The following is a 71,875-nucleotide window of genomic DNA, read 5'->3' on the forward strand; positions in this document are numbered from 1 at the left end:
AACGCACCGGTGAGCTCAGCAACAACAAAAAAACCGGAAGACCACGGAAAACAACTGTGGTGGATGACCGAAGAATTCTTTCCCTGGTTAAGAAAACACCCTTCACAACAGTTGGCCAGATCAAGAACACTCTCCAGGAGGTAGGAGTATGTGTGTCAAAGTCAACAATCAAGAGAAGACTTCACCAGAGTGAATACAGAGGGTTCAACACAAGATGTAAGCCATTGGAGAGCCTCAAAAACAGGAAGGCCAGATTAGAGTTTGCCAAACGACATCTAAAAAAGCCTTCACAGTTCTGGAACAACATCCTATGGACAGATGAGACCAAGATCAACTTGTACCAGAGTGATGGGTAGAGAAGAGTATGGAAAAGAAAAGAAACTGCTCATGATCCTACGCATACCAGCTCATCAGTGAAGCATGGTGGTGGTAGTGTTATGGCGTGGGCATGTATGGCTGCCAATGGAACTTGTTCTCTTGTATTTATTGATGATATGACAGCTGACAAAAGCAGCAGGATGAATTCTGAAGTGTTTCGGGCGATATTATCTGCTCATATTCAGCCAAATGCTTCAGAACTCATTGAACGACGCTTCACAGTGCAGATGGACAATGACCCAAAGCATACTTTGGAATGTTATGCAATGGCCAAGTCAATCCCCTGACCTGAATCGGATTGAGCATGCATTTCTCTTGCTGAAGACAAAACTGAAGGGAAAATGCCCCAAGAACAAGCAGGAACTGAAGACAGTTGCAGCAGAGGCCTGGCAGAGCATCACCAGGGATGAAACCCAGCATCTGGTGATGTCTATGCGTTCCAGACTTCAGGCTGTAATTGACTGCAAAGGATTTGCAACCAAGTATTAAAAAGTGAAAGTTTGATTTAGGAGTATTATTCTGTCCCATTACTTTTGGACCCTTAACAAGTGGGAGGTACATATGCAAACTGTTGTAATTCCTACACCGTTCACCTGATTTGGATGTAAACACCCTCAAATTAAAGCTGACAGTCTGCAGTTAAAGCACATCTTGTTCATTTCAAATCCATTGTGGTGCAGTATAGAGTCAAACATTTTTTAGAATTGTGTCAATGTCCCAATATTTATGGACCAGACTGTAATAGCTATGCAGACATGTCCAAACTGCGGCCCTCCAGCTGCTGCTAAACTACAACTCCCAGCATGCCTGGATAGCTTACAGCTATTAGGGCATGCTGGGAGTTGTAGTTTAGCAACAGCTGGAGGGTCGCAGTTTGGACATGCCTGAGCTATGGTAATATAGCAAATTGGATACAAGGGCTGCTGCTCATTAGCCACATCCCCCACCCAGCCTCCTCTCTGCACTTTCACTTTCCTCACTTCCTACACACACAGCTGAGGATCTTATCTATATGTAGGATCATAATTCATGACAGGCAGAGCAGTGAGGAGGGCTGAGGCAGCTCAATAGCTCACTGCTTTGAAGTAACCCATTCTGTTGTGTCATTAGGACAGGTTTTGTGCGTGCTACTAGGGCAGCGGCCATTTTACTCTTCTTGATGATTACCTCCTAGAAATAAATTAGCAATTATAAATAAAAGCTATTTGGGAATGTGTTTATAATGAAGTAACATTTAGGTATTTTCAGTCATTTTATTTTAGTCATTCCTGGAGAACCTCTATTCACTAAAGAGATCCAATTAAACAAATCTATATATGTCTTTAACCACCTCAGCTCCCTAGCTTAAACACCCTTAATGACCAGACCACTTTTTACAATTCTGCACTACACTACTTTCTTCGTTTATTGCTCGGTCATGCAACTTACCACCCAAATGAATTTTACCACCTTTTCTTCTCACTAATAGAGCTTTCATTTGGTGGCATTTCATTACTGCTTACTTTATTTTGTTATTAATCGAAATTTAACGAAATTTTAGCAAAAAAAAAAATGAAATGTTTCACTTTCAGTTGTAAAAATTTTCAAATAAAACAACATCTATATATACATTTTTCTCTAAATTTATTGTTCTACATGTCCTTGATAAAAAAATAAAAAAAAATGTTTGGGTAAAAGTTATAGCGATTACAAACTATGGTAGAAAAATGTGAATTTCCGCTTTTTGAAGCAGCTCTGACTTTCTGAGCACCTGTCATGTTTCCTGGGGTTCTACAATGCCCAGACAGTAGAAAAAACCCACAAATGACCCCATTTCGGAAAGTAGACACCCTAAGGTATTCGCTGATGGGCATAGTGAGTTCATAGAACTTTTTATTTTTTGTCACAAGTTAGCGGAAATTTAAGATTACACTTACCGGTAATCACTTTTCCATAAGCCCATGACAGCACCCTTGAGAGACCGCCTCCATTCAGGACAGGAAACAGGAACTTTCGTGGAGAGCTGATAAGGAGGAGCATGGCCCCGAGACCACCAGTTAATCGCAAGAACTTGTCCTAGACCACACTCTTTTTTTTTTTGTATATTTTCTCTATATATTTATTTTATTTTTTTATATATATATATATATATATATATATATTTTTTTTTGCATTAATTCTATACAGGGTGGGAATAAACCCAGGTGCTGTCATGGGCTTATGGAAAAGTGATTACCGGTAAGTGTAATCTTAAATTTCCCTTGCGCCCATGACAGCACCCTTGAGAGACGACTAGAATAGAAATCCCTTTATTTCTTAGGGTGGGACTACCGCCTGGAGGACTTTCCTACCGAAGGCTAGCTGTTCTCTATTGCCTAGGTCTAATCTGTAGTGACGAAAGAAGGTGCCAGGCGACTGCCATGTGGCTGCTCTACAAATCTGTTCTAAGGTAGCGTCAGCCCTTTCTGCCCAAGTGGTGGAGACTGATCTTGTGGAATGAGCACCAAAACCCCCCGGGGGAGCCTTTCCAGCTGAAGAATAGGCCAAATTAATGTCTAAGCCTGCTGATGACTTTGAAGAATCTTCGGACCCACGGGTGGCTAGCGATGGGAGAATCAAAGAATGCACTCAAAGCGGATACCTGTACTTTAAGAGTACTTGGCCTCAAATTTTTTTCATGTCCAGCTTGCAGAAAATCTAAAACCTTACACATAGGTGGGGGATTTAAAGGATTCACCGGATCTTTGGCAAACTTCTGGAAGGTGTTCCAAATTCTGAGATAAATAGAGGAGGTGACATCCTTTCTGCAGGATAGTAAAGTGGAAACTACATTCTTGGAGAGTCCTCTACTTTCTAGGATTTCCCCCTCAAGAGCCATGCTGTTAGGTGTAACTGCTTCACACTCGGATGATTGACTGGTCCTTGGGATAGAAGGTCTTGCCTCTCCGGGAGAATCCAAGGGTCCGTCAAGGATAGCTTCCTCAACCAGGTGAACCAGGTTCTTCTGGGCCAGAAAGGAGCAATTAAGATCACTGTCGTTCTTTCTTGTCTCAACTTCTGTAAGAATCTTGGAAGAAGTCTTAATGGAGGAAAGGCGTAGAGGAGCTGGTTCGGCCAGTGAAGGGAGAAGGCATCTATCCCTGTTGGTGAATCTCTCGTGCTGAGGGAAAAGAAAAGATGACACTTTCTGTTTTCTCTGGTGACAAATAAGTCCAGATGAGGACGACCCCAAAGTTGAATTATTTGATCGAACACCATTTGGTTCAGACACCATTCCCCCTGGTCTAGTGTATTTCTGCTTAAGAAATCTGCCACCTTGTTTTATGTACCTTTTAGATGTACTGCCATAAGGGACGGAACAGAAGGAATTATAAGGGAAAAGATATCCGTTGTTAACTGCATAAGATTTTCTGATCTGGTTCCTCCTTGTTTGTTCAGATAGGAGACAACTGTGGCGTTGTCCGAAAAAACCTTTATAGATTTTCCCTGCAGTAAAGGAAGAAACTCTTTTAAGGCGAAAAAGACCGCTCTCAGTTCCCTCATGTTTTGGGAGTCTAGACTCTGCTCTTTCCCAAACATCTTGTTTTAAGTACCCTTGGCAACAGGCCCCCCAACCGGAAGGACTTGCGTCGGTGGTAAGGGTAACAAAATTTTGTTGGATCCAAGGGAGCCCCTGGGACAGGTTTGCAGGATTCAGCCACCAGTGAAGGGACTGGATCACTTGGGGGGTGAGTGTGAGAGGTGTATCTAACGGGCGGAGGGAACCCTGCCACTCCTTCAGAATTTGCCACTGTAGGGGTCTGGAGTGAAGATGGCTCCAACTGAACCCTGATATAGTGGAAGTCATTCTGCCCAAGACCGCCATTGCTTGTCTGATAGTAGGGTTGTTTGTCGATATCAGGGACTGAACCTGTTGTATTAATCTCTGAATCTTGTCTTGGGGTAGAATACAGAGTAGTTTCTTTGAGTCCAGCATCATTCCCAGAAAGACACAAACTTGGGAAGGTATTAGATGTGATTTTTCCCCATTTATTTGCCAGCCGAGGTCTTCTAGGATCTGCACTACTTTTTTAGGTGTACTTCGAGAAGGGATTCTGACTCCGCTACCACCAGGAGATCGTCTAGGTAAGGAATCACTAAAATGTCTCTTTCCCTTACATGAGCCATGACTTCTGCCATGACTTTCGTGAAAAGTCTGGGAGCTTGAGAAATCCCAAAGGGAAGGGCTGTATATTGTAGGTGCTGAATGTGACCTCCTATTGAAACAGCGACTCTGAGGAATTTTTGACAGTCTAGCCGAATAGGGATGTGGTAGTACGCATCTCTTACATCTATCGTAGCCATGAAGCAGCCCCTGAAAAGATGTTTTACAACTGATTGGATCGACTCCATTCTGAATTTTTTGTAAGAGAGGAATTGATTTAAATCCTTTAGATTTATGATAGTTCTGAATGTTCCATCCGTTTTGGGGACCAGAAAAAGGGAAGAGTAAAAACCCCCGCCCTTCTCCGCCTCCGGGATTAGAACATTTTTTCGAAGTAGGGATGCAATCTCCTGTTGTAAAGCTAGATTTTTTCCCGGGTTTCCTAGAAAATTCGTAATTTTGAATCTGTCCGGTGGGTGGGAGACAAAACCCTTCCTTTATAACGCTTAAAATCCAGGGACTTGAGGAGATTTTTTCCCAAGCGTAAAGGAAGAGAGAAAGTCTGCCACCCACGGGAGAGAAACCGTCATTGCTGTGATGGTTTAGAGGTTGAGGAGGATTGGGAACTGAAGAGGAACCCCTTGCTTTTCCTATTCTTGTTGTCTGCTCTGAAGTCTTTCCTCTGCCCCCTAAAAAAATCCTTCTGGTTTTTGCGAAAAAAAACGTTGTTTTTTCGGGGGTCTGGAGACAGGGAATCCTTTTTTATTGTCCGAGGCTTTATCCAAAAGGTCGTCTAAGACGGACCCAAAAAGATAATCGCCCTGACAAGGAATTGCGCAAAGCTTATTTTTAGATCCAGTGTCTCCCGACCATCCTTTTAGCCAAATAGCTCGTCTGGCTGAATTTGAAAGAGCAGCTGACCTAGCATTTAATTTTAAAGCATCTGCCGATGCGTCAGAAATAAAGTCTACTGCTTTAAGTAGAGTGGGAAAAACGGCTAACAATTGATCTCTCAGGGTCTTATTCTGAATGTGAGATTCTAATTCTTCTAGCCATAATTTCAGAGACCTAGCAGTGGATGTGGTGGCAATATTTGGTTTTGAACGCTTGAGCTGAGGTCTCCCAAACTTTTTTTAGGTAAACCTCTGCTCGCTTATCCATAGGGTCTTTAAGAGAACCCAAGTCCTCAAACGGTAGGGCCGATTTTTTTGAGATTTTTGCAACAGGTGCATCCAATTTAGGAGGTCTGTCCCAGTTTACTGAGTCTGCCTCGTCAAAGGGATACTTCCTTTTCACATTTTTTGGGACAAATTTTTTTTTTATCGGGTCTTTTCCATTCCTTCTGTATTAAAAACTTTATATTCTCGTTTACGGGAAATACTCTAGATTTTTTCTGCCCGAGGTCACCAAACATGATATCCTGAACTGATCTTGGGTCTTTGGGTTCGTCTACTTTCATGGTCGCACGAACTGCTTTTAGTAAAGCTTCCGTATCATCCGGGGAAAAAAGTGGCCTGCCCGTGGATTCTTCATCCTGGGACGAGTCTGGGCTATCTAGGATTTCTCCTGTATCACTATCCTCTAAAGGATCCGAGTCAGATTTATTAGCCGTGCCTGATCTGGTTCCAAGGGAGGTAGAGGCTACAGAGGGAAAGCTCTTTTTGAAATCTTTCAGGGAATCCGAGACCTCTGTCTTCACCATCTCCCTAATACTCTGCAGAAGGGATAGGGACTCCTCCTCCACTAGTTTCTCAATGCAACATTGACATAGTTTTTTCAACCAAGAGGGGGCCAGTTTCCTTTTACAGACGGCACACTCCTTCCCTCTGGTCTTTGAAATTGCCTTTCTAGGGCCCTCTTTTATAGTCTAAAATGCAGGAAGAAAAAGAGGGAAAAGGAGATTTAGCCTAACTAAAAAGAAATAAGTGATGGGGAATGATCCCCCTTACCCCACCAGGAGTACCGGTCTACTCTCATGACCCTCCTGTTGATCGGCGCGTTGGGCACTCTCCTCCTCCATGCTGCTGTGGGATAGAGTGACTCCCAGGATCCAAAAGAAATCTGGCTTCCTATAAGGCTGACTGGCTGGGCTGCTGCTGACCGTGCGCCTGTGGGTCCAATCCCCTCGGTCGGGTCCTGCTGAAAACCCTCTGCGGCCTAAGTAGGAGAAGGCGCTACATGCGTTCCAAATACCGGAAGTCTCGAACGAGACCCGGATCTCGCTTGGATCACGAGATTTTGTTCCCCCCCCCCCCCAAGCGCGAGGTGAGGAGGAGGCCCCGGCCCGCCTGAACACTGTCAGGAAGGACCGGCGTGCCGAACGCACCTCTCGGTGAGCCCGGGACTGCAGACTAGCGGCCAGCGCAGTGTAAGCCAGACCCCAGCAGCAGGCACCAGACTCCGGCCGGCGGCTCCTAGAGGAGACTTATGCCGGAACAGGTAACCCCCACTTTGATAAAATCCTCAGGGGCCCTGCAGCCTAGCTTTCTCCTCTTCTCCACGAACCGTCTTCTGTCTAGGACAGGAAACAGGAACTGGTGGTCTCGGGGCCATGCTCCTCCTTATGAGCTCTCCACGAAAGTTCCTGTTTCCTGTCCTGGATGGAGGCGGTCTCTCAAGGGTGCTGTCATGGGCGCAAGGGAAAATTATAAATTTTTATTTTTTTTCCTTACAGTCTCATGTTCCACTAACTTGTGACAATAAATAAAAACTTCCATGAACTCACTATGCCCATCATAAAAAACCTTGGGGTGTCTTTTTTCCAAAATGGGGTCACTTGTGGGGTAGCTATACTGCCCTGGCATTTTAGGGGCCCAAATGCATGCAAAGTAGTTTGAAATCAAAATCTGTAAAAAAAATGGCATGTGAAATCCAAAAAGGTGCTCTTTGGAATGCGGGCCCCTTTGCCCACCTAGGCTGCAAAAAAGTGTCACACATGTGGTATTGCCGTACTCAGGAGAAGTTGGGGAATGTGTTTTGGGGTGTCTTTTTACATATACCCATGCTGGGTGAGATAAATATCTCGGCAAAAGACAACTTTTCCCCCCAAATTTTTTTATACAAAGTTGGCATTTGACCGAGATATTTATCTCACCCAGCATGGGTATATGTAAAATGACACCCCAAAACACATTCACCAAACTTCTCCTGAGTACGGCGATACCACATGTGTGACACTTTTTTGCAGCCTAGGTGGGCAAAGGGGCCCACATTCCAAAGAGCACCTTTCGGATTTCACAGGCCATTTTTTACAGATTTTGATTTCAAACTACTTTGCACGCATTTGGGCCCCTAAAATGCCAGGGCAGTAAAACTACCCCACAAGTGACCCCATTTTGGAAAGAAGACACCCCAAGGTATTTCATGATGGGCATAGTGAGTTCATGGAAGTTTTTATTTTTTGTCACAAGTTAGTGGAATATGAGACTTTGTAAGAAAAAAAAAAATAAAAAAAATAAAATAAAAATTTTCCGCTAACTTGTGACAAAAAATTCTAGGAACTCTCCATGCCCCTCACGGAATACCTTGGGGTGTTTTCTTTCCAAAATGGGGTCCCTTGTGGGGTAGTTATACTGCCCTTGCATTTTAGGGGCCCTAATGCGCGAGAAGTAGTTTGAAATCAAAATCTGTAAAAAATGCCCTGTGAAATCCGAAAGGTGCTCTTTGGAATGTGGGCCCATTTGCCCACCTAGGCTGCAAAAAAGTCACACACATCTGGTATCACCATACTCAGAAGAAGTAGGGCAATGTGTTTTGCGGTGTCTTTTTACATATACCCATGCTGGGTGAGAGAAATATCTCGGCAAAAGACAACTTTTCCCATTTTTTTTTTTATACAAAGTTGGCATTTGACCAAGATATTTATCTCACCCAGCATGGGTATATGTAAAATACACCACAAAACACATTCCCCAACTTCTCCTGTGCGATACCACATGTGTGACACTTTTTTTAGACATTTGGATCCCAGACTTCTTCTCATGCTTTAGGGCCCCTAAAATGCCAGGGCAGTATAAATACCCCACATGTAACCCCATTTTAGAAAGAAGACACCCCAAGGTATTCAATGAGGGGCATGGCGAGTTCATAGAAATATTTTTTTTTGGGCATAAGTTAACGGAAATTGTGAGAAAAAAAAAAAAAAAAAAAGGCTCAGTTTCCGCCAACTTGGGACAAAAATTTCAATCTTTCATGGACTCAATATGCCCCTCAGCAAATACCTTGGGGTGTCTTCTTTCCAAAATGGTGTCATTTGTGGGGTGATTGTACTGCCCTGGCATTTGAGGGTCTCCGCAATCATTACATGTATGGCCAGCATTAGGAGTTTCTGCTATTCTCCTTATATTGAGCATACAGGTAATGAGATTTTTTTTTTCCGTTCAGCCTCTGGGCTGAAAGAAAAAATGAACGGCACAGATTTCTTCATTTGCATCGATCAATGTGGATGAAAAAATCTCTGCCAAAAAAAAGAGGGGACAGGCGTCTGCCAGGACATAGGAGCTCCACCCAACATCCATACCCACTTAGCTCGTATGCCCTGGCAAACCCGATTTCTCTATTCACATCAATCGATGTGGATGAATAAATCATTGTCGGGATTTTTTTTATTTTTATATACAAAGTGTTTGCCAAAGCATATGAACACCGCCACCCCCTCAGCTCATAAGCCTTGGCAAACTTTTTTTTACTGCAGAGGAGAAATCTCGTCTTGCAGCGCCGCATACACCGACTTGCGTGTAATCTGACAGCAGCGCAATGCTTCTGTCAGAATGCACATCAGTGCTGCAGCTAGTCGATCGGTTGGTCCACCTGGAAGGTAAAAAAAACAAAACAAAAAAGAAAAAACCAGGCCGCAATGCAATAAATTTATTAACTTTATAATAACATTTGAACGGAACATATAAACTGTATTTAACTTTTTGAACAGAAAGTTAACTTTTTTGCTTACTGTTAATTTTTTTTTTTTTTTTACCTTTATAGGACAAACCTCTCCTTCCCCATGGGACAATGTGCAAAGCGCAAATTGCCCAAAGATGCGGCGAAATACATTATGCACTTTGTCCCAGGTGAAAGGAGAGGTTTGCAGCAGCTTTGTGTGAATGGGCCCTAATAGCCCTGTGTGCCTGTCCTGTGAGATGCAATCCCTATGCTAAGTGTACCTGTGTGTGGTACTTCCGGAAACACTCCTCTAAGCATAGGGCAGGGTGGTCAGGGCAGTCAGGACAGAAATAGCTGGTGTCACGCCTTATTCCACTCCTGCTACAGACACAACATCTTTTTCGGGGTGACGGTTGAGTTAATAGCAACGACATTGGGGAAATGTCGCTCGTGTAACCATCTCACTACACTGGTGGATGGGGCCACGGAACCTCCTGAATAGAGGAGGTTCTCGATGATCTCTTCCTGAAATTTGAGGAAGGATCCTGTTCTCCCAGCCTTACTCTAGAGAACAAAACTATTATATGCAGCCAATTGAATCAAATATACAGACACCTTCTTATACCAGCGTCGGGAAACTAAATAAGGAGCCAACATCTGGTCATTGAAGTCCACCCCTCACATGAGCGAATTATAGTCGTGGACACAGAGGGGCTTTTCAATGACACTGGTTGCTCATTCTATTTGTATTGTCGTGTCTGTGTGAATGGAGGAGAGCATGTAAACGTCACGCTTGTCTCTCCATTTCACCGCGAGCAGTTCTTCATTACACAAGGCAGCCCTCTGCCCCCTTGCAAGACGGGTGGTAACGAGCCGTTGGGGGTAGCCCCGGCGACTAGGTTGCGCGGTGCCACAGCAGCCAATCTGTTCTAGGAACAAATGCCTGAAGAGGGGCAACACTTGTGTAGAAATTGTCCACATAAAAGATGGTACCCCTTGCCAAATAAGGGTGACACCAAGTCCCAGACTGTCTTCCCACTGCTCCCCAGGTAGTCAGGGCAACCGACCGGCTCCAGGGTCTGATCTTTACGCTCATAGATCCGAAATTTGTGGGTATAGCCTGTGGCCCTTTCACAATTTGACCCCATACCGGGCACGCATGCTTGGGATGTATTGTTTGAAGCCAAGGCGCCCAATAAAATGTATAAGGGACTCGTCTACGCAGATGTTTTGCTCAGGGATATACAAATCTGCAAATTTGTTGTTGAAGTGGTCTATAAGGGGCCGAATTTTGTGGAGCCGGTCAAAAGCTGGGTGGCCTCTGGGACGGGAGGTGGTGTTATCGCTAAAGTGCAGGAAACGCAGGATGGCCTCAAATCGTGCCCTGGACATGGCAGCAGAGAACATGGGCATGTGACGAATTGGGTTTGTAGACCAATATGACTGCAATTCATGCTTTTTGGTTAGACCCATGTTGAGAAGGCCCCCAAAAAATTTTAATTCTGAAACTTGGACGGGTTTCCACCGAAAGGCTGGGCATAATAGCTTCCCGGGTTGGCGGCTATAAATTGAGTGGCATACCGATTTGTTTCTGCCACGACTATGTCCAAGAGCTCCACAGTCAAGAACAGCTCAAAAAATCCCAGGGCCGAACCGATCTGAGCTGTCTCAACCCGAACTCCAGACTGGGCGGTGAAAGCGGGAACTAATGGTGCGACTGAAGTTGGGGACTGCCAATCAGGGTTTGCCAGCACCTCAGGGACTCTAGGGGGTCTACGGGCCTGTCTGTGCGGTGGCTGCGACGGGGTAACTATTGCACGTGCCACTGTACCAGCTTCAACTGCCCTTCTGGTGCTCGCCACTTCACCATGTTGTACGGTAGTGCTGGTACTAGGTCCAGGATGGGCTGCGCTGCTGGTGTATGCCTCACCACGTAATCCGACAGCGCCAGCCCCACTCTGCTGCCCTTGAAGCAGATCCTGCGCAACCTGTGGTGTAGCAACACAGGGCCGGGTACGCCTGGTGCTATCAGGGACCTCAACCTCCTGGTCCGAACTTTGGGTCAGACTGCCACTGCTTTCTACAGGTTCATATTCTGACCCGCTGGATTTGTCAGATGAGGGTTCCCATTCCTCATCCGACTGGGTCAGAAGCCTGTAGGCCTCTTCAGAAGAATACCCCTTGTTTGCCATTTGGACTACTAAATTTAGGGGGTATTCACTGAGACTACCCAAGAAAAAAAAGCAAGCCTGTCTTACAAATGGGAGGTTAGCGAAGTACCGGAGGCCGCTGCGATTGATAAAAAAATATCAAAACAGATTTTTTTTTTCGCCGCAGCGCTTGGAAAGTGATTGTGCAGTGATAAAAAAAAAAAAAAAATTTTTGTCACTGCGGCAGGGCGGGCGGGCGTGGGTGAACGCACGTGTGGGCGACCGATCAGGCCTGATCGGGCAAACACTGCGTTTTGGGTGGATTGCGAGCTAAGGTGACACTAATACTATTATAGATCTGACTGTGATCAGTTCTGATCACTTACAGATACTATAAAAGTACTAATGCTGATTAGCGATAATCAGCGAATCAGTGACTGCGGTGCGGTGGGCTGGGCGCTAAACACCTAACCAAGGGGCCTAAACTATCCGTCAATACCAGTGAAAAAAAAAGTGACAGTTTACACTGATCACTTTTTTCCCTTTCACTAGGTAAATGACACGGGCGATCAAGGGGTTAATTGGGGTGCTGGGGGTGATCTGGGGCTAAGTGAAGTGTTTGGTGGCTACTCACTGTGATGCCTGCTCCTCTGCTGAGACCATCCGACGAAAATTCATGCTGAGGAGCAGAGAAGCCATTTAACACCTTATATTTATAAATATAAAGTGTTAACTGGCTTCTGATTAGTTTTTTTTTTTAAATCATCAGCCTGCCAGCAATGATCATTGGCTGGCAGGCTGATGATGTAATCCCCCGTCTCGCGAGATGACGCATAGATGCGTGACTCTACCCGAGACAGCTGCCTCCGGAACGCGATCCCGCATTAGGTGGTCCGGAGGCTGTTAAAGGGTGTTCTCTCACAAAGACAACCCCTATTTAAAAAGATGCTGTGCGGTCCAGCTTCTCTAACCATTTATCAACATGGAAACATATCACTACATGCCAGCCATCAACATAAATAGGCAACTATGTAATGTACAATGCCTTTAAGGACAGCTTGACACATTATGCAACCTTCTCAACACAGGCAGTAATGAGCAAGGCGGCTCAGTGGTTAGCACTACAGCCTTGCAGCGCTGGGGTCCTTGGTTCAAATCCAACCGAGGAAAACATCTGCATGGAGCTTGTATGTTCTTCCCGTGGGTTTCCTTCGGGTACTACAGTTTTCTTTCACACTCCAAAGACATACTGAGAGGAAACTTAGATTGTGAGCGCCAGTAGGGACAACGTGATACTAATGTTGTAAAGCGCTGCGGAATATGTCAGCGCTATACAAGTGTGTAAAATAAAATAAATAACACAAAATGGCATTGAAGCAACAAGAGCCATATGAAATGGTATAGAAAGTCCCTACATAAATATACAGTGCATCATTTTGTTTTGAAACCACTGCACCCTTTACAGTATAACAAGTCCAAAATGCATGCGTGCAGGAATTTAGTCGGACAGCAAAGAGAATGCTTTCACGGCCTTGTGATTCTGTGCAGGAGGGCAGTAGGACAGGCAGACAGCACCTATGTGCTACCTGCGGCTCTGGACGGCAGTCAGCTGATGTTTTAGATTGATAGCTTGCTTTAGGAGGCCATCAATGCTCTTGAAGTGCACGCTGCTGAACGTCATACTTCTAACGGCACTAGGGGAACAAGTAAAACATGAAAATATTTTTAACACATTGACAATCTTCACAATCTTCCAACACAAAACATATAGATTAAAGGGAACCTGTCAGCTCAAAAACGCATATATAAAACCGCCAGCATTACCTCATAGTAGCCCCCAGTCTGTTATTAGTCATGTGTTTGATCCAGTAATCTGATGCTCCATACATGACAAAAATAATGTGTTAAGCGCCATCAGGCCGGTCAGCCCCCTTGACTTCAGGCTCCTTGTTTCAAGTCAAGATAAGCACGCCCCCTAACCGTCAACTCTCGTGTGCGATTCACATCCTGCAGTACGGACTGGGATCGCGTTAGTCTCACGCATGCGCGGTGCGCTTCTTGTTACTGCACGATCCCGTCTCCGGCTCCCGCAGTTAGCCGGGTTTCATAAGCACACCACTTAGACTTACGCGATCCTAGGCCACACTGCATGATGTCAATCACACACAAGAGGGGACGGTTAGGGGGCGTGCTTATCTTGACTTGAAGCAAGGAGGTCGCGGCCCCCTTGACTACAGGCTGACCGGCAAGATAGCGCTGATGGCGCTTAAAACATTGTTTTTGTCATGTATGGAGCATTAGACTACTGGATCAAACAAACGATTATTAACAGACTGGGGGCTACTATAAAGTAATGATGGCGGGCTTATATGGGTTTTTGAGGTGATAGGTTCCCTTTAAAGTGCATCTGTCATCAATTGAATTACATACTGTACAGACGGTGTGCAGTATAGGAAGCTATATTGCTACCTAACTAGGTGGTGCAAAGATAATTCCTACCCATGCATAGGCTCTAAGGAATCAGCATCTTCAAGAGAGCCGATATGCTCCGGTATATGGAGAGAGCAGCACATGCATGGTCACCTCTCCATTCCAGAGGTGGGACCTGCACCTATCAGACATTTATGGGATTTCCTGTGGATATAAAGTGAGACAACCCCCTTTAACAAACACCTGTGAAGTAAAGGTGTTGTCTGGGCTTTACGAAATGATGGCCCATCCTCAGGAGAGACCATCACTAGCTGAATGGTGGAGGTCCTACACCCTACACCCCTGACGATCAGGTGTTTGGTTATAGTTCTGTCACCAGAAGTCGGCACTGAAAACTATACCACACCGTCAATCTTGTAGTGGAGGGAGCTGGTTACTAATTCTCCAAATGACTTGGGGACTGAGTTACACCCTGAGGTTAGGCAACCCCTTTAACATTCTGGCTAAATGTGTCATTTGTAAAAGTTTTTCCCCTTTTGTGACAGACAGAAAAATAAGCAGATATGCTTGAATACCAGTGATGGTGGGATACTCGCCACCATGTACATATTCTTTTATCCTTAATGGGTTAGATATAGTTCTCTTTATCTGATGTAAACTGTAATGCCAGTTATAATTTTCAAAGACAACAAATCCTCAAACACTGTATCCTCAAAATCCTGTATCCACCCAAACATACAAATCTCTAATAATACACCTAAAACCTGGAACACATACCTGCAGGCATACTCCACAGTATATACAGAGCCTTGACTTTGTTCTTCCCAATTCTGCATATCTGCCTGCAACATCAAGAAGACAGCCGTTTAGTTACAAAAGGGAAATGGAGAAGATATATGACTGCTATAATGAAGAGGCTGTGTACCCATGTAGCAGATTAGCTGCCGGCGAGTTCAGTATGGAATCAGCACTGAGATTCTGCAAATAAAGGACAATAAATGCAGGCACATGCTAGGCTTTGGAAGGGAGGAAGCATTTGGCTTTTGGAGAGCCGAAATGCTTTTTGGGTGCCATGTCGAGGCAATGAGGTACCAGCATAGTACCCCAGAAAAGTGACCCCATTTGGAAACGACACCCCTTAAAGCATTCATCTAGGGGTGGAGTGCGCATTTCCAGGGTGAAAATTACATTTTTTTTTTTTACAGATATTCCATTTAAGTGCCAAATATATTGTGCCTAGTTTTCATTCCTGGAAACAACCCCTACGCCCCAAAAATGTGTAAGTTGGTTTTCCTGAGCACAGTAGTACCTCACATGTGGCTTTTGTCTGCTGTATCGACAGCAGGGCTCAGAATGGAAATAGCACCATGCAAAATCTGAAGCCTATTTACTGCATTGTGCTATGATTACAGAGACTCCAAATATTTGAAACCCCTGAGAAGCGACCCCATTTTGGAAACTACACACCTTCAGACATTCATCTAGGGGTGTAAAGAGCATTCTAACCCCAAATTAAATGTGCAGGAGATTGGATTTTATTTTTTCTTAGATGCCCCATTTCAGTGCCAAAAATGTGCCCAGCTAATGTCATGGAGCCTCAATGTGGGGTCTCCTGGATACAGCAATGCCCAGCAGTCTGCTGTCCGGGCACACGGAAGGGCCCAGAAGGGAAGGAGTAGCATGCGTCACAGATAAGATGTTTGGAAGAACATCAGGGTAAATAAAAAAATCAAGGGATGTATGATAAAGTTTAAAACACTTCAAACACTTACAAAGTCCAAGTGTCATGTACCACACTGGTAGATGTTGTCCTTTCCTATCCTCCTTTTGAAGCACACCCTGCATCCTATTTATTTGAGTCCTTCGTTTCTTGCCAGCTTGGGGAACTTGGCCAGGGAAAAGCTGCTCTGGTACGGGTCGTATGGCCTTGCCTTAAGAAATACTGGGGATCCCCCCTTCCTAGTTCCCAAAGATTAGGCTTTTGATAACTACCTTTTGACATTCCAGGAATGTTTCCCTCTGGCTGCACATTACTGATATCAAAGTGTAAAAAAACAAAGACATCTTAGGTATTGTGGTGTAGTATAAGATGTCCCTGTTGGGTGGCTTCTTCAGAAGCCCCATGTTCAAAAAAAGGCCCCAGAATTTGCACATCTCCCTCTGCATCTACAGGGGTCCACCTGTGGGGCCGGGCCTATAATGATGTGGCGTGACTGGCAAACTGCTGGGCATACAGTATTGTCTGGGACAACATGATGTCAATCAATTCATCACTGAAAAAGTGCTTGAAATGGTCAATCTCACTGAATCCTGTTGTGTCAAACTTGATCCCCAAACTGTCCATGTACTGGGGGATCACTTGTCTCTATGGTGCTCTGGGGCATCTTGGAGGTCCCTCCTCCTCATCACTTAATGAGAAGGTTGTCAAGTAAAACAGAGTCTTTGTCAGAAGCATGAAATGAAAATGCCTCTTTAGTGCTAAATGTTTTGGGACATTTTTACTTATATACAAATCTAATTATGCCTTCCTGACCCTAATTTTTTTTTTCAGTTTTAGCAAAAATTTTTTTTTTACAATTTTGCCCTAAAGGGCAATTAGCAACCAGGGACTCACTGATCAAACATCACAGGCAAGGAGGAGGAGAGGATACAAGCAGTGTGTAAGAACCAGTATATGGTGGAGGGGGGTGCTATATAAAATGCAATCAGGCCCAAAAAAATGCAAACACAGAAAGAGACAGACGGAAACACTGGTGTTTGACGTCATGATTACTGCCTTTGGGCAGTAATCTCTGTGTGAAAGGTGAACACAAAGTGGAAGCCTTTAATCCATCATTTGTGATCCAGTAAATGCAAGGCTTCACTCATACATTAGCCTTTTTTAAGCAGTTAGACCTCCACTAATTCTACATGACCACTGGCACAAACAGATACCGTTTCATAGTACAGTACAAGCTCGCGTTATGCTTGCCCACCTTGTGCTGTGCCAGTTCCGGAAGAGACCTGCGGACATGTTCTTGAAGCCTATATAAAGCCACAGACGGCTCGTTGGCAAGGACATACATGCTCTCAGTGAACTTGTCCGTAACTAGAAAAGAAAAAATAGAAAAAGAAGATTGTTATTCTCCAGAAGACCACCCCTTACCCAGACCAGATTTCCTGTCGCAGCCATTTGCGTCTACGAGAAAATTCCTATAGAAATCAATGCAATTTTGGGTGGTGGTCTCAAAAAGATTTCACTGTACTTTGTTCACACTGGCATTATGGCTTCTGCTTTAAAACGTATCACTGATTGACAGATCGATACTAAAACAGATCTCACTGACATAATGTAATCCAGAACATAAGGATTATTCACATGTCCGTATCCATTTTTCAATCCATGAAAAAAGGTCCATTTCCATCTATGAAGAAAGGTTATTTTTTCATAAAAACTGCAACAATATGCTTCCACGTATTGCTTCACTTCTTTATCAAATACTTATTTTAATATCCCACATAGCATGAAATCTACATAGGTAAAAAGTCCACATATGAACAAAGTCCAAAAGGTCCAAATTCAAATTTTCAAAAAAGGTAATCCACAAGAAGACACGATGGAGGTAACTCAAGTGCAATCCTACGCAGATGCGACATGGACCCTGAAACATTGTGTCTGTGTGTGATCCCTTAATTCTCCGCCATAGTGTCTTCCTGGATTACTGGTTTGAAATTTTGGACTTGTCTTCCACCTTTAGACTGTTTCCTATGTGGAGTTTTAAGCCTTTGCTATACATTAGTAAAGAAGTGAAGCAATATTTGAAAGCTGCAGTATTTTCTATGGATCATATGGACATGGGAGCCTCATGAACTACGTCATGTTAAAGGGAACCTGTCACTGGGATTTTGTGTATAGAGCTGAGGACATGGGTTGCTAGATGGCCGCTAGCACATCCGCAATATCCAGTCCCCATAGCTCTGTGTGCTTTTATTGCTTTAAAAAACCGATTTGATACATATGCAAATTAACCTGAGATGAGTCCTGTATGTGAGATGAGTCAGGGACAAGACTCATCTCAGGTTAATTTGCATATGTATCAAATCGTTTTTTTTACACAATAAAAGCACACAGAGCTATGGGGACTGGATATTGCAGATGTGCTAGCGGCGGTCTAGCAGCCCATGTCCTCAGCTCTATACACAAAATCCCGGTGACAGGTTCCCTTTAAGGTAATCCACTGGCTGCTGGGGGTTTGATTTATTTAATGTGTTATTTTTTCATACATGCATAAAACAGATGACATGTAGAGGGCAAAAAAGGGACATGGACATTGATTAAAAAAATGAACATGATCTTGTACAGCATGATTGTTTATTCTTTTTTTTTTTTTTTTCTTCACATATAAAGAACAGCTCATACCCAAAAGAATGTCATCAACCTAAAACAATTTGCTTAAAGGGAACCTGTCACCTGGATTTTGTGTACCGAGCTGAGGACATGGGTTGCTAGATGGCTGCTAGCACATCTGCAATACCCAGTCCCCATAGCTCTGTGTGCTTTTATTGTGTAAAAAAAAACGATTTGAAACATATGCAAATTACCCTGAGATGAGTCCTGTATGTGTGATGAGTCAGGGACAGGACTCATCTCAGGTTAATTTGCATATGTATCAAATAGTTTTTTTTACACAGTAAAAGCACACAGAGCTATGGGGACTGGGTATTGCGGATGTGCTAGCGGCCATCTAGCAGCCCATGTCCTCAGCTCTATACACAAAATCCAGGTGACAGGTTCCCTTTAAAAACTCATTCACCAATCCCGTTATACTATATACACACACACATTTAGACTACTCGTCTCTCATTTTCAATCCCCACTTAACGAATGTTGCCTCTGCGCAGAGCAAACATTTTAACGCTGTACGGAGACAGCATTAAAACGAAGTTGCGGAAAGAAGCTTGGATCTGAATTTCGATTTGCTCACCCCTAACTATCAGATCTGCTGTTTAAAGATGGCACTCTTCTACATCTTTATTCCTACTGAAGAGTACACTGTAAGTTGGACCCCCATCTATCTAATGCTGATGACCTATTCCGATAAGGCAGGCATGCTCAACCTGTGGCCCTCCAGCTTTTGTAAAACTACAACTCCCACAATGCCCCGCTGTAGGCTGATAGCTGTATGCTGTTCAGGCATGCTGGGAGTTGTAGTTTTGAAACAGCTGGAGGGCCGCAGGTTGAGCATGCCTGCGATAAGGCATCAATATCTGTAGCTCAGACATCCCTTTTAAATTGCTGGGGTCAGCGTTATCGATGCAGCAGAGAGTGTCAGATATTGATGACCTGAAGATAGGTCGTAAGATCTGTAGCACAGACAACCCCTCTACCACATCTCAGGGTAGTGACTGCGGCATCTAAGTGGTTAGATGGAGACTGCAGAGTTCTGATGCGTTTACATGGCAGCTAAAGAGAGTTCTCCGGTCTGCCATTTGTGTAATACTAATAGGATGCCTGTCAGTATATGGAAGCAGTGCATGACATCAGCGATAAAACATCGGATGGGAACTTTAAAAAAGTGAATAAGATAAAACTGCACAAAACCTTATCATGAAAAAAAGAACACGGCTGGTATTACCGCAATGTAATGAACAAATGCCTAAGCCCGAGTTCACACTTCAGTGATTGTGAGCCAATAGCAGTAGTGCAGCCCAAGCAGAGATCAGGTGCAAAGCACCTGCCCAATCACTGAAGTGTGAACTCAGCCTAACCACTGCCAGCGGTCCTCCTCCACCTAGAAGTCACATTACCTTTCTTCACCTTGATCTGCATCTCCTGCTCCTCCATGACCATGTCACTGCTTACACAGCTGGGGCTACTCCTCGCGTCCAGCCCGCCACCAATAGCAGTCCGGGTGCAACAAAGCTCAAAGGTTCCGCCTGCAAACCAGAGAGTAATAACACATGAAACCCGCGCGCCTGTATATCATGCCCGCCCATACAACCCCACACTGAGCTGCGCTGCTTACCGCGGGACTACAAATCCCAGCAGTTCTCGGATAGCATCAGGTTGGTAGACCGTTCAATGACACCTGACCAGCCTACGGCGAATCACAGCACGGCCTGGATTATGGACCAATCAGGAGCTGCGTGGTGCGGGCCAATCAGAAGGCGCCTCACATCCAAACACCCGGAAGTGCGCGCCGCTTGTTTGCAAGGTAGCTAGCCTGCTTAACTCCTGCTATGCCGCGCAGCAGGAGGGAGCTGCGCCTTTAAGAACCTGGATAGAACGGAGGCTGACCCTTCCATTACACGGGTGGGTGAGAGTTGTGCCGTGCCTGCCTGCTTGCTTACTTATTAGAATGGAACACTAACAGGGATGAATGCATGCTATTGCCCTCTGTTATCAGCCATGCAGTGGTATTAACCTAAAATGCAATGCCCCAATGAGGACTAGTTCATGTAACATATCTCCAGATCTGTTAGAGAACACTTGGGTCCCTTGATCGCTGAGCCCGCACTCCTATCTATACCTTTCCATTCATGTTCCTGAATCCTACAATGTCCATAATAAAAAGTTTTAAGAAACCACTTTTTTCAGGCTATGAAATCATCTGATGGACTGCGGATAATATGTCCCAGAATTTCTGATAGATTTGTGTATAACGAGAAGGAAATAATGCATAGAGACAGTAACCACAGATATGAAAAATGTGAAATCCCCTTTTTTTCCCCCCCTCTAGCGATGGCAGACCATATGGCAGATACCACATCCTGCCACACTATCAATGACGGGACCATAGTCATCCTCAGTATGTATCCGGAAACCCAGAATGGATCGGACACAGAAGAAGAGGTCGCCCAGTTAAATGGTAACTTGAATGTGAAATTGTATGACTGATAAACGTAAACACAAACACGAGCCTCAGGTAAATATAACAGGTAATAAACGCCTATAAATGTACAACACAGCCGTGTTCATATGTAAAACATACCAAATCTTTATTGTTACATACAAAACATATATATGGCAATGAAGACACAGGAATAACACTGGACTGCTGGTAATGTAGCAATACAATAAATGCAGTAAATCCCATCTACCCCTGACAAGTGCCAAGTAGGTATCAAGTCAATAGGTAATAATAAAGTGCATGAAAATGGGGATAAACGTGGGAAAAATAGCTGCTCAATAAATACAGACCAGTAAATTCTAACCTCCAACTCGCGTTTCGCTGTCGCTTCTTCTTATCTCCATTTTCATGCACTTTGCACTTTATTATTACCTATTGACTTGATACCTACTTGGCACTTGTCAGGGGTAGATGGGATTTACTGCATTTATTGTATTGCTACATTACCAGCAGTCCAGTGTTATTCCTGTGTCTTCATTGCCATATATATGTTTTTGTATGTAACAATAAAGATTTGGTATGTTTTACATATGAACACGGCTGTGTTGTACATTTATAGGTGTTTATTAATTTCTATCTAACTCACAGCCATTACTGCCTTTGGGCGTTAATTTTGATTGGTGTTATGTTGTAAATATAACAGGTAGTATAGAGCCATATACAAGTCATGGGCAAAAGTGTTGGCACCCCTGAAATGTTTCCAGAAAATGAAGTATTTCTCCCAGAAAATTATTGCAATTTCCTTTGTGTGTTTTAGAACAACACACCAGAAAACAAAGGGAAAAAAAAAGGCAAATTGTACATCATTTCACAGAAAACTCCAAAAATGGGTCGGACAAAATTGTTGGCACCGTTTCAAAATTGTGGGTAAACAACTTTGTTTCAAGCATGTGATGCTCGTTCAAACTGTTCTGTGGCAAGTATCGGGTGTGGGCAATATAAAAATCACACCTAAAACCAGATGAAAGGGGAGAAGTTGACTCAATCTTTGCATTGTGTGTGCCACACTAAGGCTGGGTTCATACGGTTGAGATTTCCGCACTGAATCCGGAGACATTCATTTCTATGGGGCTGTGCACATGAGCAGTGATTTTCACGCATCACTTTCACGCAGCAGCAAGCTCTATACTGTGCGTTTTTCACGCAAAGCAGGCCCCATAGAAGTGAATGGGGCTGCGTGAAAATCACAAGCATCCGCAGGCAAGTGCGGATGCGGTGCAATTTTCACGCATGGTTGCTAGGATGAAAGTCTATTCACTGTATTATTTTCCCTTATAACATGGTTATAAGGGAAAATAATAGCATTCATTAATACAGAATGCTTAGTAGAAGGTGAATTGAGGGTTAAAAAATAAAATTAACTCGCCTTCTCCAATTGCTCGCGTAGCTGCAGGTCTCCTGTTCTTTCTTCAGGACCTGTCAAAGGACCTGTGGTGACATCACTGTGCTCATCACGATACATCACATGATCTATCACCATGGTGATGGACCATGTGATGAGCTTAGTGACGTCACCACACTTTGCGAGGTCCTGAAGAAATGCATTTAAACGCTTTGCATTCGCATCCGCAACTCCCATGTGAACCCAGCCTAAGGGTACTTTCACACTAGCGGTTTTCTTTGCCGGCACTGAGTTCTGTCCTAGGGGCTGATTAGTTTTATCCCCATGCATTCTAAATGGAGAGCAATCTGTTCAGGATGCATCAGGATGTCTTCAGTTCAGTCACTGAACAGCGTTTGTGTATGCTGCAATATTATCTCCGTCCAAAATTCCGGATCAGTTGCCGGAATGCCGGATCCAACATTAATTTACATTGAAATGTATTAGTGCTGAATCCGGTATTAAAAATACCGCAATGCCGGATCCGTTTTTCTGGTCTGCGCATGCGCAGACCAGTAAAAATGTGAAAAAATATATATAACTGATCCGTTTCTCCGGATGACATCCAGAGAGACGGATCCGTTCTTGCAATGCATTTGTAAGACGGATCTGTCTACAAATGCTGTCCGTTTGCATGCAGATAGCCGGATCTGTCTGCCGCAAGTGTGAAAGTAGCCTAAGCATGGAGAACAGAACTGTCTGAGGACTTGAAAACCAAAATTGTGGAAAAATATCAACAAGCTCAAGGTTAAAGGGGTTGTCCGGGTTCAGAGCTGAACCCAGACATACCTTAATTCTCACCCACTCAGCCCCTCCTGAGGCTAGCATCGGAGCATCTCATGCTCCGATGCGCTCCCTTGCCCTGTGCTAGATCGCCAGGGCAAGGTCTCTTTTGTTTTCAATAACACACTGCCGGGCAGAAGTGTTCGGTGATGTCACTGGCTCTGATGGGCGGGCCTTAGTGCTGCCCTAGCCGTTTTACTGGCTAGGGCAGCTCTAAATCCCTCCCATCAGTGCCGGTGACGTCACCGGGCTTCCTGTCAGCCCCATAGAGAGCCCGGTACGTCACCGGAACTCCTTAAAATGCCTTTGCCCTGCGCGATTTAGCGCAGGGCTAAGGAGAGCATCGGAGCATGAATCCTCCGATGCTCAAGTCAGGGGGGCTGCCGGGGGGAAAATGGAGGTCCAGGTTTAGCTCTCAACCCGGACAACCCCTTTAAGTCCATCTCCAGAGATCTTGATGTTCCTTTGTCCATGGTGTGCAATATAATCAAGAAGTTTACAACTAGGGATGAGCAAATTGACTTTGGATGAAACATTAATTCTCATAATACTTTGTTTGAATACTGTACAGAGCGAGCGCAAGGTGCCACTTGGAACCGAACCCGAATTTGGGAAAAGGTTTTTAACAGTAGAAATTAATTTTTGAAGTTATTACTCGAAGTCTCACAACACATCGCAAAGTAATAACTTCGGCTTATCAGAGCCAATAGATTCTAATACTGTACAGTATTCAAACGAAATATTATGCGAATCGACTTCTGATGTTTCATTGTTGTCCGGAGCCCCTGCGATTACACTGCTGGTGCTCCGATCGGAACTGCCATTGCACCACCAATGAGGAGGAGGGGACCCTGTGGCAACTGCCACCAATGATTTAATATTAACGGTTGGGGGGAGCATTGCGCCACCAATGATTTAATACTGCATCACCAATGTTTTTAAACCATTAATACAAATACAGGAGGTGGGTGCCGATGGCAGAATCACATATCCGGGACCCGACCTCTAAGATGGAGCTGCGATCAGTGGCAGTTAACCCCTCGGGGGCGGCACTGGACCACAGATCCTGCAGCAGAAGTAGACTTAGAAGCTGCAGAGGTGATGAAGCTTACAGTCATTTGGGATATAGGAAACGTGAGGGGACCTCTGTCCAGAGATGTGCTTGCTACACAGGGGCGGAAGGAGAGGCAGAACCCCCTGATACAGCCCATCCTTTAAAATCTGAAAAAGTCAGTAGAATCCACCAAACAAAAACTTCTTCCCTTAGGCTGGGTTCACACCTGAGCATTTTACAGCACGTTCAAACGCGCTGTAAAACGCTCAACACATGAAAACCAATGCTTCCCTATGGCCCTGGTTCACACTTGAGCGTTTTACAGCGCGTTTGAATGCGCTGAAAAACGCCCTACGCTCAAAAAAGTTCTTGAGCTTCTTTGGGGCGTTTTGTCGCGCGTTCCCGTACATAGACTTTCGGGAACGCGCGACAATGGGCGTTCGCTTGTTTCTGTATGCGCGATTGTAAACGCCGGTACAATCGCGCATACAGAGCGCTCCTTTCAGAACGCTCAGGTGTGAACCCAGCCTAAGCGGGGGTTCTGTCTGCGTCTGTCCTCTGCAGGGACAGAAGAACACTAGAGGGTGGTGGAAGCGGCCTTTTAACCTATCTGTGTTCCTGCCCCGACAGAGCCCTAGAAGGACAACCTCTTGTGGTACTGTCATGGAGGATGTCCTGGAAAAATATGCTTATTTGGGGATTTCTGTGCAGGCTTTTCTGTGGATTGTATAGCAAAGGGAGAAATCTCCAGGGGATCTAGAAAAAAATCTGCGGCCAATGGCACACTGAGGAGACACCGTTCATTAGTTGTCTGATCTATGTAGCTATTGTGATTGATCTGAATACTGATTTTTCTCTTCACAGTTGGCCCTTTAAAATATTCAACAACCCTAACCAACAGACAACGAGGAAACATGGTATCTGTATTACCAGCAACTCTGGACTGTGAGTTCCAAATCCAGTGCTTAGTTGTGCTACACATAATACTTTATATATACTTCAGTTGTTTTTGTGAGATGAGAAAAACCTGGCTGCTTTCTTCCAGAAACAGTGCCACACGTGTCAACAGGTTGTGTTTGAAGTAAATGGGGATCAGCTGCAATACCACACGCAACCTGTGGACAAGTGTGGTGCTGTTCCTGAAGAAGAATACAGGCAGACATAACAGCATGCATTATCATCCAGGAAATGTAGTCAGATAGGAGACTGCTGGTTATAAACTTCAAGAATAGTGGCTGACATAATAGAAGGTATAAAACACTCTTTAATCTTTGAAAAGTATAAAAAAATATAAATATTCAAATCACCCCACCCCTCTTTCCCCATAATAAACAAAAATCATTTGCACGGCTGCAGCCCAAAACACCTGTAGTATTCAAATATAAACATATTTATTCTGTACTGTGGACGCTGTAACAGGAAAATCATTTCTAACTAGCCCATTCACCACTTTTTTTTCCCGCTTCACCTCCCCCCAAAAATAGAATCAAAAGTGATCAAAAAGATGTACACACTCCAAAAATGTGTCACTGAAAATGACCTGCAGCTCCGTAGACGTAAATATATAAAAGTTGTGTGGTCAGAAAATGGCAGTGCAAAGCAAAAATCTGTTTTTTTCTCAACGTTTTTATTTTAAAGAGAACCTGTCCTGACATGTCTGGTTTAATAGCTTAATGCACTCCCCATGTAATAACATTCTGGAGCATCTATTCTTATGGCTCCATGTTGTGCTATTATTTTATAAGTCCTACTAGAAGTTATGAATGCATTGCTAGCAGTCTGCAGTAAGGGGACAGAGGGGTGGTAACCAGTTGGGGGGGTGTACCTGCACAGGACTCACTCTATCCAATCAGTGCTGCCATTGTCAGTCTGTGCAGGTACACCCCCCCAACTTGTTACCACCCCTCTGTCCCCTTACTGCAGACTGCTGGCTATTCATTCATAACTTCTAGTAGAAAAAATAAAGGAATAGCATGTCAGAAGTGGCGAAAGGTCCTCTTTAAGTATTAACGCAAGAAAAATGACACAAATGTGATATCGCTGTATTGATACTGACACAGAGAATAGGGAACTCCCTAAATATGAAATCCATAAAACTATGGCGTAATTGCATTTTTTCCCATAGTCACCCCATTTAGAATTTTTTTGCCATTATATGCCATATTAAATGGTGCCATTAGACAGCTCAGCTTGTCCCGCAAAAAACATTTGAATAAAAAAGTTATGGCTCTAGGAGGGCAGGGAGTATAAAACAAAAATGGAAAATCCTAGGGTCTTGAAACGGTTAAGACGAATGGTTTGAAAATAATAAAATCCTTTAAAGGAAACCTGTCACCGGGATTTTGGGTATAGAGCTGAGGACATGGGTTGCTAGATGGCCACTAGCACATCCGCAATACCCAGTCCCCATAGCTCTGTGTGCTTTTATCGTGTTAAAAAACAATTTGATACATATGCAAATTAACCTAAAATGAGTCCTGTCCCTGACTCATCTCACATACAGGACTCATCTCAGGTTAATTTGCATATGTATCAAATCGGTTTTTTTACACAAAAAAAGCACAGAGAGCTATGGGGACTGGATATTGCAGATGTGCTAGCAGCCATCTAGCAGCCCGTGTCCTCAGCTCTATACACAAAATCCCGGTGACAGGTTCTCTTTAAATTCTGCCGCCTTAAGTTGTTTCTCTTAGAATTTCATATGACAGGATAGGTATAGGGCAGTGATGGCTAACCTTGGCACTCCAGCTGTGGTAAAACTACGACTCCCAAGATGCCCCCCTTGCTTGGCTGCTCTCAGAACTCTATAGAAATAAATGGAGCATGCTGGGAGTCGTAGTTTCACCACAGCTGGAGTGCCAAGGTTAGCCATCACTGGTATAGGGTATTCTTCTAATGAACAGATAGATCACTGATTCATTGTGTCTCTTGCCTCACCCCAGCCCTTTCTGTGCAGCAGCTTGCAGCCCAGGGAGAGCTCACTCAGTTAAAGGAATATCTGCAGAAAGGTATGTTGTGTAAACCTAATGGCAACTGTTTGTGAAGGAAATATGGACAACCTGCTTTCTTAATGAGCCTTTTGGTTTCCACCTAGATGATAGTTTTTTAAACCGACCAGACGAGCGAGGCTTTACTCCTTTAATGTGGGCAGCTGCTTTTGGTGAGATAGAGACTGTCCGTTACCTCCTAGATATGGTAAATGAGAGACATTTCTATTGCTTTCAAAGAAAATGCTATGCAGACACAACCTATTCAGTATATAGTCCATTGATAAAATTAAATCGTACCTAACTTTTCAACAAGCTCTGCATTAGGGTACTTTCACACCAGTGTTATTTTTTTCCTGCATAGAGTTCCGTCCTAGGGGCTCTATACCGGAAAAGAATTGATCAGTTTTATCCCCATGCGTTCTGAATGGAGAGTAATCCGTTCAGGATGCATCAGGATGTCTTAAGTTCAGTCTTTTTGACTGTTCAGGACGGAGATAATACCGCAGCATGCTACGTTTTTATCTCCGGCCAAAAATCCGGAACACATTTTTTTACATAGGAATGTATTAGTGCCGGATCAGGCATTCAAAATACCGCAATGCCGGATCCGTCCTTCAGGTCTGTGCATGTGACACCGGAAAGACGGATCCGGCATTTCAATGCATTTGTAAGACTGATCAGGATCCTTATCAGTCTTACAAATGGCATCAGTTGGCATACGTCTTGAGGGATCCGGCAGGCAGTTCCGGCGACGGAACTGCCTGCCGGATTCCTCTGCCGCAAGTGTGAAAGTACCCTTAATCAATAATACAGTGTATGTACATGGAGATAACATATTTCTGGCCATTATATGGCCTGTATTTACAATTTTTAGCAGTTTTCCTTTGTGCACAGGGAATATCTAGTTTGTTGTTCTCTCAGACATGGTCGATGGATACTAGCTTCCATCCACTGTACACAGAAAGTGGAGGAGAATCTGCTTCCTAACCTTCTCTTATTTGGGGAAATACAATATCTCCTTACGGAGAGTGCCTTAAACAACGTGAGGAGTAGGGATGAGCGATTCGACTTCGGATAAAACATCCGAAGTCGATTCGCATAAAACTTTGTTTTAATACTGTACAGAGCGAGAGCTCCGTACAGTATTAGAATGTATTGGATCTGATGAGCCGAAGTTATTACTTCGAAGTCTCACGAGACTTCGCATAATAACTTCAGAAATTGATTTATACTGTAAAAAAACATTTACCGAACTTGGGTTTGGTTCCAAGGTACCACTTGGAACCGAACTCGAGTTCGGGAAATGTTTTTTTACAGTATAAATCAATTTCTGAAGTAGTTATGTATAGACTTGTGAGACTTCGCAAAGTAATAACTTCGGCTCATGAGAGCCAATACATTCTAATACTGTAAGGAGCTCTTCCTCCGTACAGTATTGAAACAAAGGTTTATGCGAATTGACTTCGGATGTTTCATCCGAAGTCGATTCGCTCATCCCTAGGCCAGGCAGTGCTCCTCTGGAATTCTTGGAAGAAGGTATGAGCTCATTTGCATACCTTCTAACCTTCTCTTAGTCAGACAGAAGCAGGATCAAGGAGGACATTACTGGAGGACAAGTACTGACCTGTATGATTGTGAATAAAGCACTTGTGCTGAGGTATAAACTTTCTATGTAGCTGCAGCAGTCTCTTTGTCTGTGTGTCACTTCTGTCTCACCCAGCTCCTGCTCACTCCTCCCCCCCTCCCCTCCTTATAGACTTGTGTAGACATGTTTAATCTGATCCCTGTGTGAGCTGATCGGTCCTGGACAGATTAAAAGCATATTTCAAAGATAAAAGCATTTTGCAAGGAAGGGGGGGTAAACAGCTGATAACATGTGAACTAGACATTTCTCACTGATAAGACATATTACAAAGTTCCTTATGGTCACTTGTACTATTGATTTATGTAAAGTTGTGTGAAAAGGTAATGACTATTTAAGGGGAACTGACATCTCTGTTTTAGTAGCTATTTGCTTTCTCCATTAAATAACAATTGTGGAGCATCATTTTTTATATTTCTATGTTGTGCCATTCCTCTATTATTCTTACTATACATTTTAGAATGAATTGCACTTATTTACCAATAGAGGTCCATCTGAGTGTTACCAGGTGGGGGTGTGTGCCTGCAGAGTCTGGCACTGATTGAATATTGTCAGACTGCGCAGACATACGCACCCCCAACTGGTAACACTCAGATGAACCTTTATTGCTGACTGCTGGCAATTCATAAACTTAAAGTAGGAATAATAGAGGAATGGCACAATAAAGAGTCATAAGAATAGATGCTCCAGAATTGTTATTACATGGGGAATGGAAGTAGTTACCAAAACAGACATGTCAGGAGAGGGGACAGGTCCTTTTTAAGTAAGTATCAGGTAGTTGAGAAGTTACAGGGCTATGGAACTGGCTCTAACAATTACAGTAGTCAAGCAGAGTTGAGATTTACCCCCCTTCCTTTCATCTATAACAAGACCACATTCTCTTTCAGACATAGGGGGTATTTCAGTTTTGACTATTTTCTCAAATTTCTGCACAAAGTCCTCATGATTTGCAGGGTGACAGGTTGCTGTTGTTGAATGGGAGCCTATATAGTCTACTACCAGATAATGAGATTCTGTTCTGGTCGTGTGATACACACAAAGGTGCTGGACAAGAGAGCTCTGATACCTGTAATGTAACAAACCAACCCTGCGCCTATGTGCCCATGACATGACCAGGACACGTGCCACTCGTACAATAAATACATTGCTGTAGTATTAATATCTGTCCACAGGGAGCAGATCCTCACATCCTGGCCAAGGAGCGAGAAAGCGCCCTGTCTCTGGCAAGCACTGGAGGATATTCCGATATTGTGACTTTACTCCTGAATAAGAAAGTGGACATTAATATTTATGATTGGGTAAGTCAATGTGTCGCTAGTATATAGTAATGACTGTTGCTATAACCATTTGACCGCGATTCAGAGCAGCTTAGTCCAAAGCCCACAGGCAGACACACTACTACGGTCCATTCACACGTCCACACTTTTGCGGAACGGGTGCGGACCCATTCATTTTTAATGGGGCTGCAAAAGATGCGGACAGCACACAGTTCCACGGCCCCGCCAAAAAATAGAACATGTCCTATTATTGTACGCAGATGATGTGGGTACAGTACAATAGACCCCAGATTCGATGGGAACAGACTGTGTCCTAAATCACTATGCTGCAGTCAATTTGGGTCAGGGGAGCCACGGTTGGTCTGAGAGATCCGGCCGCCACATGAGCTGCGTTACCTAGACCGAGCACGGTCGGGTGAATCGGTCCTTAGTATTTTGATATAGTTATAAAGTTATAATATTTTGAGTCCTTTTTTCCCGATGCTATATAGTCTATACTGTGTATTCTTCTGTGCTGTTCTTTTATTTTGTTATATACATTTTATATATCAAGACATGTTTTATAATTGGAGATGAGCACAGTAATATATCATCATAGGACAGAAATTTGAAAACCACTGCACCCTGTACTTTCTGCACAATCCTCCTCTTAGACATGAGAACACTAACAACTCCTCTTCCTTTATAGGGGTTGTCCCTTTACTCCTTGCCGTCCACTGTTGTAACCTATCTCTGGCAGTCCCATATAGTGCACATACGTGACTGCCACACCATTCAACCAGGGCCCATGTTCTCATTATTAGTAGTATGGCCCCACAGGTCAGACCCCTGCCATTCAGACACCTATTCCCTATCCTGTGGAAAGGAGATACAGTTCATGGGACAACCCCTTCAAATAGCTGAAATCAAGTCACTGTTAGCAGCTGGGGGTAGTGGTCTTCCTCTACTTTTATCCCTTATTCTAAACTGTGAAGGGTTAATCACGGGTCTTATGACAAAGCAGAAATGTACAGATTGTATGTTCAGTGATACATATGAATTATGACTTTTTTCTTTTGCAGAACGGGGGCACGCCATTACTGTATGCAGTGAGAGGGAATCATGTAAAATGTGTGGAGGTGCTACTAGGTACCTATATATTCGTTTTCACTTCATCTTGGGTACAAGTACTTGCAGAAACATCTTGAGAGTGACGTTGTGTCATATCACTTGGCTGCAACTATTGAGGGTGCAGAAATCCTTTTACTCTTTTAGGCAAACCTTTACATTTACTATTATAGGATATTGTAAAATAGAATCAAATAAGCCACTTAGTTCAATCATTAAAGGAGTTGAGCTAGGTATGAAGTTACCCCCTGAGATACTGTAGCAGAGTACAGCGCTCCAGCAGTCCCATAGAGAATGAATGGAGTGGCAGGATGCATGTTCGGCCTGCTGCTCCATCAGTGGAGGAACGTGGGACTGCCATTTTCAGGAACAATTAACTGATAATGGCCGCAATAAGTGAATTAAAGGATAAATGCAATTTACAGTATGTTTATAAATAATTTTAATGGGAAAATAGAAAATTTAAAGGGCTTCTGTCAGCAGGTTTGTACCTATAAAACTGGCTGACCTGTTGAATGTGCACTTGGCAGCTGAAGGCATCTGTGTTGGTTTCATGTTAATATGTGCCTGCATGGCTGGGAAAAAGGATGTCTTACTATATGCAAATGAGCCTTTAGGAGCAACGAGGGTGTTGCTGTTACACCTAGAGGCTCAGCGATCTGCACCACCCTCTCCACTTTGATTGACAGGGCCAGGCGTGATGACATCTACACTGCTTGGCCCTGTTAATCAAAGTGTAGGGGGCACCACAGTTGTAGAGAGAGGTGTAACTGCAATGCCCCTGGTGCTCCTAGAGGCTCTTTTGGATATATTAAAACTTCATTTTTCTCAGCAATGCGGACACATATTGAACATGGGACCAACACAGATGTCTTCAGCTGACAAGCCCACATGTAAGAGGTCAGCCAGTTTCATAGGTACAAATCTGCTGACAGATGTCTTTTAAAGGGGTTGTCCGGGTTCAGAGCTGAACCCGGACATATCTATATTTTCACCCAGGCAGCCCCCTGACAAGAGCATCGGAGCATTTCATGCTCCGATGCTCTCCGTTGCCCTGCGCTGAATCCCTCCCATCAGAGCCGGTGACGTCACCGAACACACTGCTGGGTGGAAGCCTCCGCCCGGCAGTGTGTTATTGTAAATAGATCGCGCAGGGCAAGGGAATGCATCGAAGCATAACATGCTCTGATGCTAACATCAGGGGGGCTGCCTGGGTGAAAATACGGGTATGTCCGGGCTCAGAGCTGAACCCGGACAACCCCTTTAAGCATATTTCAGTACAGAATGTGAATGGCTGCCTGTAATTTTTTATGAATTTTTAAATTAACCACTTAGAAGACTGGCCCGAGTACTAATTGTCCCTTGTATATGTACAGAGCGAGGAGCAGATTTAACGATGGAGGCAGATTCTGGATACACCCCAATGGATCTTGCTGTTGCACTGGGACATAAGAAAGGTATACTAAACAGTTATTACAAATCACTCTTGAGAGAAGAAAAATGAAATATTACAGGCAATCACAACCTAATGTTGCCAAAAATAGTTGTGTCCCTAAAGGCTATATTACACTGGCCAAAGTACAGGCAATGTGAGCGCCGATGGATGGAAACACATTCATTCCTCCCTCATTCAGTTCTTGTCATTATCAGGAGCACATCTAGGGATGTGCTGCTGACAATCGGCATCTTTCATCCTGATGAAAGATGCCCATCATCCAATGAACTCTTTGCATACATGGGAATAGGAAACTTTGTAGTATATCTTATTTGGTGAAAGTAAGGCAATAATCCACCTATAGTAAATAGAAAATGGGGAGGAGGAGAGGCTGTAGCAGAACCTCTCCCTCAGTGTCTGTGTGCTAGGGAGGCGAGGAATCAGCCAGTATGCAAGACTCCATGAAGGCGAAGACATGATTGGATGGCAACACAGCTGTTCATAAAAATGATCCAGAAGGGAGGAACAAAAAGACCCGAAATATCAGCTATATTTCTGGCTGTGCTTTATCTAATCTGTATTGGGATACTTGTTTTGAAATACTGGCTTCTCCATACTCCACCCTTTAGGTACAGTTCATGAGTGAGCTTTGTGTCCACAAGAGCAAACACCTTTTTTCTCAGCAAGTGTGCATTTTTTTCCTATTAAAGCGGTTGTCCAGGATTAGAAAAACATGGCTGCTTTTTTCCAAAAACAGCCCCCACAGGTTGGGCGTATTATTGCAGCTCTGCCCAATTGACTACAATGGAGCCGAGCTGCAAAATCACATGCAACCCATGGACAGAGATGGCACTGTTTTTGGAAGAAAATGGTCATGTTTTTCTGATCTTGGACAACCTCTTTAACTCTAGAACATTTGGTGATGGCATATTCTTGCCCAGCTCAGACTGAAAGCAGATCTTAAAGGGGTTGTGCAAAACTAAACAATTAATGACCTATCCTTGGGATAGGTCATCAGTATCAGATCATCATGGGTCTGACTCTCGGCAATCAGCTGTTTAAAGGGGTAGCAGTGCTCATGTGAGTGCTGCTTCCACTTCAAAATTATTTGCAACTCGCCTTGCTTGTAGAGCGGCTCAATGAAATTACTACTGCTCCATATCATTCAAGTGAATGGGACCAGCAGTTGTAATTACACTCTACCGCTGCTACAAGGGAGACAGCGTGCAGGTAAACTTTGAAGAAGACGCAGCGCTCACAGGAGTGCCGTGACGCTTCAAACAGCTGATCTGCCAGGGAGGTCCCACTACACAATTCCTTTAGGTTGATCCACTTTAATATTTTGGATCACTTCGTCCAAGATGTTCTTCACCAGGCAGCATTTTCTTTCTTTTTTTCTTTTTATTAAATATACTTTTGTATATAGGTGACACCGCACTCTCCCTAGCTCATAACAGCCTACTGTTACACAGTGGAGGCGTCACAGACACGTTTTCTAGTAAGTAACAACAGTTACCTGTTCAGTAGCGCTCGCTCCGTGGCTTATCATTCCTTCTTAGTGTAATCCACTTGTTGAGCTAAGGTTGCTATACTGTGCTACACCCTGGCCAGTGGCGCGATGCCGTTTGTATAAATTGTACCTCGTGCTTGTCTCAAGCGGAAAGTGATGTGCAGACTACGGATGGTAGTAGGTACCAGAATTCCTATCTACGTGTTTCGGACAGTACGCTGTCCTTCATCAGGAAAAGGAATACGGTAATGCTGCCTTGTACCTGATATTTATACACTCCTCTCTTTAACCTTAACCCGTTTACGCTACCTTCAGAGCAGTTCATTATTCAAATGCAAATAACTCAATCTCAGTATTTAACCCTCCAGGTGTTAGTGTATCCATGTTAAAAATCCATTTGGTTTCTGCTCTTGACATACTTTTAATTAAATTCCCCCCCCCCCCCCCCGAAAGTTGAGCCATCGAATCTCCCCTCATGTTTCTCTTTATAATGCCTCGACAGTGGGTGCCCCTCTAATTTTTTCTTACTGTTGTATGTGTGTGTTCCCCCACTCTTTTTTTTCTTTATTTGTCTCTTAGTCTGGCCAATGTATATCTTGTTACAGGGACATATAATCGCGTATATTACATGTGATGAAGCCTCTAATATTTTCTTTGTATGTGCCATTGATATTTGCTATACTAGTTTGTATTTTATTGTTAGATTTCTTACACCCTACGCATCTCCTACATGGGAAGAATCCATTTTGTTGGCCTATACCTCTATAGTGTGTTTCCATTTTATAGTTTTTGCTTTTATTTTTATTTATTTTTTCTACTTGTTTGGTGATGCAACTGTTGGTAGATGCTATCATATTGCCAATATTTTTTGCTTTATTTTATATGTAAAATAATTCCTTTGTAGGACGAACATGATGCAATCAAAAAGGTTGTGAGGCAGCAAAATTCTTTCTAAGAAAGAAAGGGGATATGCCAGAAGCCCAGATAGAATACATAGGGATTGCATCATGTTCGTCCTCCAAAGGAATTATTTTACATATGATGACAGGTTTTACCTCCAAACGGGGGGGGGGGGGGGGACCGCGATGGGGACGAGGTTCGCACCGGGGTTCGCAAATTTATACGTGGGGTGGTGGGAGCATTTAGCCATACATCCTAAGGGCGAGCTCTGGGTGAAATCGTCCTCTGGTGGCGTTTTATAGACGATGTGATTTTTTATATGGAAGGGAGGGGAAGAAAGGTTACATGATATTAATAAAAATTTCTTTTTATTTAGAATTTACATTAGCTTCTAGTAGAAAAGAAATTATTTTTTTAGATCTAACTGTTTTTATGGAGAATAATAAAATATGTACTAAAACATTTAACAAACCTACGGATGCCAATAGTTTTATCTCCAAAAAGAATTGTTGCCACCTCCCACGGTGGCTGGAGAACATACCGAAGAGCCAATTTCTGCGTATTAAAAGAAACTGTACTAAATCAGAGGACTATGAGCGGGAAGCTGTAGCTATGCAGAATACATTCAAGGTAAAGGGATATAATGCAGCTAAACTGACAGCACAAAAGAAAGAGGTAGGACAGATAAACAGACAAGTATTATTAAAAGGAAGGGAGAAATTAAAACTAGAAGAAACAACAATTCCACCCCTCATTTTACCATATAATGGCCAGGTGAACCTCTTTTAAAAAAAATTGTGAATAAACACTGGGATGTCCTGAGGGAAGATAAGGTGGTGGGGGAGTTTATCCCAAAAGAGCCTAGGTTTATTTACCGTAAAGCAAAAAATATTGGCAATATGATAGCATCTACCAACAGTTGCATCACCAAACATATAGAAAATAACGAGCAAAAAACTATAAAATGGAAACGCACTATGGAGGTATAGGCCAACAAAATGTATTCTTCCCGTGTAGGAGATACGTAGGGTGTAAGAAATCTAACAATAAAATACAAACTAGTATAGCAATGGCTCATACAAAGAAAATATTAGAGGCTTCATCACATGTAATATACGCGATTATATGTCCATGTAACAAGATATACATTGGCCGGGCTAAGAGACAAATAAGGTTAGGACCGGGGGGGGGGGATTTAATTAAAAGTATGTCAAGAGCAGAAACCAAATGGATTTTTAACATGGATACACTAACACCTAGAGGGTTAAATTCTGAGATTGAGTTATTTGCATTTGAATAATGAACTGCTCTGAAGGTAGCGTGAACTTCGGCACTTTCATAACAAAAGATACGGAGTAGGAAGTTTCACCTGTACACAAGAAGGAAAGGGTTAAGGTTAAAGAGAGAAGTGTATGAATATCAGGTACCAGGCAGCATTACCATATTCCTTTTCCTGACGAAGGACAGCGTACTGTCCGAAACGTGTACATAGGAATTCAGGTACCTACTACCATCCGTAGTCTGCATCGTGAGGTCACTATCCGCTTGAGACAAGCACGAGGTACAATTTATACAAACAGCATCGCGCCACCGGCCGGTGCGCAAGCCACAGTATAGCAACCTTAACTCAACACTCAGTATTACGTTGGATTACACTAAGAAGGAAGGATAAGCCACGGAGCGAGCGCTACTGAACAGGTAACTGTTGTTACTTACTAGTAAACGTGTCTGTGACGCCTCCACTGTGTAACAGTAGGCTGTTATGTGCTAGGGAGAGCGCGGTGTCATAGTTTGGCAGCGGTTTGTGCGGTTCCGCTGAAACACCTGCAGCCAAGTGTGTAAAAGGAGTATAGCAAGCGTCTGGGAATTGATTGTTACTAAAGAAGACAAGTATTTTTATTTAAGTAATTTTCTAGTCCATAGTAAACTCTTATCCTTTGTTCAGTTGACTATTTCTCCACCATAGGCAATGCAAAGGAGAGCCGCTACGTAAGAGAAATGCTGTTTTTCTAAGAACACTTTTTTCTTCTTTAGTTCAACAGGTCATTGAAAATCACATCCTGAAACTGTTTCAGAGTCAGTCGTGATGTGCAGAAGACTTGGAGCAACTTTGTCAGTTCATCTTCATTGGACGTGGACAGAAGAACATAGACATTTTCTGTAATGCACAGTGGACAGCGTTAAATTAACTCCTGATCTCAAACAAAGTTATTAAGAAATTTAAGCTTTTTTTGCAGAAAAATTCAAGCTGAGCAAAGTACTTTAGATAAGCAGGGTAAAAACAATCTGGATAAATTCTGCTTGAAGGAGCAGCAGCCAGTCATTGCCATTTTCCTTTCTAAATGTGCCTTACCCGACTAGGAAGGTTTAGGGCCTGTATGAGTGGGGAATCAGGTTCTCCAAAATTAATGGGTCTGAAGGGTTACAATATCAAAAGCAAAAGACAATGCTATTTCATCACATTAGTTATGTATCATTTTCACACCACCAAGATTTGAAGGTTAAAGGGGTATTCAGAAGTCGCATATCTATGGCATGTCCACAGGATATGCCAAGATTATGTGATGGATATGAGTTACACCTCTGGGACACTCATATGAAGAAAGAATGGGCGTCCCTCAACCCATCCAGGCAGAGCATGGACAGTTGGCTGCATGGAAGTTACCGAAACAATCGAGCAAGCTCAGCTGTTTCCATAAGTCCCAAGAACTGATTTGGGACTACAGTGCTTAGTCCCATAGAAAATGAATGAAGTGGAAGCACACACCCTCGACCAGCTGCTTCATTCATATGGTGCACATGCCTGCCATTCTCATGATTAGTTGGGGATGCCAGTGCCTTAAACGGGTTCTCCGGGATTTTTATATTGATGGCCTATCCTCAGGATCATGAATGTGAGATCTGCGGGGGTCTGACTTCCAGCATCCCACGGATCAGCTGTTTGAGGTAGCTGCGGTGCTTGGTATTGCAGCTCAGCCCTGTTCAATTGAATAGGACTGAACTGCACCTAGGCCATATAACCAATGAACGGTGATGTCACCAACCTAGGAAGAGATCTGAATGCTCAGGGAGCACCACAGTCACCAGCCTAGGAAGAGATCTGAAGGCTCAGGGAGCACCACAGCCTCTTCACACAGCTGACCAGTGGGGGTGGTATCCATATCATAATCCTGGAGAACCCCTTTAAATTTAAGATCTGAAGACATGCTGTAGTGTAACACTAGCACTCTGAGACTTTGACACATCAGTTAGTAGTCATCAGAGTCTTTGCAATGGGTAAATACCAGCTGTAAAACAAATCAGTTACGTGTTTCTTAGTCTCCTGTCAAATTTCTGTTTAATGATTATGGATTTTTGAATGTATTTTCTAGGCACCTGATGTTTTTAATAGAAAATGATCTTTATGACACAATTCATTAGGTAAAATTTGATACCAAATGGTAGTCAGAAGCCACAAGACCGTGAATAAAGCACATGTATGAATCTGTACTTTTAAAGTGGATCTGTCACTTGGGAAGATGCACCTGAAGTATGGGCAGAACTCCAGACCTTTTCATAGAAAGTAGCAGTTCCCAAAGTCAGAGCCGAAAACAATATTAAATGAAGCAGCGGTAGAAAATTCCATTCCACTAAAACAGCTCTGCTCAAAAGTAGGGGTGCGCTTCAGAAGTGACTTCATCCATTCCACTTTTAGGTAGATGAAGTTATAAAACTTTCTAATATACCTTGTGTTACAGTTCCTGAATACCTGTCCGGACATAGGTTCATGGCAGTGTTCAGTATGGAGTCACTAAGGCTACACTCCTCAAAGTCATGACAAATATTGATGGATCAATATTTGACTGCAAGAATAGTACTGCGCACTATGCTTTTCATGTAGTCTAAAGGACTAGCGTGAATCAAAGCATTTGTGTGGGCAACATATTGCCAGGTTAGGTTTTCATCCTCTAGCTTTAAATAATGGTTGCTTCCATTGGCTGGCAGGAAACAGATCTTTAAAAGGAATCCTTTGCATGAAAATGCAAAGGATGCTGCAGGCAGCATGTTATACAGCAGGAGGAGCTGAGCAGATTCATATTTAGTTTTGTGGGAAAAGATTCAGTAAAACTTGTAATTTCTTCATTTACCGTATTTCATTCATTTAATTCCTCCTCATTCTGGGCTGTGATGACAAGGAGGCGGTCCTATCAGTGACTGACAGCCTTCCCTCTATGACTGTGTATACAGAGATAGCTGTCAGTCACTGACTGATGTCAAGGAGGCGGTCCTATCAGTGACTGCCAGCCTTTCCTATATGACTGTGTATACAGAGATAGCTGTCAGTCACTGACTGATGACAAGGAGACGGTCCTATCAGTGACTGCCAGCCTTCCCTCTATGACTGTGTATACAGAGATAGCTGTCAGTCACTGACTGATGACAAGGAGGCGGTCCTATCAGTGACTGACAGCCTTCCCTCTATGACTGTGTATACAGAGATAGCTGTCAGTCACTGACTGATGACAAGGAGACGGTCCTATCAGTGACTGCCAGCCTTCCCTCTATGACTGTGTATACAGAGATAGCTGTCAGTCACTGACTGATGACAAGGAGGCGGTCCTATCAGTGACTGACAGCCTTCCCTCTATGACTGTGTATATAGAGATAGCTGTCAGTCACTGACTGATGACAAGGAGGCGGTCCTATCAGTGACTGACAGCCTTCCATCTATGACTATGTATACAGAGATAGCTGTCAGTCACTGACTGATGTCAAGGAGGCAGTCCTATTAGTGACTGACAGCCTTCCCTCTATGACTGTGTATACAGAGATAGCTGTCAGTCACTGACTGATGACAAGGAGGCAGTCCTATCAGTGACTGACAGCCTTCCATCTATGACTATGTATACAGAGATAGCTGTCAGTCACTGACTGATGTCAAGGAGGCAGTCCTATTAGTGACTGACAGCCTTCCCTCTATGACTGTGTATACAGATATAGCTGTCAGTCACTGACTGATGTCAAGGAGGCAGTCCTATCAGTGACTGACAGCCTTCCCTCTATGACTGTGTATACAGAGATAGCTGTCAGTCACTGACTGATGACAAGGAGGCTTTCCTATTAGTGACTGACAGCCTTCCCTCTATGACTGTGTATACAGATATAGCTGTCAGTCACTGACTGATGACAAGGAGGCAGTCTTATTAGTGACTGACAGCCTTCCCTCTATGACTGTGTATACAGAGATAGCTGTCAGTCACTGACTGATGACAAGGAGACGGTCCTATCAGTGACTGACAGCCTTCCCTCTATGACTGTGTATACAGATATAGCTGTCAGTCACTAATAGGACTTTAAAGCCCAGAATGAGCAGGAATATACCATATTTTTCGCCCAAAAGTAGGGGGAAAATGCCCCTGCGTCTTATGGGGTGAATACTAATGAGCGCTTCCATTATGGAAGCGCTCATTAGTACCTGAGGACCGGGGAGCGGTGAAGGCTTTGTACTCACCGCTTCCTAGTTGTCGGCTGTGAAGGCTGTGCACAGCGTGACTGTTCTCTGTGATCTCATGCTGTGCGCAGCCTTCACAGCACAGCCGGAAGACAGAGCGCACTGCAGGAGAGGAGTGATGGCGTCCAGGAGCAGGAGAGGTAAGTGGTTTATTTATTTATTAAACATGAGGTGCTGGGGGCAACATGAGGGCTGATATGAGGCAATAGGGGCTGCTGGGGGACATTATGAGAGGCAGTGGGGCTATGAGGTCTGATTGGGGGTCATTCACATGACTTGTTTGGGGTCTTATTAACATTAGGGGTCTGATTGGGGCTGTTAGCCGAGGTCTGATCTGAGGTGTAATAGAAAATATTTTTTTCTTATTGTCATCTAAAACCTAGGTGCGTCTTATAGGGTGAAAAATACGGTAAATGAATAAATTACAAGTTATACTGAATCTTTTTCCACAAAACTATATATGAATCTGCGCTGCTCCTTCTGCTTTATAACATGCTGCCTGCAGCTCAAACATCATGTTTAACATGACTGGTTTCCTTTAATGGCAAGTAACTGAAACACACAATAGTTGTATTTTTTTATTATACAGTGAATAAATTACATTTGGATAAAACTAGAACCCCTCGTTCTCCATTTTCATCTTTGTCCATATTTTATATTGCACAATTCAGAGGGATTATGTCTTCTGTTATATTTTAAGCGGCAACCACAAGGTTTAGATGGTGTACAGAGCTACCCTAATGCCAGGTATTCCATTTACCTTAACGTCAGGTGTATAGTTTGTAAGACAATACTCAATGGGGTTCAAATTCACTTTCTTCCCTGACAAATAAAGAACTATTTTATGCTTTTAAAAATAAAATAATGGTTTTGCACGTTTTCTTTCTTGCGTTTTGCTATTAATATTGGATGGTGGTTTTAGGTATCGTAATAAAGCTTTATGGTTTTTCAGGCTTTTTTGGCAAATATTTTGAGATGGTCACATCAAATTTATCAGATGCCACTTTTAAGGCCCGATTTACACAACCGTGCTTAGTCCTGGAAACACTCTGTCAGTCTCATCTCCTGGACCAACTGCGGTGCCTCTGACCTGAACAGACCAATTTCTCAACCTAACCCCTTCCCTCCAGCCCTACTATTGAAGACTTATTTGGAAAACATTACATACAGAGCTACAAAACATACAGGGTAATACAGTACCACATACTGTGCTTCCCAATACTATACTGCAGAAACAGATAATCCCCCTTCTGCTGCCCCCCGCCTGGTGCTAACTGAGGCAATCGCCTCGCCTCATTGGTGGTGCACCCCTGGAACAGACTGTATCATGGTGATTTATAATACAGTCAGTTACTATATGTTCGTGGAACAAGATGATGTCAGTACAATACAATAGACCCGCATTCAGATAAGATAAATTACCATGATGCGGTAAGTCCGGGAAAGGCATCCGACACACTGGCATGGTCATGTGAATCAGGACTTAAAACGTCTACTTCAGTAGAGAAGTGGAGTAATGGCTCTAGATAAAAGTACCCTGCATCAAATTGATGAAACAACATACATCATTCAGGGGCACACCTTTAATGAGGCGAGGCGGCACTGTCTAGAGCAGGGGTGCACAACCTGCGGCCCGCATGCGGCCCCCAGAGCCATTGTTTGCGGCCCCCGGCCTGCTGGGCAGAAACACAGCTGATCCTGCAATCAGCTGTGTTTCTGCCCAGAGCGCCGCACAGCAGATGGATCACAGGTTTTGCTCCTGCACTGTAGCAGGAGCAGAAAGGGTCCCCGGCTATTAGTGAGAGCAGGGAAGCCGAGGAGAAGACAGAAGCGCTTTATTAGCACTTCTGCCTCCTCCTCTATGAGCACTCTGCAGTGTGGACCCAGCGATCATGTGATCGCTGGGTGTCTCGGGAACAGAGGAGCGCTGCCCTGGTACAAAGCCTCCGCAGCAGGCTGGTTTCCATGCAACTGGGGCTCCTTTGGATGCTCCAGTTACAGTGGTAATAGTACAAAAAAAATTCACTTATTGTCTCCCAAAAGGTCTTTCATTGACCTCTTGGGGACAAATTATGTGGTAAAAATATATTTAAAAAAAGTTAAAAAATGATAAAAAAATTTGAACACTAAATAAATAAAATAAAAAGGAAAAAGTGCTTAATAAAAGAGTGTTCACTGTCCCACCACAGTCTTTTTATGAAAAAGTGCAAAATTTTAAAAAGGGACAGTGTGCCCCAAAGTCTTTTTATGACCTCTTGGGGGACATATTATGTAGCAGAAATAATATTAAGTAAAAAAAAAAAAAAAAATACATAAAAGAAAAAACACCCACACCAATCAAAACCATCACCATTGCCGCCCCATTCGCCCCATTCACATGAAACTTTTCATATTATATAGCAAAACGGCCTACACAAAATTGAGAACTAATTATATTAATTTATTTTGGTGTCAGTTTGCATATTTAGAGAATAAGGAGCTATAGTTTGAAAAAAATTAAATAAAAATACTTTTTAAAAACATTTTGTACTGTTTCCCCACAAATAAAAATTGTTGCAAAAATTATTTTGGTAGTCCAACAAATAAGATAGTTACAACCATTTGAACCACCACGCGTGCTAAATCACAAAAAAGTGTTTGGTCCTTAAGGCCTTTTTGGGCCTGGTCATTCAAGCGTTAACCAATAGGCGCCTTCCCCACTTGCAAGGTAAAGTGCTTACTGGTTACTGCAGGGCCCCTATTACTGGGGGCAGGAGGAGGTAATAACAAGTGAGCGCCGGCCTCTGCAGTGAGGGAAAAGGCTGATTTATAAATAGGAGGCAGGATGGAAGGAAATGTCGCCACTTTTCTGGTAAAAATGATTTTTAACAAGTTCCTGCAGCATGGCCTCTGAAATCGAAAATTCATAATTACCTGCTCCACTCCGCTCTGGTCCTCTGCACTGCCTCCGCTGCCTCCATCTTCCGGTTCCTGCTCTGTTTACACCTGGCAGTGCATGGCCATGGTCACTTGCACGGCTCCAGTCAATGACTGGCTTCAGCAGTGACACGCTGCTTGTGGCCACATCACCGCCTAAGCCAGTCATTGTCTGGAGTGGTGTATGACCATGTCCATGCACTGCCAGGTATAAACAGCGGAGGCAGTTCGAAGAACCAGAGAGGCGGGGAGCAGGTAAGTATAACTTACTGGTTTCAGGGGCTATGCTGCAGCACGATATATGGGACAATTACTGGGAACAAGTGTTCATTGGAGCGCTCATATCTTATATCTGGCCGGTATAATCGTGCAGCTGATCAGTCCATAAACAAGGAATTGCTCATTTGTCGGCTGATTTGCATATTTTATCAGGATGAAAGATGTCCGATTATCTGCAGCACGACTGTGGCAGCGATCACTCCTCCCAAGTCACTTTGCACTGGCTTGTGTAATAGGCAGATGAGCGCCAATCAACATTTTTTATTTGTGGCCCCTTGAAATAGAGCGATGTGACAATGCGGCCCCCAGACCAAAAAAGGTTGTGCACCCCTGGTCTAGAGGAAAGCGGAGGGGGCGATCTGAAAAAGACTTGCCTCACTGTCCTGAAAGACAGATGCAGCCCTGCACTATATGCTGACTGCCACCGCTCTTAGGCCTCTTTCACACGGGCGTGGTCGCCCCGTTGCCGTATTGCGGACCCGCAATACACGGGTGCCATTCTGTGGGCATTCCGCATCACAGATGCGGACCTATTTACTTCAATGGGTCCGCAAATCCGGAGAAGCGGAACGGAACCCTACAGAGTTCTTCCGTGGGGTTTCGTCCCGTACTTCCGTTCCGCAAAAAGATAAAACATGTCCTATCTTTTTGCGGAACGGCCAGATTGCTGACCCATTCAAATGAATGGGTCCACAATCCGCTGCGGCTGCCCCACGGACTGTGCTCATGCATTGCTGCCCGCACTTTGCAGGCCGCAGCACGACCACGGGGCGCGCACGCCCTTGTGAAAGAGGGCTTATCCAGTACTGATTTGCAGCTGAATGGGGTTTCCAATGTTTTATACTGATTACTTATCCTCAGGTCATCAGTATGTGAAGGGGCGCGACGGCATCTTCCTAGCCCCAATTACAGCCCCCAGGGAGTTTGGACAGGGATCCGCAGACTCCTGACCCTGGCGATCACATGACAACTAGTACCGGATCAGGAAGCGGCATTAATCCTTCCTGATATCTATACACAGTGCTTGTTCAGTGCTGTGTGTAGAGTGAAAAGGAAGGCAGGGACGGTAAAAAAATAAAATAAAATAATAACCCATCCCAGCCTTCTCAAGGGGCTTACCACTCCAGCAGCTGCAACATTAGTTTTAAAATGTCTATGCAGAGACATCTGGACGTTTATAATCCATGGGCAGTCGCAAGTCATTAAAAGCATTCTCTGGGATTTCGATACTGATAGCCTATCCTCTTCCTTCCTGAAACAGAGCCAAACCTTTCCATGGGTTGTGTACAGTATTACAGCCCAACTCTATTGAAGTGGATGGGGCTGAGCTGCAATACCACATGCAACCTATAGCCAGGTTTGGCACTGTTTTGAAAGATATTAGCCATGTTTTCACATTATTTTACCAGTTATTTAATTTTAAATAATGTAATTTAATTTTAATTATATGACATATTAGTAAAAATTAAATTCACTTATTAAATTAATCTCGGAATCCTTTCTCGCTCACTTATATCCTTCATAGTATATGGATCCCAAAACAGAATCCAATATTCAAGATGTAGCCTTATGGTCCGTAGTAGCGGAATCCATAACAGAATTCTTAGATACGCTGAACCTGAAAACACACGTTCGCTCAACCCTACATACAAGCAATGTGCAAAGAAAAAAATACCACCCAGGTTTTTACTGGATATGGGAGAGGATTTTATGTTTTTCACAAATGTGCTTCCCCAATGAAAAACCTCTACATTGATGCATTTTTTCATAAATACCCTTAGGCCCCTTACACACGAGCGAGTATTCCACGCAGGTGCATAAGCTTTGGTTTTCCCGCATCACTTGTGCATTGTGTGAAAATCGCAGCATGTTCTATATTCTGTGATTTTCACGCAACGCAGGCCCCATAGAAGTGAATGGGGCTGCATGAAAATCGCATCCTCAAGCAAGTGTGGATGCAATGCGTTTTTCACTGATGGTTGCTAAGAGATGTTGTCTGTAAACATTCAGTTTTTTATCACAAGCGTGCAAAATGCATTAAATTGCATTGCACCCACGTAATAAAAACTGAACGCGATTGCAGACAAAACTGAATGAACTTGCTAGTAAAATCGCGCATTTTTCACTGGACGCATCCAGACCTAATCCGCTCACGCTCATCCGCAAGGGGCCCAAGAGAATGGCTAATCTAACCACTGAACTAGTCCCCCTCCAAACTGATACCCACAGGACCTCACAAAAATTGCTATTTGAAAGGGGGTACAAGGTGAATTAAAGAACCTGTGACCTACCACATGCTTGCACTAGACTGGAATTAGGGTGCATTCACACAACCATAAGTGTTTTGCGGTCCGCAAAACACGGATACTGGCCGTGTGTGGACTGCACATGGACGGTGCCATAAAGAAAATGCTAATTCTTGTCCACGGACAAGAATAGTACATGCTCTGGAATGGAACAACTGGTACAGACAGCACACAGTGTGCTGTCCGCATTTTTGCGACCCCATTGAAATTATGTGGACCCAGAATTACGGTCGTGTGAATGCACCGACCGTATGTGTTTTGCGGTCCGCAAAAAAAACGAATGCCTATCCTTGTCCGCAAAAAGGACAAGAATAGGACAGGTTCTATTTTTTTTGTGGGGCTACGGAACGGAAATACTGATGCGGACAGCACACAAAATAAATGGGTCGGCATCCTATCCGCAAAACAACGGAACAAAAAAACGGGAACAAAATACGTTTGTGTGAATGTAACCTTATACTTATGGATTATATTGCATGTAACAAATACTATGCAGTGTAATTTGTGCATGTTTTGTTTGATATCACTAGAGATTTGTTACGTCTCTGTCCATCTAATACGTACGTAACAGCACATATACCACCAGTGGTAGTGCCAGCTACAGAATCTGACATGTACTGCCAGTCTATGCCTTACAATATTGCCCAGTATACACGGGGGAAAAAAGTAAAATAATGGCTTATAAATTCTATAGCCGTAGTTCTTTTATTGAAAGGCAGATCGGATCACAGCATGAGGGAGTTGGTACGCATAATCCAAGAAAATGTTAGCAAATCCTCTCCCTTTCGGACAATTTTTCTCAAAGTCCAACCTACAAGGAGTGAGAGATTCCAGATCTCCGCTAGAGTGTCATATCCAGTGGCGGCCCTAGCTGAGGCTGTCATCCATTCAATGTAGCCTGGATAGTAAGGATGGCCAGGTTTCAGGTCCGACTATCAGTGCTAGTCCCAGGAGTCGTTCCCCCATGATCAATATTTTAGGACATGGTAGTAATTTGGCAAAACCCCTTTAAACACGGAGGAAGTACATGGACAAAGCTTTTAGTCAATTTATTATAAATATTTGACATTTTTAATTTTAGCTTTCATTTTAATAATAAAATAACATTTGGCCCACTAAAAAGCCTTGAATGTGCAAGTTTCAGTTCGATAGAGGTCCAAGCAGAATGTAAAGGTCACTTGATATCATCTTTATAACTGGACTGTAGCGTCTATAGTACACTTAATTGTACTCTTGGCATTAAGATGTAGCGCAGTTGATTGGACTCCTTATACCAAAAACAATTGCTGGTTACTGATCCTAATCCACTGTAGTGCAGTTTCAGTTCTTGCGCCCCAGCACATCGAGGTGGTAGACCACAATCCTCCCAAAGAAATCTGTACTGTTGGGAAAGCAGAGACGCAGTTTTTCAGTATACTCCTCTGGAAAATTAAATTTGTGCGGCACAATTAAGGAGAAATAGATGACACAAGATCAAAAATTAATGAATGCACTTTTTTTTCTAATTGAACATTATTATGCTAATATAACTTTTGTCCCCACCCCCAAAAAATAAATAATAAATATGAACTTATTTCCCATCCTAGGAATATGCACACTCCTCTTCAGTGCTCATTGATCCCTTGCTGGACTCATGTCAGTGGCATCTATGTCTGACAATATTTCTGCAACACACGTGAAACGAGATCATGCATTTTTGTTGATGTTCTACAACACAAAGATGGAATACTAAAATGCCGAACTCTGAATTGTTAAAGGTATTGTACGGGGTAACAGATGACTGACAAGAGTTCTAACTGTATACAGGGGAAGGGGTAGTCTCCAACTTTTCCCCTAGATCCTGCTGGGCGATTAAAGAGGTTGTCTCATGACAACAATTTATCCCCTACCCACAGGATAGGGGATAAGTCTGGTCAGTGGGGGTCTGACTGCTGGAGTCCCATGTTCCCCATTTGAATGGAATGGTGGACATTCATGCATGTCTACAGTTCCATTAAACTCTATGGAGTGCCAGAGATAGCAGAGCAAATGCACTCGGCTATCTCCGCCAGTCCAGTACAGTTGAATGGAGTGGCAGACATAAATGAGGCGGCATCATAGGCCCACACTCTAGTGATTGGCAAGGTTCCCAGAGGTCAGGCCTCCACCGATCAGACACTTAAGGGGTAATTTACTATCCAGAACTACGCCTACATTATGCGTATTTCTGGCGCAGATTGCGGCACAACGGTTATTTGCACTGCAATGTGCGACTTTTCCCAGGTCTAAAAAAGTGGACATGGCAGGGAAGGGCTGGCAGGCCAGTTTCATTCATCGTTTTCTACAGCTGGCTTACATTTAGACTTGCTCTGGATACGCAGAAGTGATGTAGAGGCTGGCAACTCTAAAATTCCGTCTTAAAGGGGTTGTTCGGGTTCAGAGCTGAACCCAGACATATCATTTTTCGGTCCACTACTCCTGGGGAGGGTAATAATGGTCTTTAATTTCCTGCATTTGTATAAAATATGTCTGACTGTGGATTGGTGGAGTCCAAACTCTTTAGAGATGGTTTTGTAACCCTCTCCAGCCTAATGGGCATCAACAACTCTTAATTCAGAGCTCCTCAGAAATCTCCTTTGTTTCTGACATGATACGCTTCCACAAATGTGCTGTAAAGATGGATGGAACATGGATGATAGATCCATGTTCTTTATATGTAGCAGGTTGCCTACTCACATCTAATTGTCATCCCCTTGACTGAAAACACTTAATTTAACCTTTAAATTGTCTGCCAATCCTAAAGGTTTACATATTTTTGCCACTCACAGACATAGAAACATAGAATGTGTCGGCAGATAAGAACCATTTGACCCATCTAGTCTGCCTAATATACTAAATACTATGGATAGCCCCTGGCCCTATTTTATATGAAGGATGGCCTTATGCCTATCCCATGCATGCTTAAACTCCTTCACTGTATTTGCAGCTACCACTTCTGCAGGAAGGCTATTCCATGCATCCACTACCCTCTCAGTAAAGTAATACTTCCTTATATTACTTTTAAACCTTTGCCCCTCTAATTTAAAACTATGTCCTCTTGTAGCAGTTTTTCTTCTTTTAAATATTCTCTCCTCTTTTACCTTGTTGATTCCCTTGTGATATTGGATAATTTTCCTCAATAAATCACCAATCTAACAATTTTGACTTTTGTTTGATCTGGTTATCCACTTTTAGGAAAATCTGATGTAGTTTTAGGTGAAATTTACGCAGAAATATAGAATATTCTGAATGTTTCACAAGCTTTCAAGCACCACTGGATGTCGCATCTGGCAATTCTGTTCCCGTGCCGGAACAGAAAAGGCCATATGAACCTAGTCTTATAATGGATGCTGTGCTACAAAGGATATTTGAAGGGTATGGTTATCTTCTGGGTAAAATTCAGCAATCTTCACTAGTTCACCTTCTTTAAGGCCTCCTGCAGATGAAAACAAGACTCGTTTGTCCTACGTTATCAACTCTGCTAAATCATGCTTTGCATTCAGTAGGAAAAAGCCAAGTCATTGGCCATTACCTTCTAGTATGCAGCTCCTGCTGGAAAAGCCACCTTGGAACTGGATGTGGATTTCTGATATGCAGATCTTGTGTGGGAATTCCAGTGTAATCCACTGAGATGATCCCTAGGGCAAGAAAATATATCAGTGATGCAGGTATGAATTTCACAGATGGTGATCAGTAACACTAAGCAGGCTGTTTGCATAGGACAATCCCTTCTAGTTAGAAAGGTTTCTTAAAATCAAGCTGAACATGGAGTGTCTCCCACAGTTAGCTGTAATCAGCAAGTGATCCTGGCAAAAAGGTGAGTACTTCCCATGTAGTACCATGATAGGGCAAAAGTGGCATCTTCACACAGAAAACCCTAATTGGCATTTGAAAATGTTTTATATTAGATAACCACATGAAGACCGACAGACTACTTATAATGTCTGGTGGGGCACGAAGTTCCTGAATGTCCTTTCTGAGTCTGCAGATGCACAGAGATCATGCAGTTGCAGAAGTGTGAAGCCAGTTGTCAACAATATTTGGGCTCCCCATATAGAAGTTTTTTTTACTATCCCTTCCCGATCGCAGTTCAGGAAGCGGACATGACGTGCTTTGCTTCCTTCCTGGTGATTATATGATCTCTGGGTACCTGCAGGAGCTGCTGTGTCTTAAACCCAGATGACCTCTACAGTAAGGTCCCGGATTCCTTCTCTAAATGGGGCGCATAAACTGTGCATATATATGTAAAGTTTTCTAGAATATCTTAAAAATTTAGACAGGTGACATAACATAATAAGCAATGGGCCAGGGATTTTTCTGGATCTACTGTACTGTCAGCTAGACATGGTGGCTTTTAGAAACCATTGGGAGCATAGAAGTTGTTTGCTTCCTGTTGACCTGTATGGGTTTCAAGTGTCAGACTGCACAGTAGTAGTTATCAAGTCTGTCACATGTATTTTGATGCTATGTTAAATGACATGCACTGCGTAGCCCAGACCTACTTACGATGAGACCCACCAACATCTGACATGACTATACCTGATCAGAGTTCCAGCATGTTTCTTCCTTTCGGTCAAAGAGGAACTGTTTGCCGAACTGCTTAACATCCCGCTGAAGAACTGAACTCACTCTGCAGGAAGCAAAGCAAAGTTAACATCAGTACAAAATATCCCCCTATTCTTCTTACTTGTGCTTTCATTGCCCTGTCACTATATAATTCGGTAAGGAAAACAAATTATTCGGAGGTTGAGCTAAGGCTACTTTCACACTTGCGTTCAGAGCGGATCCGTCTGGGGCTGCACAGACGGATCCGCTCCTATAATGCAGAGGATGGGATCCGGTCAGAACGGATCCGTCTGCATTATATTTTAGACAAAAGTCTATGTGTGAAAGTAGCACAGACGGATCCGTCCAGACTCTACATTGAAAGTCAATGGGGGACGGAGCCATTTGAAATTGAGCCATATTGTGTCAACTTCAAACGGATCCGTCCCCATTGACTTACATTGTAAGTCTGGACGGATCAGTTTGCCTCCGCACGGCCAGGCGGACACCCGAACACTGCAAGTTCTCCCACTTAAAAAGATGAGAGAGGCCTGTAATTTTCATCATAGGTACACTTCAACTATGAGAGACAGAAGGGGGAGAAAGAATACAGGAAATCACATTGTAGGAATTCTAATGAATTAATTGGTAAATTCCTCAGTAAAATAAGTATTTGGTCACCTACAAACAAGCAAGATTTCTGACTCTCACAGACCTGTAACTTCTTCATTAAGAGGCTCCTCTGTCCTCCACTCGTTACCTGTTATCAGTATAAGACACCTGTCCACAACCTCAAACAGTCACACTCCAAAGTCCACTATGGCCAAGACCAAAGAGCTGTCGAAGGACACCAGAAAAAAAAAAAAAAGGAAACTCTCCTCTGCAGAGAGAAATTACGATGTGGGAGATAGGGAGTTGTTGGCCATCAAATTAGCTTTTGAGGAATGGCACCATTGGTTAGAAGGAGCAGACACCCATTACCGTGTTTACCGACCATAAAAATCTGGCCTACTTGGAATCAGCCAAGCGTCTGAACCCGAGACAGGCCAGATAGTCTTTGTTCTTTTCTAGGTTTAATTTTGTTGTCACGTTCCGCCCTGGGGTTAAAAATGTGAAAGCGGATGCCCCGTCACGTTGTTTTCCGGGAGGGGGGAACTTTGAAGACCCGGCTCCCATTTTGGCTGAAGGGGTGGTCGTCTCTGCTCTTTATCCTGAATTGGAGGCAGAGGTTCAGGCAGCCCAGGCAGAGGTTCCTGATCTTTGTCCTCCTGGGAGGTTGTTTGTGCCTCTCGCTTTACGACACAAGGTTTTTAAGGAGCACCACGATACTGTCCTTGCTGGGCACCCGGGGAGTAGAGCCACAGTGGATCTCATTGCTCGGAGATTCTGGTGGCTGGCTCTTCGTAAGACGGTTAAGGGTTTTGTGGCAGCTTGCGAGACCTGCGCTCGTGCCAAGATCCCTCATTCACGGCCATCGGGTTCTCTCCTCCCGTTACCCATTCCTTCCCGTCCTTGGACGCATTTGTCCATGGACTTCATTACGGACCTGCCTCGTTACTCGGGGAAGACTGTGATTCTGGTGGTAGTGGACCATTTTAGCAAAATGGCGCGTTTCATTCCCTTCCCTTGGTTACCCAATGCTAAGACGTTGGCGCAAGCGTTTGTTGATCACATTGTTAAATTGCACGGCATTCCTTCAGACATCGTTTCTGATAGGGGCACGCAATTTGTTTCCAGATTCTGGAAGGCCTTCTGTTCTTGCTTGGGGATTTAGTTCTTGTTCTCTTTTGCTTTTCACCTGCAGTCGAATGGTCAGACCGAAGGCGTCAATCAGAATCTGCAGACATATCTGCTCTGTTTTGTGGCGGAGAATCAGGAGGATTGGTATTCTTTTTTGTCCCTTGCTGAGTTTGCTTTAAAGAGGACCTTTCACTAGAATAAAACTTCTAAACTAACTACACAGACATGTAGAGCGGCGCCCATAGCCTCTCAGGCTATGAGCTGAGCGCTGCGATTGGCCAGCGCTACAGCATAGGAGAATGAGACGCCGGCAGGTCCCCCTGGGTGGAGCCAAACTATGACGATACCGGAGGCTATACCGGGAGAACGGAGCGGCGCCCAGGTATAACAGTAAGAGCAGGGGGATCCCTGGGCGCCGCTCTACATGTCTGTATAGTTAGTTTAGAAGTTTTATTCTAGTGAAAGGTCCTCTTTAAATAACCGTCGCCAGGAGTCCTCTGATAAGTCACCATTTTATGGGTTTCATGCGCAGTTTGGGACATTCTCTGGACAGGGGTCTTCTGGTTTACCTGATGAGGAGAGATTTTCCTCGTCTTTGTCATTTAGTTGGCAAAAGATTCAGGGTAATCTGAAGAGAATGAGTGAGAGATATAAGCGTGTGGCGGATAAGAGACGTGTATTTGGTCCGGACCTGAATGTGGGTGATCTGGTGTGGTTGTCTACAAAGAATATCAAACTGAAAGTTCCCTCCTGGAAGTTGGGTCCTAGGTTTATTAGGCCTTACAAGATCTTGTCCGTCATCAATCTCATTGCCTTCCGTCTTTATCTTCCTCAGACTTGGAAGATCCATAATATTTTTCACAGGTCCCTACTAAAACCTTATGTCCAACCCACTGTACCCTCCCCTTTGCCTCCGCCTCCTCCTCCGATTTTTGTTGATGGTAAAATTGAATTTTAGGTCTCTAGGATTGTGGATTCTCGCATTATCCGCGGTTCTCTCCATTACCTCGTTCATTGGGAGGGTTATGGTCCTGAGGAGAGGATGTGGGTCCCAGTGGCGGACATTAAGGCCACTTGTCTCATCAGGGCTATCCATAGGTCTCATCCTGAGAAGGTGGGCTCTGAGTGTCCGGAGTCCACCCGTAAAGGGAGGGGTACTGTCACCGCCAGTTCTGTGAGAAGGTCTGGCAGACGTTCTTTGTTTTGGTTTCACTTTCTCATCTCCTTTCCTTCTCCCAGGTGTCACCTATTTAGACTAATTGTCTCCTTTTATTTTCCCTCCCATACTGCCTCACTTTGTGGTTTATACTACTTCCTGGATGAGGTGTTCACTGCTGGAGGCTGCTGCTTCTGTTTGCTAAGATAAGTCTTTTTCTTTATTTGTGTTTCCTTGCTGGCTTGATTCTAGGTGACCCTGACTCCGTGTCACGGCTGAGGATGGGGGAAACCCTCAGCCGTGAGATGCCAGGAGATGTAGTGGCTACTCGGCCATGAGAACAGGATAGGGAGCAGGTCACCTCCTCACGCATCCCTAACCTGACCCTAACTCCTAACCTGCATGGGCCGACCTTGATGGTAAGAGGACCCATGCGCAGGAACCTCGGAGCCCTGACTTACCCTCCGCAGGTCCCTGAGCTAGGAGCAGGGCAAGACGACCTACTCCTCCTAGGCACGGAGGAGCAGGAGTCTCAACGGCCAAGCTGTTGGGCAAAGGGGGACATAAACAGCCTTACGGGAATGGCAGGCGAACACCAAGTTCCACCAACCTGCCACAGCCATGCTAACTGGATCCCTGAGCAGACAGGAATCCAGAACCGTGAGCTGCACCAAAACATAGGAAGGTCCCAACAGAACAACATACAACATCACACACATAAAGACATCAACAACACGACAATACTTTAACATAACAACAATACTTTATGACCACAGGGGTGGCTCTCACTGGCAAGGAAGATGGAGGTCACAGGAGGCTGCTCCAGCAAGCATGGCTGAAGCAACCCCCTGAGCCATGCTAAACACCCAGGCTATATAGGCCAAGAAGCCACACCCCACAGTCGGACACACCTAGTGACATCTCACACACACTGGGAAGGGAGTTAACCCTTCCAGCACCACAGGAAAGGGAAAACACCACTTAAAGGGGAAGTGCACATAATACATAAACACAAGTGCACACATACACAGATTCACACACAACCGCATGCACGGCATAGCAAGCTGACACATACATACTGTTGCCAGCGGAAACCACAGGTGAGGCAAATACCACTGGCCTCACCTGTGATTGACAAGCAAACTAAACCGCTGACAACCGCATGCGGTTCAGGAGTCACGGTCATAGCCATGGCCGTGACACTCCGTCAGTTTTAAGTGCAGGGAGCCGGTGGTCGTGTCCCCTCACTATTATAGGGTCTTCAGGTGTCACACAGTCTTAGGTACGTGGGCATGCAATCGTCTACCATTCAGACCCTTGCATGGGCATAGCAGTCAGGGAGAGCTCTTAGGGTTTTATAGGGCTCACCTATATACTCCTTAGCTTGGGATCAAGCCAGTCAGATGTTTATTTATAAGTTCCAGCTATCTGCAACATCAACCGTGACATCTGCGTGCACCATCAGCATCACAGCCACTTCCCAGTCCCTTACTGCTCGCCTTCTTCATTAAAATGTGATATGTGCTTAAATGTATGTCACACGTACAGTAGCGTAGGATTTGGAAGTGTATGCTTTTACAAAAGGTATTTGTGATAAGGACAGGTACCACAGTTAATGTCACTGTTCGCAGTGTCTACAGAAAAAGTGCACTGGATGTCACTGATATTTTAGGAATGCGCACACTTTACACAGGAGATTCAGTGTGAATAATTTAACTGTCCACAGAGGCCTATTACATGGTATTTAGTGCAGGATGCGCTAAAAAAATATATATATATTGCTGCTGTCATACACAATAGTCCTTAAAAGGACTTTCGGGTCTCTGAAAAGTTTTTTGTATAAAAATCTTCCTATTACACTCCCTACACTGTCTGTCCCTTACTATGCACAGCTCTCCCTAACACTGAGCAATTTAGCGCTACAAACATATATTGCTGCTGTCACACACAATAGTCCTTATAGGGACTTCTGGGTCTCTGAAACGTTTTTGTACAAAATAATAATCTTCAATTACACTCCCTACCCCTTCCTATGCTCAGCTCTTCCTGACTACGAAGGAGCTGAACATGCGTCATCGGGTGCTATATAGCTCCAACATGGCTACTGGCATTACAGTGTGGGCAATACTTACCAGAAGGGTTATTGGCTGCGTAGGAGGGGAGGAGGAGACTCGAGCATGGCGCTTGAGCACATGCAGTACTCGTAATCAGTGCAATTCACACTTCAACGTGCACCACTCTTGCCGATAACATGGTTTCACGTTTTGGTTTCTCCCATTGGTGGGATCTACTCCTATGGAAAGACTATCTCTGCGTGCCCAGGCCATACATACCAGGCAACAAGCTGCCCACCACGGGTATATTTTTGAAGAATCATTCCCTTTTTCTGGCTGCACCCCTCATGGCTCAAATGTGGGGTCATCTGTATACAATAGCTGGGAAGTTGACCCTGTCACAGTTCTTTTTATAGAAATCATCTCTTTGCTTTATGACAGTCCAAAGGCAAATATATATCTATATCTTCTAATTTATATATATATATATATATATATATATATCTATAGATGATCACTGACCTGACTATAGAAAGTGAATACAAAGTCTCACCTGCTCACCACCCCAGCACATAGCACTGTCTCCAACATGTTGCCGTAAACTACATAGAACTAGATGCCGATGTCGTGAAGCACGCTGTTCATTTTCATGACCTATGCCGTAAAGCGCTATGCTTTGCATTCCAAGCCTCCAGTTCAGAACGGGTGGCTGATTCGTGGCGTCGCTTCTGGCTTCCTGTAATACTACGTGCAGCCAGCAGATGGCAGCAGAGCCGCATCATTTGATGTGGATGCATTTCGTTTTTTTCAGGCAGGAAACGGAGGCACGCGGGTGTCGTGCAGTACACAACCGCTGTGCTTGTAAGGGCAGCTGAGGGGGGTGCATGTAAAGTGGCTTCTCAGTTGCTAGGTTACAACATGTATTTGGCTATTTGTTTTCTGGATAGAGAGATGGTAGTCATTGGAGGAACCTGAACACAATGGCTTTCTTAACACCAGTTCTTAAAGGGGCTGAGGCACTTTTAGCACTTTCTATCAACAGGATGGGAGATAGGCGTTTGTTTGCTGGGGGTCTGATTACTTAAACCCCAGTTATCTTGAAAGCAGGGGTAAGTGCTGCTGAACTGCAGCCTGCGGATGGAGTGGTGGTGCACAGGCGCCATTTTCATGAGGAAGACCAACCGCATTTGCAGACCCCCATTCTCTGGATCAGTGGGGTGACCAGCAAGCGAAACACTTAACCCTAGGGTTACCACCCGGTCTGTATCTCACTGGCCAAGTTGGTATTTTAGTAGCCCTGCGGATGCTGGTGATTTTCTTTCTACCAGCAATAATTGCTGGTATTTTCCTGTATGGACTGTTACTAATGAGCGCTTCCATTGTCAAGCGCTCATTAGTACAGCCCTTAACTCCCCCACCCCCACTTGTGTTAAAAAAATAACTCATCTCCTCCATTTCATCACCCCGCTGTGAACACTCGCTGGAGGACAGGACCTGCGAAACATCACGCTGGAGCGCAGGTCCTGTCCTGACCTTCCAGTGAGTGTTCAACGCGGCGCAAGCAAATGGAGGAGGTGAGTTAGTGGAGGAGGCATTGCTATTACTGGGGGCACTATTAATTCTGGGGGCCACTAATGGGGAGAATTATTAATTCTGGGTGGCACTAATGGGGGCATTAATATTACTGGGGGGCAATAATGGAGGCATTACTATTACTGGGGGGCACTAATGGTGACATTAATATTACTGGGGGGGGCACTAATGGTGACATTAATATTACTGGGGGGCACTAATGGAGGCAGTAATAATACTAGGAGCCACAGTATGACAGCGACGTAACACCCTGTGTTAAGCCACGCTCCCACAACAACACCCCCTTTGGGGTGTGGCTTAACTTGGCCGGTATTTTTTGTTGAAAAGGGTGGCAACCCTACTTATCCCCATCCTGTGAATATGTAATTATTTGTTATTGGCACAATCCCTTTAACCGAATCGCAGTGAATCCTGACAGACCCCATTAAATTAGAATGTGACCCCTGTGGTCTGTCCTTTTCTTGTGCACAAATAGCACTGCAGACCACAGTATTGGAACCATAAATGACCCCAACCCCACAGCAGACCCTTAAACAAACAGGGATATAATCTTCTGTGGCAAATATTAAACAGGTTTAATGGGACCCAGGGGTTCTCTGTAGGAGAAAGTTTGTAATACACTTAGGCAAAATTCACACGTCACGTTTTTCATGTGGATTTGAAATGACAGCACAGTAAAGTCAATGGCGTTTTGCCCGCACCGTGTACATGCAGAAATATCAATCGTGCTGCAGGTGGCTGCAAAAATGTGAGTTTAGAAGGCAGATGATCTCGACACTCGCTTCCTTCAATATGATTTTATTAACACAACATCAGCTATTGCATAGGACGCGTTTTGGTCCATCCAACTACTATAGCTGACAAAGACTCTGGACGTGCCGAAATGCGTCCTATGTAATAGCTGATGTTGTGTTAATAAAAGCATATTTAAGAAAGCGAGTGCCGGGATCATCTGTTTTCTAAAAAGACTGGGAACGCACCCCTTCCATGTGCACCGCCACAAGCCCGAATGCCGACCAGATCTCCTAGTAGTGGGCTATTTGAGGGCATGGCATATATGTGCCTCACCCAGCACGACAATAATAATCTTTATTTATATAGCGCCAACGTATTCCACAGCGCTTTACAATTCAGAGGGAACACGTACAAAGTGCACATGACAGGTTGAAAAGTCAACAATTCAGACAATAGCAGTGAGGGCCTTGCTCGCAAGAGCTTACAATCTATAAGACAGTGGCCCTGATTGATTGTGCCTTCACTCCAAAATTATAGCCTTAAAAAGTTGGCCTTGTGCACTCTGTATTGCGGTGCAGACTAATTGACTTGAAGATACGCAAGATACGACTGAAGATAGGACTTCACTTCACCTACCTTTTGTGAAGTGGAGACACAGATTGGAAGCTCACGGAAGCATTACAAAGCGATTCCGTGGGATTTTCGGGTCCATGACTCTGCACCGCAAAAGATAGGTAAAGTCCTATCTTCAGTCATATCTTGCATATCTTCAGTCATATCTTGCATATCTTCAGTCATATCTTGCGGATCGTGGACCCATTCAAGTCAATGAGTCTGCACCACAATATGGAGTGCAGCACGGGCACTGAGCCAGTACGGTCGTGTGCATGAGCCCTTCGGCCTCATTGACACGAGCGATATGGATTGTGTCAGGCTGTGTTTTTGCACGTAAGTTGAATCAGTTTTGTCTGTGATTGCGTTCAGTGTTTGTGTTTTTTCCATCCGGATTGTATCCAGATTGCATGAGTTTTTCACACGTGTGAAAAAAATAAATAAAGAATAGCAATCTACATCTCCCAGCAGCCATCACTGAAAAACGCATTGTGTCCGGATGTCGTCCGATTTTTACAAAAGCTCTATTCACTTCTGTGGAGCCAGGGCTGTGTGAAAAACGCACAATATAGAACATGCTGCACTTTTTCCTGAACACAGAGATGATGCGTAAAAAACAACGCTCATGGGCACAAATCCATTGAAATAAAAGGGTCAGGATACAGTGCACTTGGGTGCTATGCATTTGCTACAGGCATCTCATCCAGATGGAAAGGATAAGACAAACTTATCAAGCAACATGTGACATTTGGTAAATGTGGCATAAAGTAAACCAACATACACTCAAGCAAAACAGACTTTAAATATTCCTCTCATGATAAATTCCCCCAGTACATATGGATGTATTCAAGCTTGAAATTTTGGCAAACACTTGGTTGAAGTATATAATTGTATGTTGTAGCATGGCATTGGATTAATTTTAAATCCCTTAGTGACCACCAATACATCTTTTTACGGTGGTTACTAAGGGGCCTTAAAGGGACTCTGTCACCAGTTTCTAACCCCCCCTTTTATAACTATTGTTCTCTCCATGGTGCCCTTGTCATTACAAAGCTGTTGTTATAAGATAAATCCGCCGTGTAGTTTTGATAAAAATCGCTTTTATCTAACCTGTCAATCTTCTGGATAAGGTGCCCAGGGCGTTTCTGAAGGTCTGAATCTGCCGCTCTTCGCCGCCGCCGTTGGTGCCCAGCTCCTCCCATGATCCTTTCAGCGCCACCTCGATGTAATGAAATCCGCCTCCGGCTCTCCTCAGTGCCCCCTCCTCCTTTTCAAAGATCCCGCGCGTGCGCACAGGCCTGTGCCTGATGCGCCCGTGCGGACTTTTAGATTCTGCCTCGTTGAGCGTTCGCGCATGTTCGCGCGCATGCGCACTTCGCTCAACGAGGCAGAATCTAAAAGTCCGCACGGGCGCATCAGGCACAGGCCTGTGCGCACGCGAGGGATCTTTGAAAAGGAGGAGGGGGCACTGAGGAGAGCCGGAGGCGGATTTCATTACATCGAGGTGGCGCTGAAAGGATCATGGGAGGAGCTGGGCACCAACGGCGGCGGCGAAGAGCGGCAGATTCAGACCTTCAGAAACGCCCTGGGCACCTTATCCAGAAGATTGACAGGTTAGATAAAAGCGATTTTTATCAAAACTACAGGGCGGATTTATCTTATAACAACAGCTTTGTAATGACAAGGGCACCATGGAGAGAACAATAGTTTTAAAAGGGGGGGTTAGAAACTGGTGACAGAGTCCCTTTAAGGTTGGACAGCCACCTTTTTAATGTCGACCCTGCAGCGGAGAGCGAGGGCTCAACTCTCATATGAGAGCTGGACTACTGCTCTAACAGCCTGGATCGGCAGAAACACCATTAGACGTTAGACGTTTAACCCCTTAGAAGCGACAGTGGCATCTAAGAGATTAGAGGGAGTGGCGTGCTGAAGTCTTGGCAGCCTAGGGCCTAATGAATGTCAAGGCCTGCCTTCAATGTATACCTGTCCTCTCTGCCTGCTGGTGGATGTCAGTATAGCACTGACACAATAATACATTATTATTATTTATTATTAAAGCGCCATTTATTCCATAGCACTGTACATATAAGAGGTATACATACATAATACAGACAATTGCACTAATCATGAACAAGACGAGTTACAAACTGTGGAACAGAGGGAGAGAGGGCCCTGCCCGTGAGGGCTTACAATCTACATGGTATGGGAGAAGGACACAGTAGGTGCGGGTGAAGTTGGTCATGGGGGTATAGAGGCAGCAGGGTCACTGGTTGTAGGATGCAATGTATTGTACAAGTGATTAAAAGATTGCCTATTAAGCTCCCCTTATGAGACTAGGAAATAGTTTAAAAAAAAGTTTTATTAAATAAAAAAATTCTAATTCAAAATACCCTTTTTTTTTTTCATTTCGCTTTTCAATGTAAGAAATTGCTAAAATAAAATCTCTTCCACATGTTTGGTATTGCTTTGTCCATAATGGTCCACTCTACACAATTATCATGTAATGTATCCCGTAGAGTGAATGCCGTAAAAAAAAAAAAAAAAAGCCAGAATTGCTGTTTTTTGCATTTTTCAAAAAAACTAAATAAAAAGCGATCAAAAAGTTTTGTGTACCCCAAAATAATACCAATGAAAAGTCATAAAACTACACATTGTCCCGCAAAAAACAAGCCCCATTCGGGTTATTTCGACAACAAAAGAAAAAAGTTATAGCTATTCGAAAGCAACTAGGGAAAAAAATGAAAGAAATCACTTTGTCACTAGGGACTAATGGTCACTAAGGGGTTGAAGGTGCTTTATGTCAAATTAGTATGTTGTGGTGGCAAAGTGTATTTTTCACACTTTTATTACCTGGATTTACCATTCTTTTGTCCTTGTGCAGATACAAGATCATCCTCAGCTGTGGGCATGTCCATCTCCCAATACAGCAATGGTTGGTTGCAAAGCTGTTTGTAGTGGGCTGTACTATATGAACATTGAGATATATTGCAGCCAAGGGAGCAAGGAGTCACATAATGTAGTGTTTCAGGACTTCCTTGTTCCTTTCTCAGTGGCTAAAATGGTAATTACCATTTTAGCCACTGAAGAAGAAACCAGGAAGGTTTGAAGCGCGTTTGGCGACATTTTAACCGCTAGAAGTGTGAACATTATGTCTAAAAATCCATCTACAGCACTATATGGTCAAGTGGCACTAAGGCTAGGTTCACATCGCGTTTTTCCCTTATATTTAATGTATACAAAAAACGTATACGTTAAACAGATGCCTCAGACAGACTCCATACGGTGGCATCCATTCATCATAGAGTTCCATTGTAAAAAAAAGTCAAAGTTTTTTTTACCGGTCTCTGCACAAGAAAGTGGTGTGCTGTGATTTTTTTTTTCTCCTATTTTTTTCTAACATATACGTCATACGGGGTATAAAACTTGATGTGAACCCACATGGAGTGATATTGCCAGACCAGCAAACTCCTGGAATCCTATTCAGCTCCAAAGACACATGGAGTGAGAAGACATCAGCTGTAGTGGTCTGAAGTGCGGAGAGACACAGGGCGCATGCGCCGATAAGACCGATCTCGGCCACAGATAACAAGCCCGAGAGCAGTACTACATTCAACAACAAGGCACCTGAAGACCTGTGAAGAGGGTGAGACGTGCTTCACAGCGTGGCATTTGTACAATTGACTAACTTTTTCAGCATTAATATTGGCCTACAGATGACCGGGACAATTACCGGGATCCCAGTATGAACAAACATACTTGAATTAAAGTGGATGTATACAATCTAATCATTAGGGATAGATTCTTACAGCTATATGAGTTTTTATTTTTATTTGATTTTACTCTATATTATATTTACCTAACCCAAGATGAACCATAAAAATGTGGGCCCCACGTTCGGTTCTATAGAGAGAACGAGACTGTTAATTTTTATTTGTACTTTTAGGTTTATTCCATTTATATATCTGTTTATGTATATTTGAAATATATTTAATTTATTATATTAAATACTATTTAATCTACAATCACTGGAGCTGGTCTTTTGTTGGTTACAAGTGCATATTATTACCAGGGTAGTAGCTGGCCATGCTCGTGGTTGTAGCCATAGTGCAAGGGTGTGGTGAACATCTCTATCCAATTTGTTTATGCCTTCTTAGCAAGGTCAACATCTGCATGGAGGTTGTATGTTCTCCCCGTGCATGTGCGGGTTTCCTCCGGGTACTCCGGTTTCCTCCCACAGTCCAAAGACATACTGATAGGGAATTTAGATTGAGATCTTTACTAAGGACAGCGAAGAACTGCAGAAAACACAGGGGGTCATTTATCAAACTGGTGTAAAGTAGAACTGGCTTAGTTACCCATAGCAACCAATCAGATTCCACCTTTCATTTTGGACTGCTCCTTTGGAAAATGAAAGGTGGAATTTGATTGGTTGCTATGGGCAACTAAGACAGTTCTTCTTTACACCAGTTTGATAAATGACCCCGAGAGTGCCACGGCCTCTTCAAACAGCCGATCAGCAGAGATGCTGGGAGTCGCACCCCACCACTTTAATATTGATGGCCTATCCTGAGGATATGCCATTAATATCCTGATCCTGGAAAATCTCTTTATTAAATGGTGGTGCTCCCGACAGTTACATTCCCTGAGATATAATACTGATAACCTTTCCTAAAGAAAATGTTATCAATATTACACTCCCCAAAAATAAGCTTTTCCTCAGACCCTGATTTTTGGTTCAATACATTATTTATTTCTGTGACAATAAACATAAATCTTGACTTTTGTTAACTGTAATTCATTAAAAGTGATATCACTAATAAAGAGTCTGCTAATTGATAACATAATTCTAAAAACGTATATGTATTCTGTGTTAATCTTCAAAAGCAGTAGGACATTTTCTTCCATGTACGAAGTGTCCTCTTTCCAAGAAGATGCATCACTGCCGATCAGCCTGCTCACCACTGTCCTACTGTATTGCCAGGGCACGGCACCTTCAGGAGTCATGAGGTAGTCATCAACAGCATCTTGAACCTAAATACCACAATTGGCCTATGAAACCCCCAACTGATAGGAGTCTCATCAACGGACGTGTGCTTTCACCTGTATTGTACGACCAGGGTCCCGAAGATTATTGTGAAGAACACAATGTGCCTTGATGCCATTATCAGTGGTTTTCATCGGACGTTTAGTAACTGTTAGGCTGGGTTCACACGGGAGTCACGTTTTGGCTCAGGATGTGTCCCGGGTGCATTGCGGCAAACCCGCGCGAGTAGGTACGCAATTTCAGTCAGTTTTGACTGCGATTGCGTTCTGTTGTTCAGTTTTTATAGCGCGGGTGCAATGCGTTTTGCACGAGCGTGATAAAAAAACTGAATGTGGTACCCAGACCCGAACTTCTTCACTGAAGTTCAGGTTTGGGTTCAAGGTTGTGTAGATGTAATTATTTTCCCTTATAACATGGTTATAAAGGAAAATAATAGCATTCTTTAATACAGAATGCTTAGTAAAAGTTAAATTGAGGGTTAAAAAAAAAATATTAACTCACCTCCTCCAATTGATTGCGTAGCTGCCAGTCTCCTGTTCTTTCTTCAGGACCTTTCAAAGTGGTGATGGATCATGTGATGTATCATGTGATGAGCAGTGATGTCACCACAGGTCCTGAAGACAGAACAGGAGACCGACAGCTACGCGATCAATTGGAGGAGGGGAGTTAATTATCATTTTTTTTAAACCCTGAATTGACCTTCTACTAAGCATTCTGTATTAAAGAATGCTATTATTTTCCCTTCTAACCATGTTATAAGGGAAAATAATACAGTTGAATAAACTTTCATCTTAGCAACCATGCGTGAAAATCGCACCGCATCCGCACTTGCTTGCAATTTTCACGCAGCCCCATTCACTTCTATGGGGCCTGCGTTGCGTGAAAAACACACAATATAAAGCATGCTACGATTTTCACGCAACGCACAAGTGCTGCGTGAAAAACAATGCTCATGTACACAGCCCCATTGAAATGAATGGGTCAGGATTCAGTGCGGGTGCAATGCATTTATGTCACGCATTGCACCTGCGCGGAAAACTCGCCAGTGTGAAAGGGACCTAACTATGATGCTTAAAACATCCTTAGCCAGTAGATTTAGCCTTTTTATATTAATTGGGCTGCTAGCTGGCTCCTGCTTAAAAATAAGAGTACGGTCTCTCTAAAAACTGATATGCAGTGCAGCAGAGTCTGTATGTATATGAACAGCTCTAGCCCTGTAACAGATATACAGTAAACTAACTGATTCTGTCCTGTCCCTAGTGCTAATACCTGTCTTTCTATGAAGTAACTCATTCTACCTAACAAAATATATCTTCCCCATCCCTAAGGGCTGTTTCAATCAAGTGAGTACAATGAGGGAATCACACTCTGTGTGTGACCCTCCATTCTGGACTTGCAGGATTGCGTGTCATTGTACTGATTTAGGGCTCATGCACACGTGTGCTGGCCTGGCACCGGCACCGACAAGTTCTATCTTTTTGCGCAATGGAAGCACGGAACGGAACCCCACGGAAGCACTCCAGAGTGCTTCCGTAGTGTTCCGTTCCATGCTTCCGTTCCGCATCTCCGGATTGGCGGACTCATGCAAGTGAATGGGTCCACATCCGTGATGCGGAATGCACACAGCCGGTGCCCCGTGTATTGCAGACCCGCCGTGTGCAAGAGGCCTAATGCTGTGCGCTCCTGCAAGTCTAGAACTGAGCATCACGCTCACACACAGAGCTTGATTCCCACAATGGACATGCTCGTATGAAAGTGCACTTACACACAACGGTATGGTTTTGCGGTCCATTCTAAACGGATCAGTTTTTCTGTTATTTTGTTGCAGTAGAGGTTCCGCTTCCGTTCCGTTTTGCCATTCCGTTTTTCCATTTGTGATCCCTTTTTATTTTTTTGCGGATCGGAAACGGAAGCATACAATAATGTTTAAACAGTAAGTACACAAAAAAAATTGGGCTGGGCATAACATTTTCAATAGATGGTTCCGCAAAAACTGAACGGATATGGAAGACATACGGATGCATTCTGTTTTTTGGGCGGAACCATTGACTTAAATGGAGTGACGGAACGTTATTTGCGGGCAGTAATAGGACAAGTTCTATCTTTCAGCAGAACGTAATTACAGAAACGGAATGCATGCAGAGTACATTCCGTTTTTTTTGAGGAACCATTGAAATAAACGGTTCCGCATACGGACCACAAACGGAATCCGCAAAAATGGAACGAAAACGAAAAAAAAAACACGTCCTCCTGTCACATCAGTGTCTGAGCTCAGAATGGCGTTTCTGCTTGGGACCTAATACACAGGTCAATATCATCCCTCCTGATGGCTGTGAGGCTGACTGTAAGGCATTAGGGGCAAGCCCACTATCCAGGACCCTGTCTAGTGTCATGTGATCTTCTATCTTCATCCTCTCTGTCCTGCTGTACCAAATTTGATATGTAAAATGGCAGCTGCCATTTTGCACGATTTGCCAAAACTTCAGATTCAGAAATTCGTAATGAATTAGATTAATTTAGAATCGATTCGCTCATCTCCAGCAATGAACAATGTTTCTTCAGCAGAGAGCTGAAGTTGACCATTTTAGAACACTTTCTTTTAAATAAACTACACATAGGGCAACACTATAGAGATTTTATCCATACGTGCCCCCTACAACGTCTTTGGATCATCAAAAGTAAGTATATTGTAAACTTTCTTCTGTAGACATATTCTGTGTAATCAAGGTGGCTTTGTGGTACCTGCTGCGTCCCAGAAAACCCCTTGAATCTGAACCATCAAAAAGCATAAATGCCTAAGCCTCTGTTCACAACAGGGGTGTTTCTAGGGTCTCAAAAGATCCATATGCATACCCCCCCGCAAACGCTAGCACTAGACATTTTGCTGTACTTGCTATACAGCAGCAAATACCTCTCACATCCAGGGCCTCCCAGGTGACGTTTCCTCTGATGTAGATCTTCTCTGTCATCATCTTCTACATTTGGTCAATACAACTTCTTTCAGCCGTACCTTGTCTCTGCAGAGTGTGACACACAGACATCTTAGGTTCCTCACTTTTCTATCATCATCCCCCAACCTCAAGTCCCAACAGTGTTATCCTGCTGCTCGCTGTGCTCCTGTCACGGCGGACAGGATCTCAGATACACAGACAACCAAATACACAAGGTCACCTCCTAGCACATCCCTGACTTCTTTCCCTATGCTGCTAAGCCCACATTCAGACCTTGATGGTAGGAATGAAGTGTCCTCATGCCTGGACTGCAAACACCCTAGAATCCCTGAGATGGTGGAAGGGGAGAAGGTGCAGAAACGCACAAATAGCCTAGACCACAAACAGAAATCAAACTTATCTGAGCTGGATCCTTCCTTCTTTCTTTTTCCTCTCCTCTCCTCTCCATGACTTAATTATGGGAAAAGGGTATTTATTATTTTTTTTTTACTTAGAAAAAAATAAATTATGTACTTTTTTTGTCCCACTGTGGGAAGTCAACTTTTGGGGTTCCCAATGGGGCTCCCTCTACAAACCCTGTACATGCCGCAGTCGCCTTACAGATGGTTAAAACTTCGGTATCAGTGTTTTCACCAATTGCGGCGTATATGGCAGGGGCTCGACTGCCAGGCTCCTGCCACTGATTGGGTGGGTACAGCACCCACCTGATCAGTGCACCGTGCCTGTACAGCACTGGGGCTTAAAGGGGTTATCCCATGACTGATGTAAAAAATGAAAATCAGATATCATATAGGACATAACAATCTCTTTCTAACAAAGCTAGAACCAGCCCTGTACCTCACATGGATCCACAGATCTCCACATTCATTGCTCTGCTAGGTTTACATCAAGATGACCGCTCAAGGGGAGTGTCTTTTCTGCTGCAGCTCAGGGGGCGTGTCCATGCTCTCCCTATCACAGCTGAGGGGGGCGTGTCCATGCTCTCCATATCCCAGCTCAGGAGGCAGGTGATGAATAAAACTGAGCATGTGCGGCCTTCTCAGTGAGCAGGTCAAAGAAATAAGAAAAAACAAACAAGCAATTGGCGCTATACAGATACATTTTATTGAATAACTCGGTGGCTATGCAAAATTATTAATTGCATGCAATGACAAAAGTATTAAGAGCCAGGTGCTGGTTTGAAAACTGTAGAATATTTTTTGTGGGACAACCCCTTTAAGTCAAGTCTGCGGCAGTCAGGAAGGGGTTAAAATGCATTTACTTTTTCAGATAAAGTGCATCATCACAGTTTCACAGCACAAGTTCATTCATTATCCATAGCAAATGAAAAAAACACAGTATCTGAATACAGTCCAAGACACTCCATTAGTGACTGCTTAGGCTACTTTCACACTAGCGTTCGTCGGTCCGCTCGTGAGCTCCGTTTGAAGGAGCTCACGAGCGGACCCGAACGCCTCCGTCCAGCCCTGATGCAGTCTGAATGGAGCGGATCCGCTCAGACTGCATCAGTCTGGCGGCGTTCAGACTCCGCTCCGCTCGCCTCCGCACGGCCAGGCGGACAGCTGAACGCTGCTTGCAGCGTTCAGCTGTCCGCTTGGCCGTGCGGAGGCGAGCGGATCCGTTCAGACTTACAATGTAAGTCAATGGGAACGGATCCGCTTGAAGATGACACCATATGGCTCAATCTTCAAGCGGATCCGTCCCCCATTGACTTTACATTGAAGGTCTGAACGGATCCGCTCAGGCATCTTGCGCACTTAGAAAATTTTCTAAGTTATTAATGCAGACGGATCCGTACTGAACGGAGCCTCCGTCTGCATTAATTTGATCGGATCCGTTCAGAACGGATCCGATCAAGCGCTAGTGTGAAAGTAGCCTTACCCATTGAAAGAGCCAGTTCAGTTCAGGTGGAGAAGCAGCATGTTCACACATGCAGTCTGACATTTCAGGGCTCACACCCCCTTCTTCAGGCATGCGCTGTATTGGTCCTGTAGGTTTAAATAGAGCCACCAATCACAAAAATCCACAATAAAACCAAATACTTTTTACAAATAAACAAACCCCAATACTTATATAATAAGACCTTCCAATTACAAGCTTCATTTAATCCTTTCGGGTTCAGGCTATCCAAAGGGTGTATCCAAAACACTTCTCTCTGAAGTAACTTAGCTGTAGGGCTCATGCACACAACCGTATGTATTTTGCGGTCCGCAAAAACGGATCCGCAAAAAATACGGATGACATCCGTGTGCATTCCGTATTTTGCGGAACGGAACAGCTGGCTTCTAATAGAATAGTACTATCCTTGTAATGCAGACAATAATAGGACATGTTCTATTTTTTTGGGGAACGGAAATACGGAAATGGAATGTAACTTTGAAGTGAATGGTTCTGCATACGGTCCGCAAAAAAAAAATGTAACAGACACGAAAAGAAAATACGTTTGTGTGCATGAGCCCTTATTTTGCTAATCTATTCCTTCCACTTCCTCCAATACTCTCCATTTTAATTCACAAACATCATGTCTCATTTCTGTGAGAAAGGTCTTGCTACACTAGTCTCGTGCATTGTTTTCACACATGGTGCTCTCTGCGCAATTTTGGATGATAAATGCCACTGCTCAAAGGGAGAATCACGCTAAAGTACATGGAAATGTATGGGAATAGCTACCAGAGTAGCATAGCAGCTGATATAGTTGAGCGAATCAGATAAACGAAGTGGAATTCGATCCGAATTTCAGGATAAATTTGATTCACCGCGAAGCCGAATTTCCTTGTGCTTCGTAGTAGCGAATCGATTTAACCTGAAATATTGTAAAAAAAAAAAAAAATCATACTTACTGCCTCCATTTTCTCGCGACAGGCTGGCTGCTGCCATCTTGATTGAAGATCTGGGCCAAAATTCCGTGCATGGCTGGCCTGTAGCGAGCAAATGGAGGCAGTATTTTTTATAAACATGGCATCTGAGTGGTACAATGAGGGGGAGCAGTGTAATCGCAGCTCCCTGTCATTGTACCTGCTACATACACAAAAATGCTCAAACCCCCCCTCCGAGTGTCTGTCCTCCTAACATGCCAGAGAACGGCCCGAGCATGCCGCTGACTGCAATAGCGGCGCGGGCAGTGCGGCACACAGAGAGGTGATGGAGGCTGCAGGGCGGGGCCGGGCAGCGCAGGGGGGCAGGTACGGCGGCACAAGTAACTCACAGACACACGCAGGGCAGCCAGGCAGGGATGACGCTGATGATCACATGGCATGCACGCTGCCTTCAGGCTCCGCCTGTCGTACGTCTGGACCCCGGCCAGCTTCCTGCCTGCTACTCCTGGGCGGCGGCTGACAGAGCGCAGAGCCTGGAGATCTCAGAAGATTAGAAGAGAGAGAGAAGAAAGAAAAAGAAGGGGAGAGAGAGAGAGAGAGAGAGAGAAGAAAGAAAAAGAAGGGAGAGAGAGCGAGAGAGAGAAGAAAGAAAAAGAAGGGGAGAGAGAGAGAGAGAGAGAAGAAAGAAAAAGAAGGAGAGAGAGAGAGAGAGAGAAGAAAGAAAAAGAAGGGGAGAGAGAGAGAGAGAGAAGAAAGAAAAAGAAGGGGAGAGAGAGAGAGAGAGAGAGAGAGAGAGAGAGGAAAGAAAAAGAAGGAGAGAGAGAGAGGAAAGAAAAAGAAGGAGAGAGAGAGAGAGAAGAAAGAAGGAGAGAGAGAGAGAGAGAGAGAGAAGAAAGAAGGAGAGAGAGAGACTCTGGAGCACTAGTGTAAGTAAAAGTAATAGTTAAAAAAGAAAATCAAGAAGATTCAAAGCCCACCCCCCACACCAGGCTACAGGCAGTGTCAATTCATATATTTAGTCCAGCCCCCAGACTCTTCTGAATTGAGGGAACTGGCCACCATGCTGGTCCACATCACTTATTGTGCAGGCTGCATGGTTTGATGTATTTTTTCTAGTCTCTCACACTTGAGTCTCCTCAACAATAAAGAGACGCAATTTCTTATGGAAATTACAAGAGTAAGCTAGCATGTGATGTGTCATGCCTGCCATAGACTGTCACTCCAGACTGGAGTGGGTAGCTACCAAGTACGAATCTTTCCATGTTTTTTCCATATGGTGTCAAACAACTAAATCGGTATTGCTCAAGGTAAAGGATTGGTTTAGGAATGATATGGCTGGTATATATTTTTTTCAAACCCTGGTGTGTCTGCTAGATAAAGTCTTATAATTTGAGAAAGCTGAACCCCCGCCAGGACCAAAAAAATTATCTACGGCCCTGATGTTATGTCACTGTTTGCATAACTTCAGTGTTCTAACATCACTGTATACATTATCCCTGTACTTTGACATCGCTGTGTGCATTATACTTGCATGTGATGTCACTGTTTGCATAACTTCAGTGTTCTAACATCACTGCATACATTATCCTTGTACTGTGACATCACTGTGTGCATTATTCTTCATATGATGTCACTGTTTGCATCATTTCAGTGTTCTAACATCACTGCATACATTATCCCTGTACTGTGACATCACTGTGTGCATTATTCTTCATATGATGTCACTGTTTGCATCATTTCAGTGTTCTAACATCACTGTATACATTATCCCTGTACTGTGACATCACTGTGTGCATTATTCTTCATATGATGTCACTGTTTACATCATTTCAGTGTTGTAACATCACTGTATACATTATCCCTGTACTGTGACATTGCTGTGTGCATTATACTTGCATTGCATGTGATGTCACTGTTTGCATAACTTCAGTGTTCTAACATCACTGCATACATTATCCCTGTACTGTGACATCACTGTGTGCATTATTCTTCATATGATGTCACTGTTTACATCATTTCAGTGTTGTAACATCACTGTATACATTATCCCTGTACTGTGACATTGCTGTGTGCATTATACTTGCATTGCATGTGATGTCACTGTTTGCATAACTTCAGTGTTCTAACATCACTGCATACATTATCCCTGTACTGTGACATCACTGTGCATTATTCTTCATATGATGTCACTGTTTGATTTGTCATTTCAGTGTTGTAACATCACTGTATACATTATGCCAGTACTGTGACATCAGTATCTATATCATCTCTGTACTGTGAAAGCAATGTGTGCTCTAGCCCTATACTGTGACTTCATGTGCGCATTATTCCAGTGTACATTATCCCTGTACTGTGTCATCACTTATGTACCATATCCCAATACAATAACATCACTGTTTGCCTTAGCCCTGTGCATTAGTAAGACCACAGAATCAAAACAAGAAAACGTCACCTGTAAAACAGCACCGTCTGCACAGGTAGCTACACTACTCCCCGCAAAGCACAGTAGAATCAAACTAGCAGACTTCTGATATTAGTAGCCTCTGTTTCATGTGTTATAGAGAGCTTTTTCAAACCATGGACATCCGGTATATTACCTTCATCTTTCCTTTATTCAGTATATCCAATAACATACACAGTCAATATGAGCACACACCATGAGGGACCCCTGCTCCCTTCTATGCGATGTTT

At 43.8% G+C, this 71,875-nt stretch overlaps 3 protein-coding genes across 4 annotated transcripts; 1 reads left to right on the forward strand and 2 right to left on the reverse strand.

Moving 5' to 3' along the window:
• Nucleotides 1-12,539: 12,539 nt before the first annotated feature.
• On the reverse strand, nucleotides 12,540-20,046 carry BORCS8 (BLOC-1 related complex subunit 8). 2 transcript variants are annotated; one of them, XM_044285529.1, is made up of 5 exons: nucleotides 19,965-20,046; nucleotides 19,757-19,875; nucleotides 16,935-17,047; nucleotides 14,737-14,801; nucleotides 12,540-13,223 (listed from the first exon to the last, which is right to left on the reverse strand). In XM_044285529.1, exons 3-5 carry the CDS (start codon nucleotides 17,022-17,024, stop codon nucleotides 13,112-13,114), a joined length of 267 nt encoding a protein of 88 aa, XP_044141464.1. In that variant the 5' UTR covers nucleotides 17,025-17,047; nucleotides 19,757-19,875; nucleotides 19,965-20,046; the 3' UTR covers nucleotides 12,540-13,111. The 2 variants fall into 2 exon arrangements, with proteins under 2 accessions (XP_044141464.1, XP_044141459.1); XM_044285524.1 differs by having other exon boundaries at nucleotides 19,747-19,875.
• Nucleotides 20,047-20,118: 72 nt separating this feature from the next.
• RFXANK (regulatory factor X associated ankyrin containing protein) lies at nucleotides 20,119-39,049 on the forward strand. Its single transcript, XM_044285535.1, has 9 exons — nucleotides 20,119-20,251; nucleotides 20,679-20,807; nucleotides 24,932-25,012; nucleotides 27,010-27,075; nucleotides 27,162-27,262; nucleotides 29,872-29,997; nucleotides 31,038-31,104; nucleotides 32,460-32,540; nucleotides 36,963-39,049. The coding sequence occupies exons 2-9, from the start codon at nucleotides 20,681-20,683 to the stop codon at nucleotides 37,013-37,015; spliced, it is 702 nt and encodes a 233-aa protein (XP_044141470.1). The 5' UTR covers nucleotides 20,119-20,251; nucleotides 20,679-20,680; the 3' UTR covers nucleotides 37,016-39,049.
• Nucleotides 39,050-46,954: 7,905 nt separating this feature from the next.
• LOC122931471 (nuclear receptor 2C2 associated protein) lies at nucleotides 46,955-56,054 on the reverse strand. Its single transcript, XM_044285539.1, has 5 exons — nucleotides 55,987-56,054; nucleotides 50,478-50,568; nucleotides 49,471-49,576; nucleotides 49,307-49,374; nucleotides 46,955-47,357 (listed from the first exon to the last, which is right to left on the reverse strand). The coding sequence occupies exons 1-5, from the start codon at nucleotides 56,022-56,024 to the stop codon at nucleotides 47,241-47,243; spliced, it is 420 nt and encodes a 139-aa protein (XP_044141474.1). The 5' UTR covers nucleotides 56,025-56,054; the 3' UTR covers nucleotides 46,955-47,240.
• Nucleotides 56,055-71,875: the final 15,821 nt, after the last annotated feature.

Source organism: Bufo gargarizans, chromosome 1, assembly GCF_014858855.1.
Source record: "Bufo gargarizans isolate SCDJY-AF-19 chromosome 1, ASM1485885v1, whole genome shotgun sequence".
Taxonomy (NCBI): domain Eukaryota; kingdom Metazoa; phylum Chordata; class Amphibia; order Anura; family Bufonidae; genus Bufo; species Bufo gargarizans.

What these genes read in the sequence shown, in the direction of transcription:
- BORCS8 (XM_044285524.1), bottom strand. Translation starts at nt 19,789, where the DNA reads ATGGTCATGGAGGAGCAGGAGATGCAGATCAAGGTGAAGAAAG. An exon ending in GCAGATCAAGGTGAAGAAAG is followed by an intron (nt 17,048 to 19,746) that starts GTAATGTGACTT and finishes TTTCTTTTCTAG; the next exon opens with TTACGGACAAGTTCACTGAG. An exon ending in CGGAACTGGCACAGCACAAG is followed by an intron (nt 14,802 to 16,934) that starts GTGGGCAAGCAT and finishes TTGATGTTGCAG; the next exon opens with GCAGATATGCAGAATTGGGA.
- RFXANK (XM_044285535.1), top strand. Translation starts at nt 20,681, where the DNA reads ATGGCAGACCATATGGCAGATACCACATCCTGCCACACTATCAATGAC. An exon ending in ATTACCAGCAACTCTGGACT is followed by an intron (nt 25,013 to 27,009) that starts GTGAGTTCCAAA and finishes GCCTCACCCCAG; the next exon opens with CCCTTTCTGTGCAGCAGCTT. An exon ending in TCCGTTACCTCCTAGATATG is followed by an intron (nt 27,263 to 29,871) that starts GTAAATGAGAGA and finishes ATCTGTCCACAG; the next exon opens with GGAGCAGATCCTCACATCCT.
- LOC122931471 (XM_044285539.1), bottom strand. Translation starts at nt 56,024, where the DNA reads ATGTTGGAGACAGTGCTATGTGCTGGGGTGGTGAGCAG. An exon ending in TGTGCTGGGGTGGTGAGCAG is followed by an intron (nt 50,569 to 55,986) that starts GTGAGACTTTGT and finishes TGCTTCCTGCAG; the next exon opens with AGTGAGTTCAGTTCTTCAGC. An exon ending in AAGATAACCATACCCTTCAA is followed by an intron (nt 47,358 to 49,306) that starts ATATCCTTTGTA and finishes ATTGTGCCGCAC; the next exon opens with AAATTTAATTTTCCAGAGGA.